We start from the raw sequence: 71,376 nt of genomic DNA on the forward strand, positions 1-71,376 counted from the left end.
AGAGCCTCTGGAGACTTTCAGTGCTCATTGAAGGAAGGCTTCCTGTTGAGGAGTGAAAAGCATTTCCCTACTGAACGTGGCCTAGCTAACCTGGATACCAGGGATGGCACTGTACATAGGAGCGAGGGACAGAGAAAGACAGAGATAGAGGTGGAGGTTGTGGTAGAGGAGGATAGATAAATGAGAGAGAGAGAAAATAAGGCCAGAGCAAATGAGAATCTGCCTGTGAGGTGTTGGGTGTTCTCTAGTTTGTTGGTGTTTTTTTTTTTTTTTCATGCAGGCTGGTGGGCAGACCCACTCTGTCCCTGGAAACTTTTTTCTGTTTCATGGGTCTGGGCCCGTGGAGAGAAATTTGTGTGAGGACACCTGGAATGTTTAGGGAAATCCATAAGGACACACAGGGTGGGTGTGTGCTGTAGGCATTTTGGTGTTAAGGGTGAGAATTGCTTCTTGTCCCTCAGATTCTATGTTACCTGTCGTCGGTCCACTTGGAATCTCTTGAGAGAGCCAAGTCCTGTGTGTTCCTAGGCCCTGCCACAGGTAGGTGGGTGTCCACAGAGGATACAGAGAGTTCCATGCCTGACAGGGTCTTGGGGAAGTTAGAGAACGGAAAGAGAAGTTTTCTGAGTGGTGCCTGGTATTTGGTGTAGGGTAGGGTCGGGAGGTGGGACGTTAGGGGTGGGAGGTGGAGGGCTGTGCAGAGGAGAGAGATTGTGACAGAGGTGGACGTAGGTCAGAATGGTTGCCTGGTGCTGCCTAGGAGACGGTTAAGGTGGGGGCCTGGGCCCAGGGTTTGGTAGGGCAAGAGGGCAGGTGGGTGCAATGTTTCTTCTTTTGATGTGTTCTTGTCTTCACCTCAGGGACCTGGACGCCCTGCCTGTTGAGGCAAGGTTGTGGATGTCCCGGGCCTTATGGTCCCTGCTTCGCATGATGTGGGGCAGCATCCATCTGAACGCTCATCACTACCAAGGCCAAGGTTTTGGAAGGAAGTCCTTCTTCTCCCATCTTAGTATTAGACCATCGGATTTGGGACACGGGACTAAGGCCGCTGACTCTGCATCCCTTACAAGCATACACAGCTGCCTGCCCTTTTGCCTTGTGTCCATCCTGGAGCAGCCTTCTGCAAGGTGGGAAGCCCGAGCTGGGTCTAGGGTCCCATTGAGTTGGGTGGTCGTCTCCCTTGGTGCAACACCTTCCATCCTACTGCCTTAGAAGAACCAGGTACAGCCTTGGAGGCCCCTCTTGCCGGGCCACCTTGACCTGGAAGCTTGGGTCAGCAGACCCAAGGCCATGCTGGAAGCTGTACTAGTCACCCTGGTGGGTGGAGTCATGTAGACAGCCACTGGATCTCTGAAAGCTGCTGTGTGTGTGTGTGTGTGTGTGTGTGTGTGTGTGTGTCTGTGTGTCTGTGTGTGTGTCTGTGTGTCTGCGCTGAAGGCTGGGCTAGGGCAGGGATGCAGCTGTTAGAATACCCTGATTTGGCAGCTAGGGGGCGATGCTCTGCCCCAGAACCCCAACCCAATTATTATGTTTGTTTGGCTCCTCCCCTATAGTTCAGATGTGGTTTGTGGAGGACTTCCTTAGGGTGTGGCTCAGACTCTCAAGTGAGCCTGCCCCCACATCCACACACTCCCCACTTGGCCCCCTCCATGACACCCTCCACCACCTGCCCTCTCTCCCTGCACCCCACCATACCCTCAGGCAGGGCCTTCAGGGGCTGGCACACAGCCGAGTGTGTCAGGGAAGTGCAGTGCATGGAGGTTACAATGGAGGAACCAGTTAAAGTCTGTTACCCCCATCTACACACCACACCCTCACCTTCTGCACACCACTGAATCCCTAGCAGCAGCCCTAGAGTGGCATGTCTGTCCAGTCCTAGCCTAGATGGTTGTCCTCCATCTTGGAGCTTTGGCTTTTTTTTTTTTTTTTTGCTTTGTGAAGGGCGGAGAGAGAGAGCACCCTTCGCCCTTGGCCCTTGGCATTCTCGGTGCCCTGCTGCCATCTCGTGGATTCAGTTTGCCAATTCCGCCAGCAGGTCCCTGTGCTACCCGGGAAATGGAGGCGTGCCGCCTAGGGAAGGGCTCCCGCCTGGGTCCCCCAGGACCAAAGTGGTTCTCTGGCCCGCTCCATGACCCAGGAGAGCTGGAGGAGGAAGCAGAGTCCAGGGGACCAGCTCTGGGCGGGCGACACGTGGCTGGCTTGGGGTTCAGGAAAGCACAGCCTCCTGGGTCCTGTGGCCGGCCATGTCTGGGAGCAGGAGAGGACCTCTCCGCAGGGGATTGTGCAGTCTGGGCTGCATCATGGTCATTTTGGGCAAATTTCCTACCCGTGTGCCGGCCCGCCTGCCCTTACCGTGGTGCACAAGGCCACGCAGGGACCCCCTAGCTTTTGTCTGAACCTCCCCAGCAGTATCCACAGCTCACTTCCGGAGACCACACAAAGTCTGCCCTGCATCTCTGGGAGGTGCTCAGGGTCTCAGGCCTGGTTGCTAGCCGCCTTGGCCAAATGTCTGTCATCCATTTAACTCCTCCTGACATCTCTCTCCTCTCTGGCTGCCAGGCCTTCTCTCTGGCTTGCCTTTTGTTCCTTTGACAGGGTTTCCCTTTGAGCTGTGCTTCAGGTGGAATTCAGGGACTAGGACTAGTCAGAAAAGATTCCTGCTACAGAGCCCCATCCCCTGATCCCTACATGTGGTGTGCCAGCCCCGCCCCCCCATCCTCATCCTATGCAGACTGGTTGTGTGTATCCAGTAAGGCAGTGTGCTGGCTCAAAGTGTATCCCAGTAGAAGCATCGACATTGGTGTGCTCACAAAGAGGCCAGGCAGAACTTAGGTACCATGGTGGCCAGGTTTCATGGTCCCTGCCTCCCCTGACAAGCCTCCTCTGTGTCATGCAGGATACATGCAGGCCGCATACTCCTTCTTGTGTTCTCTTGCCTAGCTCCCTTTGCCTTAAATCCAGGGAGAACTCCCAGGGTCAAATGTCGGAAAGCCTCTTGTCCTGCACTCACATGTCCAGGCATCATCTCAGCAGGAAAAATACTTAGAGAAGGCTCTGAAAATAACAGGGCACTATCTGAAGTCCTAGAACTGTGATGTCTCTCTGTGTGTGTGTGTGTGTGTGTGTGTGTGTGTGTGTGTGTGTGTACACCTGGCATTATTGTGTTCTAGTCCTGTGAGAAGCCATAAGCAGTGCCTGAGAGGCTCAGTGTATAAGAGTTCTCATGGTCAGCTATGGGATATAGGGGAAGGACAGGTTGGCATGTAGGGAAGCCTTTTAGGGCTTCATTCTTCAGCACGAGCTCAGGTGAGCACAAGGTTTGGAGTGGTGCATCCTGTGTGTGGTTTGGGCCTCAGGGGCGTCCCAGAGCATGGTGGATGAGAGCATTGTGTAGGAACCATCGGAAAGGTGACAGGACCATCCTTTAGAGTGGCCTGCCAGGCAGGTCTAGGAAGTCAGGGCCTCCACCCCCAGCAGTATGAAGCTCCCTTTTTAGCCTCATCAAATGTCTCCAGGAGGTTTTGTGGAGAGGGAGATTTGGAAGAGCATAGACAGGCTTGTCTTCAGGTGGCAGGGAGAGTGATTTTCTTCTAGGCTCCATCATGGAAGATGTCAGCAGTTTGGAGGAGGACCTCTGGAGACTTTCACTGCTCATTGAAGGAAGACTTCCTGTTGGGAGTGCAAAGCATTTTCCAACTGAACATGGCCTAGCTACCCTGGATACCAGGGATGGGAATGTACATAGGAGCAATCGATAGAGAAAGACAGAGATGGAGGTGGAGGTAGAGTAGGATAGATAAATGAGCAAGAGACAGACAGACAGAGAGACAGAGACAGAGAGACACAGAGAGAGAAAGAAAGAGAGAGAGAGAGAGAGAGAGAGAGAGAGAGAGAGAGAGAGAGAGAGAGAGACAGAAATAGGAGGGGGAAGGAGGAGAGAGAGAAAGTGAGGCCAGAGCAAATGAGAATCTACCTGTGGGGTGTTGGGTGTTCTATAGTTTGTGGCTGTTTTTCATGCAGGCTGGTGGGCAGATCCACTCTGTCTATGGAGACTTGTTTCTGTTCCATGGGTCTGGGCCCCTGGAGGGAATTTTGTGTAGGACACCTGGAATGTTGTGGGACATCCATAAGGACAGACAGGGTGGGTGGGTGCTACAGGCATCCTGGAGTTAAGAGTGAGAATTGCTTCTTGTCCCTCAGCTTTGATGTTACCTGTCCTTGGTCCACTTGAATCTGTTGAGAGAGCTGAGTCCTGTGTGTGCCTAGGCCCTGCCACAGGTAGGTGGGTGTCCATAGAGGATACAGAGAGTTCCATGCCTGACAGGGTCTTGGGGAAGTTAGAGAACGGAAAGAGAAGTTTCCTGAGTGGTGCCTGGTAGTTGGTGTAGGGTAGAGTCGGGAGGTGGGAGGTTAGGGGTGGGAGGTGGAGGGCTGTGCAGGGGAGAGGGATTGTGAGAGAGCTAGAAGTAGGTCAGAATGGTTGCCTGGTGCTGCCTAGGAGACGGTTAAGGTGGGGGCCTGGGCCCAGGGTTTGGTAGGCAAGAGGGCAGGTGGGTGCAATGTTTCTTCTTTTGATGTGTCCTTGTCTCCACCTCAGGGCCCTGGCTGGCCTGCCTGTTAAGGCGAGGTTGTGGAAGTACCGGGCCCCCAGTGGTCCCTGCTTCTGGTGATATGGAGCAGCATCCACCTGAATTCACTTCACCATGGAGGCCAAGGTTTTGGAAGGAAGCCCTTTTCTTCTCGTATCTCAATATCAGACCAACGGAGCATGGGACACGGGACTCAGGCCCCTGACCCTGGAGTCTTGACCAGTGCACACAGCGGCCTGCCCTTTTGCCTTGTGTCCATCTGGGAGCGGCCTTCTGCCAGGTGGGACTTCTGTGCTGGACCTAGCGTCTCATGGAGTTGGGTGGTCGTCTCACTTGGTTTGAAATCTTCCCGTGTGCTCAGGGTTCTGGGTCACCACCAAGGCACTGCCCTAGCAGGACCAGAGTCAGCCTGAGAGGCCCCTTTTTGGGTGGCCGGCTTGACCTAGAAGGGTGGGCCAGAAGACCCAAGGCCATCCTGGCAGCTGTACTGGTCACCCTGGTGGGTGGATTCATGTAAAAAACTGCTGGAACTCCGAAAGCTGCTTTGTGTGTGTGTGCATGTGTGTATGTGTGTATGTGTGTGTGTGTGTGTGTGTGTGTGTGTGTGTGTGTGTATGTGTATTGGTTGTTTGTGTGTGCCTGAGTTTGTTGTGGCCTAATCCTGTGAGTGTCCATAAGCAGTGCCTGACAGGCACAGTATTTAAGAGTTATGATAGTCAGGCCAGGGTTGAAGGTGAATGACAGGTTGGCATGTAGGGAAGCCTTTTAGGGCTCCATCCTTCAGCTCCAGCTCAGGTGAGCACAAGGTTTAGACTGGTGCATCATATCTGTGGTTTGGGTCTCATGGACGTGCCAGGGAACGGTGGATGAGAGCATTGTGTAGGAACCATCGGAAAGGTGACAGGACCATCCTTTAGAGTGGCCTGACAGGCAGGTCTAGGAAGTCAGGGCCTCCACCCCCAGCAGTATGAAGCTCCCTTTTTAGCCTCATCAAATGTCTCCAGGAGGTTTTGTGGAGAGGGAGATTTGGAAGAGCATAGACAGGCTTGTCTCCAGGTGGCAGGGAGAGTGATTTTCTTCAAGGCTCCATCATGGAAGATGTCAGCAGTGTGGAGGAGAGCCTCTGGAGACTTTCAGTGCTCATTGAAGGAAGACTTCATGTTGGGAGTGCTAAGCATTTCCCAACTGAACATGGCCTAGCTACCCTGGATACCAGGGATGGGACTGTACATAGGAGAGGGACAGAGAAAGACAGAGATAGAGCTGGAGTTGGAGGTAGAGGAGGATAGATAAATGAGAGAAGGAAAGTGAGGTGAGAGCAAATGATAATCTGCCTGTGAGATGTTGGGGGTTTTCGTGATTGTTGGTGTTTTTTTTCATGCAGGCTGGTGGGCAGACCCACTCTGTCTATGAACACTTTTTTCTGTTCCATGGGTCTGGGCCCCTGGAGGGAATTTTGGTGATGACACCTGGAATGTTTAGGGAAATCCATAAGGACAGACAGGGTGGGTGTGTGCTGCAGGTATCCTGGTGTTAAGAGTGAGAATTGCTTCTTGTCCCTCAGCTTTTATGTTGCCTGTCCTCGGTCCACTTGAATCTCTTGAGAGAGCTGAATCCTGTGTGTGCCTAGGCCCTGCCACAGGTACGTGGGTGTCCACAGAGGATACAGAGAGTTCCATGCCTGACAGGGTCTTGAGGAAGTTAGAGAACGGAAAGAGAAGTTTCCTGAATGGTGCCTGGTAGTTGGTGTACGGTAGAGTCGGGAGGTGGGAGGTTAGGGGTGGGAGGTGGAGGGCTGTGCAGAGGAGAGGGATTGTGACAGAGCTGGAGGTAGGTCAGAATGGTTGCCTGGTGCTGCCTAGGAGACAGTTAAGGTGGGGGCCTGAGCCCAGGGTTTGGTAGGCAAGAGGGCAGGTGGGTGCAATGTTTCTTCTTTTGATGTGTCCTTGTCTCCACCTCAGGTACCTGGACGGCCTGCCTGTTTAGGCGAGGTCGTGCATGTCCCTGGCCCCTTGTGGTCCCTGCTTTGGATGGTGTGGGGCACATCCATCTGAACGCACATCACTTCCAAGACCAAGGTTTTGGAAGTAAGCCCTTTTCCTCTCCCATTATATATTAGTCAATTGGACCATGGGATATGGGACGATACAGGACTCAGTCCCCCTATCCTGGAGCCCCGACTAGTGCCCACAGCTGCATGTCCTTTTGCCCTGTGTCCATCAGGGAGCCGCCGTTACCAGGTGGGAAGCCCGGGGGTGGGCCTAGGGCCCCATTCAGTTGGTTGGACGTCTCCCTTGGTGTGACACCTTCTCCTGTGCTCTGGGTTCTGGGACATCAACACCCCACTGCCCCCAGAAGGAACAGGGTCAGCCTGGGAGGCCCCTCTTGGCTGGAGCCTTGACCTGGAAGCTTCTTGGGTCAGCAGACCCAAGGCCATTCTGGCAGCTGTATTGGTCACCCTGGAGGGTGGAATCATGTAGACAGCGGATGGATCTCTGAAAGCTACTCTGTGTGTGTGTGTGTGTGTGTGTGTGTGTGTGTGTGTGTGTGTGTTTGGAGTTCTAGCAGGGCAAGGGCAGGGATGCAGGTGTGAGAATACCCTGGTATGGCAGCTAGGGGGCGACGCTCAGCCCTTGGTCCCCAAATCCATGTGTATGTTTCTGAGGCTCCTCCCCTATAGTCCAGATTGGCATGTGGTTTGTGGAGGATTCCCTTAGGGTTTGGTGCGGCTCTCAAGAGCTTCTATGCCCACATCCACACACTCCCCACTTGGCTCCCTCCATCACACCGTCCACCACCTGGCCCCTCTCCAGGTACCACATGATACTCTCAGGCGGGGCCTTCTGGGCTGGTAAGCGCCCAAAGCCGAGTGTCTCAGGGCAGTGCAGGGCATGGAGGAACCTGTTAAGGTTTGTAACAGCAATCTGCCCCACGCATCCCCACTTGCTGATCAACCTGGGGTCCCTAGCAGCAGCACTAGAGCCTCATGTCTGTCCAGTCCCGGCCTACATGGTTGGCCTCCATCTTGGAGCTTGGGAGGAGATCTCTGGCTTTTTTTGATTTTTAATTTTTTTTTTTTGCTGTGCGAAGGGCAGAGAGAGAGAGAACACCTGTCGTCCTTGACCCTTGGCATTCTTGGTGCACTGCTGCCATCCCGCGGATTCAGTTTGCTGATTCCGCCACCAAGTCCCTATGCTTCCCTGGAAATGGGGGCAGGCTGGCTAGGGAAGGGTTCCCGCCTGGGTCTCCCAGCACCAAAGAGGTTCTCTTGCCCGCTCCTTGACCCAGGAGAGCTGGAGCAGCAAGCAGGGTCCAGGTGACCAGCTCCGGGCGGGGGCCACGAGACTTGGCTTGCCGGTGGCAAGAGCACAGCCTCCCAGGTCCTGGGGCCGCCATGTCTGGCAGCAGCAGAGGACCTCTCCGCAGGGGATTGTGCAGCCTGGGCTGCATCATGGTCATTTTGGGGAAACATCCTGTGTGCCTGCCTGCCTGCCCTTACCGTGGTGCACCAGGCCACGCAGGACCGCCCATCTTTTGTCTGAACCTCCCTAGCAGTATCCACAGCTCACTTTGAGAAACCACACAAACTCTGCCCAGCATCTCTGGGAGGTGCTCAGGGTCTCAGGTCTGGTGCTAGCCACTGTGGACAAATGTCTGTCATCCATTTAACTTCTCCTGAAAGCCCCTCTCCTTTCTGGCTGCCAGGCCTTCTCTCTGGATTGCCTTTTGTTCCTTTGACAGGGTTTGCCCTTGAGCTGTGCTACAGGTGGAATTCAGGGACTGGAACCTGTCAGAAAAGGTTCCTGCTCCAAAGCAAAACCCCAGAATCCTACAAATGGTCTGCGAGGTCTCCCCCCCATCATCATCCTATACAAGCTGGTTGTGTGTACCCAGTGATCCAGGAGCTCAAGGCAGTGTGGTGGCTCAAGGGGAATCCCAGTAGAAGCATCGAGACCAGGGTTTGGACTCAGGGGTGCTCACAAAGAGGCCAGGAAGAACTTAGGTACCATGGTGGCCAGGTTTCATGGTCCCTGCCTCCCCTGACAAGCCTCCTCTGTGTCATGCAGACTACATGCAGGCCGCATACTCCTTCTTGTGTTCTCCTGCCTAGCTCCCTTTGCCTTAAACCCAGGGAGAACTCCCAGGGTCAAGTTCAAAAAGCCCGTTGTCCTGCACTGCCCTTCCAGACATCATTTCAGCAGGAGGAACACTTAAAGAAGGCTCTGATATTAACAGAGGACACTATTTGTAGACCTAGAACTGCTCTGTGTGTGTGTGTGTGTGTGTGTGTGTGTGTGTGTGTGTGTGTATTGGGTGTTTGTGTGTTCCTGGTTTTGTTGTGGCCTCATCCTTTGAGTGTCTATAAGCAGTGCCTGAGAGGCACAGTATGTAAGAGCTATGGTGGTCAGGCCAGGGTTGAGGGAAGGACAGGTTGGCATGTAGTGGAGCCTTCTAAGGCTCCATCGTTCAGCTCCAGTTCTGGTGAGCACAAGGTTTTCAGTGGTGCATCCTGTGTGTGGTTTGGGGCTCAGGGGTGTGCCGGGACATGATAGCTGAGAGCATTGTGTCAGAACCATCGGGTAGGTGGCAGGACTGTCCTTTGGAGTGGCCTGCCGGGCAGGTCTAGGAAGTCAGGGCCTCCAACCTCACCCCCTGCACCAGGAAGCTCCCCTTTTAGCCTCACCAAATGTTTCCAGGAGGCTTTGTAGAGATGGAGAGTTGGAAGACCATAGTCAAGCTTGTCTCCAGGTGGCAGGGAGAGTGATTTCCTTCTAGGCTCCATCAAGAAGATGTCAGCAGTGTGGAGGATGGCTTCTGGAGACTTTCAGTGCTCATGGAAGGAAGGCTTCCCGTTGGGGAATACAAAGCATTTCCCAAATGAACATGGCCTAGCTACCTTGGATACCAGGGATGGGACTGTACATGGGAGACAGGGACAGAGGGAGACAGAGATAAAGGTGGAGGTGGAGGTAGAGTTGGATAGATAAATGAGGGGAGGGTGACAGGGAAAGAGAGGGGGGAGGGACAGGATGAGAGAGTGTGGGAGAGCAAATGAGAATCTGCTGGTAGGGTGTTGGGTGTTCTCTAGTTTGTGGCTGTTTTTCATGCAGGCTGGTGGGCAGACCCACTCTGTCTATGGACACTTTTTTCTGTTCCATGGATCTGTGCCCCTGGAGGGAATTTTGTGTAGGACACCTGGAATGTTGTGGGACATCCATAAGGACAGACAGGGTGGGTGGGTGCTGCAGGCATCCTGGAGTTAAGAGTGAGAATTGCTTCTTGTCCCTCAGCTTTGATGTTACCTGTGCTCGGTCTACTTGAATCTGTTGAGAGAGCTGAGTCCTGTGTGTGCCTAGGCCCTGCCACAGGTAGGTGGGTGTCCATAGAGGATACAGAGAGTTCCATGCCTGACAGGGTCTTGGGGAAGTTAGAGAACGGAAAGAGAAGTTTCCTGAGTGGTGCCTGGTAGTTGGTGTAGGGTAGGGTCGGGAGGTGGGAGGTTAGGGGTGGGAGGTGGAGGACTGTGCAGAGGAGAGAGATTGTGACAGAGCTGGAGGTAGGTCAGAATGGTTGCCTGGTGCTGCCTAGGAGACGGTTAAGGTGGGGGCCTGAGCCCAGGGTTTGGTAGGCAAGAGGGCAGGTGGGTGCAATGTTTCTTCTTTTGATGTGTCCTTGTCTCCACCTCAGGGCCCTGGCTGGCCTGCCTGTTGAGGCGAGGTTGTGGAAGTCCTGGGCCCCCAGTGGTCCCTGCTTCTGGTGATATGGGGCAGCATCCACCTGAATTCACTTCACCATGGAGGCCAAGGTTTTGGAAGGAAGCCCTTTTCTTCTCGTATCTCAATATCAGACCAACGGAGCATGGGACACGGGACTCAGGCCCCTGACCCTGGAGTCTTGACCAGTGCACACAGCGGCCTGCCCTTTTGCCTTGTGTCCATCTGGGAGCGGCCTTCTGCCAGGTGGGACTTCTGTGCTGGACCTAGCGTCTCATGGAGTTGGGTGGTCGTCTCACTTGGTTTGAAATCTTCCCGTGTGCTCAGGGTTCTGGGTCACCACCAAGGCACTGCCCTAGCAGGACCAGAGTCAGCCTGAGAGGCCCCTTTTTGGGTGGCCGGCTTGACCTAGAAGGGTGGGCCAGAAGACCCAAGGCCATCCTGGCAGCTGTACTGGTCACCCTGGTGGGTGGAGTCAAGTACATAGCCACTGGATCTCTGAAAGCTGCTCTGTGTGTGTGTGTGTGTGTGTGTGTGTGTGTGTGTGTGTGTGTGTCTGTGTGTGTGTGTGTGTCTGTGTGTGTGTGTGTGTGTGTGTGTGTGTGTCTGTCTGTGTGTGTGTGTGTCTATGTGTCTGGGGTGAAGGCTGGGCGAAGGGCAGGGATGCAGCTGTTAGAATACCCTGGTTTGGCAGCTAGGGGGCGACGTTCAGCCCTTGGTCCCCAAATCCATGAGTATGTTTCTGAGGCTCCTCCCCTATAGTCCAGATTGGCATGTGGTTTGTGGAGGATTCCCTTAGGGTCTGGTGCAGGCTCTAAAGAGCTTCTATGCCCACATCCACACACGCCGCACTTGGCCCCCTCCATCACACCGTCCACCACCCGCCCCCTCTCCAGGTACCACGTGATACCCTCAGGGGGGGCCTTCATGGGCTGCCATGTGCCCAAAGCCCAGTGTCTCAGGGCAGTGCAGGGCATGGAGGAACCTGTTAAGGTCGGTAACCTCCATTGCCCACCACACCCCCACTCACTGAACACCCTGGGATCCCTAGCAGCAGCCCTAGAGCCTCATGTCTGTCCAGTCCTGGTCTACATGGTTGGCCTCCATCTTGGAGCTTGGCAGGAGAATGCTGACTTTTTTTTAAAATTTTTTTTTTTTTTTTTTTGCTTTGCGAAGGGCAGATGGAGAGCACCCTTCGCCCTTGGCCTTTGGCATTCTCGGTGCACTGCTGCCATCACGCGGATTAAGTTTGCCAATTCCGCCAGCAAGTCCCTGTGAGTCCCAGGAAATGGAGTCGGGCTGGCTAAGGAAGGGCTCCCGCCTGGGTCTCCCAGGACCAAAGCGGTTCTCTGGCCCGCTCCATGACCCAGGAGAGCTGGAGGAGGAAGCAGGGTCCAGGTGACCAGCTCCAGGCAGGCGACAGGAGGCTTGGCTTGCAGGTCACGGAAGCACAGCCTCCCGGATCCTACTGCCGCCAAGTCTGGCAGCAGCAGAGGACCTCTCTGCAGGGGATTGTGCAGCCTGGGCTGCATTGGTGTCCTTGTGGGGAAATTTCGCCCCAGAGTGCCAACCCGCCTGCCCTTATCTTAGTGCACAAGGCCACCCAGGGAGCCCCTAACTTTTTTTAGCCTCCCTAGCAGTATCCACAGCTCACTTCCGGAGACCACACAAACTCTGCCCTGCTTCTTTGGGAGGTTTTCAGGGTCTCAGGCCTGGTTGATGGTAGCCACTGTGGCCAAATGTCTGTCATCCATTTAATTCCTCCTGCCATCCCCTCTCCTCTCTGGCTGCCAGGCCTTCTCTCTGGCTTGCCGTTTGTTCCTTTTACAAATGGCCTTCTACTTGAGGTGTGCTACAGGTGGAATTCAGGGACTGGGACCTGTCAGAAAAGGTTCCTGCTCCAGAGCCACATCCCCAGAATCCAACAATTGGTCTGGGACCCCCCCCCCCCCATCATCATCATATGCAAGCTGGCTGTGTGTACCCAGTGATCCAGAGCTCAAGGCAGTGTGGTGGCTCAGGGTGAATCCCAGTAGAAGCATCCAGAGCAGGTTTTGAACTCAGGGTTGCTCACAAACAGGCCAGGCAGGACTTAGGTGCCATGGAGGCCAGGTTTCACAGCCCCTACCTCCCCTGACAAGCCTCCCTTCTGGGATGCAAGACACGTGCAGTCCAAATACTCCTTCCTGTGTTCTCCTGCCTAGCTCCCTTTGCCTTAAACCCAAGGAGAACTCCCAGGATAAAGTTAACAAAGCCACTTGTCCTACACTGCCCTGTCCAGACATTATCTCAGCAGGAAGAACACTTAAAGAAGGTTCTGAATTTAACAGAGGACACTATCTGCAGTCCTAGAACTTCTCTGTGTGTTTGTGTGTGTGTGTGTGTGTGTGTGTGTGTGTGTGTGTGTGTGTATTAGTTGTTTGTGTGTGCCTGAGTTTGTTGTGGCCTAATCCTGTGAGCGTCCATAAGCAGTGCCTGACAGGCACAGTATTTAAGAGTTATGATAGTCAGGCCAGGGTTGAAGGTGAAGGACAGGTTGGCATGTAGGGAAGCCTTTTAGGGCTCCATCCTTCAGCTCCAGCTCAGGTGAGCACAAGGTTTAGACTGGTGCATCGTGTCTGTGGTTTGGGTCTCATGGACGTGCCAGGGAACGGTGGATGAGAGCATTGTGTAGGAACCATCGGAAAGGTGACAGGACCATCCTTTAGAGTGGCCTGCCAGGCAGGTCTAGGAAGTCAGGGCCTCCACCCCCAGCAGTATGAAGCTCCCTTTTTAGCCTCATCAAATGTCTCTAGGAGGTTTTGTGGAGAAGGAGATTTGGAAGAGCATAGACAGGCTTGTCTCTAGGTGGCAGGGAGAGTGATTTTCTTCTAGGCTTCATCATGGAAGATGTCAGCAGTGTGGAGGAGAGCCTCTGGAGACTTTCACTGCTCATTGAAGGAAGACTTCCTGTTGGGAGTGCAAAGCATTTCCCAACTGAACATGGCCTAGCTACCCTGGATACCAGGGATAGGACTGTACATAGGAGCGAGGGACAGAGAAAGACAGAGATAGAGGTGGAGGTGGAGGTAGAGGAGGATAGCTAAATGAGAGAAGGAAAGTAAGGCGAGAGCAAATGAGAATCTGCCTGTGAGATGTTGGGTGTTTTCGTGATTGTTGGTGTTTTTTTTTTTTTTTTTTCATGCAGGCTGGTGGGCAAACCCACTCTGTCTATGAACACTTTTTTCTGTTCCATGGGTCTGGGCCCCTGGAGGGAATTTTGGTGATGACACCTGGAATGTTTAGGGAAATCCATAAGGACAGACAGGGTGGGTGGGTGCTGCAGGTATCCTGGTGTTAAGAATGAGAATTGCTTCTTGTCCCTCAGCTTTTATGTTGCCTGTCCTTGGTCTGTTGAATCTCTTGAGAGAGCTGAATCCTGTGTGTGCCTAGGCCCTGCCACAGGTAGGTGGGTGTCCACAGAGGATACAGAGAGTTCCATGCCTGACAGGGTCTTGAGAAGTTAGAGAACGGAAAGAGAAGTTTCCTGAGTGGTGCCTGGTAGTTGGTGTAGGGTAGGGTCGGGAGGTGGGAGGTTAGGGGTGGGAGGTGGAGGGCTGTGCAGAGGAGAGAGATTGTGACAGAGCTGGAGGTAGGTCAGAATGGTTGCCTGGTGCTGCCTAGGAGACGGTTAAGGTGGGGGCCTGGGCCCAGGGTTTGGTAGGGCAAGAGGGCAGGTGGGTGCAATGTTTCTTCTTTTGATGTGTCCTTGTCTCCACCTCAGGGCCCTGGCTGGCCTGCCTGTTGAAGCACGGTTGTGGATGTCCCCGACCTCCAGTGGTCCCTGCTCCTGGTGATGTGGGGCAGCATCCACCTGCATGTACTTCACCTTGGAGGCCAAGGTTTTGGAAGGAAGCCCTTCTCCTCTCCTATCTCAATATTAGACCATCGGACCATGGGACACGAAGCTCAGGCCCCCCACCCTGGAGTCTTGATCAGTGTACACAGCTGCCTGCCCTTTTCCCTTGTGTCCATCCGGGAGCGGCTTTCTGCCAGGTGGGAACCTGGTGCTGGGCCTAGGGTCCCATTGAGTTGGCTGGTAGTCTCCCCTGGTGACACAATTTCCCGTGTGCTCTTGGTTCTGGGACACCACCACCCCACTGCTCTAGCAAGTCCGGGGTCAGCCTGGGATGCCCCTTCTTTGCTGGACCCTTGACCTGGAAGCTTGTTTCAGTAGACCCAAGGAGTTGTAAGGGTCATTCTGGTGGGTGGAGTCATGTAGACAGCTGCTGAATCTCTAAAAAAAGCTGTGTGTGTGTGTGTGTGTGTGTGTGTGTGTGTGTGTGTTTGTTGGGTGATGGCTGGAAAAAGGCAGAGATGCAGCTGTGAGAATACCTTGGTTTGGCTGCTAGGGGGCTACGATCCTGAACCCCAACCCCATGAGTATGTTTGTGAGGCTCCTCCCCTAGAATCCAGATGTGGTTTGTGGAGGACTCCCTTAGGGTCTGGCTCAGGCTCTCAAATGCGCCTGCTCCCACATCCACACACTCTCCCCTTGGCCCCCTCCATGACAACCTGCACCAACAGTCCCTTCTCCCCGCACCCCATCATACCCACAGGCAGGGTCTTTAGGGCCTCGCACAAAGCCAAGTATGTCAGGGAAAGTGCAGTGCTTAAAGGTTAAAATGGAGGAACCAGTTAAGCTCTGTGACCCCCATCTACACACCACAACCTCACATTCTGCACACCCTCAGATCCCTAGCAGCAGCCCTAGAGCACAATGTCTGGACAGTCCTAGCCTAGATAAATGGCTTCCATCTTGGAGCTTTGGCTTTTTTTTGCTTTCCGTAGGGCGGAGGGAGAGCACCCTTCGCTCTTGGCCCTTGGCATTCTCGGTGCACTGCTGCCATCACAAATTTTCAGTTTGCCGATTCTGCCAGCAAGTCCCTGAGCTTCCCTGGAAATGGAAGCTGTCTGGCTATGGAAGGGCTCCTGCCTGGGACCCCTAGGACCAAAGAGGTTCTCTTGCATGCTCCGTGACCCAGGACAGCTGGAGGAGGAAGCAAGGTCAGGTGACCAGCCATGTCTGGGAGCAGGAAAGGACCTCTCCACAGGGGATTGTGCAGCCTGGGCTGCATTGGGGTGGTTGTGTGGAACTTTTTTTGCCTGCGTGCCAGCTCGCCTACCCCTACCATGGTGCACAAGGCCAACCCGGGACCCCCTAGCTTTTGTCTGAGCCTCCCTAGCAGTATCCACAGCTCACTTCCGGAGACCACACAAACTCTGCCCTGCTTCTCTGGGAGGTGCTCAGGGTCTCAGGCCTAGTTGCTAGCCCCTGTGCCCAAATGTCTGTCATCCATTTAACTACCTTCTTTACATCCCCTCTCCTCTCTGGCTGCCAGGCCTTCTCTCTGGCTTGCATTTTGTTTCTTTTACAACTGGCTTTTCTCTTGAGCTGTGCTACAGGTGGAATTCAGGGACTGGGACCTGTTAGAAAAGGTTCCAGCTCCATAGCCACATCACCAGATCCCTGTAAGGGGTCTGGACCCCTCAACCCTCCATCATCATCCTATCCATCCTGATTGTTCGTACCCATATGGCTGTGTGGTGGCTCAAGGTGAATTCCAGTAGAAGCAGACAGAACAGGGTTTGGACTCAGGTGTGCTCACAAAGAGGCCAGGCAGGACTTTAGGTAACATAGTGACCAGGTTTTATGGCCCCTGCCTCCCCTGACAAGCCTCCTCTGTTTCATGCAGGACACACATAGTCCTGTCTTCTCCTGCCTAGTTGGACTTATCTTATACCCGGGGAGAACCCCCAGAGTGAAAGTCGAAAACCTCTTGTCCTGAACTCACATGTCCAGACATCATCTCAGCAGGAAGAATACTTAGAGAAGGCTCTGAAATTAACAGAGGGCACTATCTGGAGTCCTACAACTGCTAAGCATGCAGGAGCGCTTTTGTGTATATGTGTGTTTGTGTGTGTGTGTGTGTGTGTGTGTGTGTGTGTGTGTGTGTGTGTGCATGTATACCTGGGATTATTGTGGCTCAGCTTTGGGACGTAGGGGAAGGACCGGATTGCATGTAGGGGAAGTCTTTTAGGGCTCTTTCCTTCAGCTGCAGCTCAGGTGAGCAAAAGGTTTGAAGTGGTGCATCCTGTGTGTAGTTTGGGGCTCAGGGGGCTGCCAGGGCATCGTGGATGAGAGCATTGTGTAGGAACCATCAGAAAGGTGGCAGGACTGTCGTTTGGAGTAGCCTGTCAGGCAGGTCTAGGAATTCAGGGCCTCCACTCCCACCAGCTGAACATGGCCTAGCTACCCTGGATACCAGGAATGGGACTGTACATAGGAGTGAGGAATAGAGGGAGACAGATGTAGAGGTGGAGGTGGAGGTGGAGGAGGATAGATAAATGAGAGAGAGAGAAAGTAAGGCGAGAGCAAATGAGAATCTGCCTGTGGGGTGTTGGGTGTTTTCGTGATTGTTGGTGTTATTTTCATGCAGGCTGTTGGGCAGACCCACTCTGTCTATGGACACATTTTTCTGTTCCATGGGTCTGGGCCCCTGGAGGGAATTTTGTGCGAGGACACCTGGAATGTTGTGGGAAATCCATAAGGACAGACAGGGTGGGTGTGTGCTGCAGGCATCCTGGTGTTAAGAGTGAGAATTGCTTCTTGTCCCTCAGCTTCTATGTTGTCTGTCCTCGGTCCACTTGAATCTCTTGAGAGAGATGAGTCCTGCGTGTACCTAGGCCCTGCCACAGGTAGGTGGGTGTCCAAGAGGATACAGAGATTTTCTTGCCTTACAGGTTTTGGGGATGTTAGAGAACGGAAAGAGAAGTTTCCTGAGTGGTGCCTGGTAGTTGGTGTGGGGTAGGGTGGGAAAGCAGGAGGTTAGGGGTGGGAGGTGGAGGGCTGTGCAGAGGAGAGAGATTGTGACAGAGGTGGACGTAGGTCAGAATGGTTGCCTGGTGCTGCCTAGGAGACGATTAAGGTGGGGGCCTGGGCCCAGGGTTTGGTAGGGCAAGAGGGCAGGTGGGTGCAATGTTTTTCCTTTTGATGTGTTCTTGTCTTCACCTCAGGGACCTGGACACCCTGCCTGTTGAGGCAAGGTTGTGGATTTCCAGGGCCTTAATGGTCCCTGCTTGATGATGTGGGGCAGCATCCACCTGAACGCTCATCACTACCAAGGCCAAGGTTTTGGAAGGAAGCCCTTCTCCTCTCCCATCTTAGTATTAGACCATCGGACATTGGGACATGGGACTCAGGCCACTGACTCTGCATCCCTCACAAGTGCACACAGCTGCCTGCCCTTTTGCCTTGTGTCCATCCTGGAGCGGCCTTCTGCAAGGTGGGAAGCCCGAGTTGGGTCTAGGGTCCCATTGAGTTGGGTGGTTGTCTCCCTTGGTGTAACACCTTCCATCCCACTGCCTTAAAAGAACCGGGTACAGCCTTGGAAGCCCCTCTTGCCGGGCCACCTTGACCTGGAAGCTTGGGTCAGCAGACCCAAGGCCATCCTGGCAGCTGTACTGGTCACCCTGGTGGGTGGAGTCATGTAGACAGCCACTGGATCTCTGAAAGCTGCTGTGTGTGTGTGTGTGTATGTGTCTGTGTGTCTGTCTGTGTGTGTGTCTGTGTGTGTGTGTCTGTGTGTCTGGGGTGAAGGCTGGGCTAGGGCAGGGATGCAGCTGTTAGAATACCCTGGTTTGGCAGCTAGGGGGCGATGCTCTGCCCCTGAACGCCAACCCCATTTTTATGTTTCTTTGGCTCCTCCCCTATAGTCCAGATGTGGTTTGTGGAGGACTTCCTTAGGGTGTGGCTCAGACTCTCAAGTGAGCCTGCCCCCACATCCACACACTCCCCACTTGGCCCCCTCCATGACACCCTCCACCACCTGCCCTCTCTCCCTGCACCCCACCATAACCTCTGGCAGGGCCTTCAGGGGCTGGCACAAAGCCAAGTGTGTCAGGGAAGTGCAGTGCATGGAGGTTACAATGGAGGAACCAGTTAAAGTCTGTTACCCCCATCTACACACCATACCCTCACCTTCTGCACGCCACTGAATCCCTAGCAGCAGCCCTAGAGTAGCATGTCTGTCCAGTCCTAGCCTAGATGGTTGTCCTACATCTTGGAGCTTTGGAATTTTTTTTTTTTTTTTTTTGCTTTGTGAAGGGCGGAGAAAGAGCACCCTTCGCCCTTGGCCCTTGGCATTCTCGGTGCCCTGCTGCCATGCCCTGGATTCAGTTTGCCAATTCCGCCAGCAGGTCCCTGTGCTACCCTGGAAATGGAGGTGTGCTGCCTAAGAAAGGGCTCCCGCCTGGGTCCCCCAGGACCAAAGCTGTTCTCTGGCCCGCTCCATGACCCAGGAGAGCTGGAGGAGGAAGCAGGGTCCAGATGACCGGCTCCAGGCGGGCGACACGTGGCTGGCTTGGGGTTCACTGAAGCACAGCCTCCAGGGTCCTGTGGCCGCCATGTCTGGGAGCAGGAGAGGACCTCTCCGCAGGGGATTGTGCAGCCAGGGCTGCATGGGGGTGGTTGTGTGGAACTTTTCATGCCTCCGTGCCAGCCCGCCTGCCCTTAAGGTGGTGCACAAGGCCACCCCGGGACCCCCTAGCTTTTGTCTGAGCCTCCCTAGCAGTATCCACAGCTCACTTCCGGAGACCACACAAACTCTGCCCTGCATCTCTGGGTGGTGCTCAGGGTCTCAGGCCTGGTTGCTAGCCACCTTGGCCAAATGTCTGTCATCCATTTATCTCCTCCTGCCATCCCCTCTCCTCTCTGGCTGCCTGGACTTCTCTCTGGCTTGCCTTTTGTTTCTTTTACAACTGGATTTTCTCTTGAGTTGTGCTACAGGTTGAATTTAGGCACTGGGACCTGTTAGAAAAGGTTCCAGCTCCAGAGCCACATCCCCAGATCCCTGTAAGGGATCTGGAACCCTCAATTCCCCAATCATCATCCTATCCATCCTGATTGTTCGTACCCAGTATGTCAGTGTGGTGGCTCAAGGTGAATTCCAGTAGAAGCATCCAGAACAGGGTTTGGACTCTGGGGTGCTCACAAAGAGGCCAGGCAGGACTTAGGTACCATAGTGGCCAGGTTTCACAGCCCGTGCTTCCCCTGACAAGCCTCCTCTGTGTCATTCAGGACACACATAGTCCTGTCTTCTCCTGCCTAGCTTTATTTGCATTAAACCCAGGAAGAACTCCCACCATCAAAGGTCCAAAAGCCCCTTGTCCTTCATTCTCATGTCCAGACATCATCTCAGCAGGAAGAATACTTAGAGAAGGCTCTGAAATTAACAGAGGGCACTATCTGGAGTCCTACAACTGCTAAGCATGCAGGAGCGCTTTTATGTATGTGTGTGTGTGTGTGTGTGTGTGTGTGTGTGTGTGTGTGTGTGTATACCTGAGATTATTGTGGCCCAGTACTGTGAGAAGTCATAGCAGTGCCTGAGAGGCACAGTATGTACAAGTTATGGTCGTCAGCTCTGGGATGTAGAGGAAGGACAGGTTTGCATGTAGGGAAGCCTTTTAGGGCTCCATCCTTCAGATCCAGCTCAGGTGAGTACAAGGTTTGGAGTGGTGCTTCGTGTGTGTGGATTATGGCTCAGGGGCATGCCAGAGCGTGGTTGGTAAGAGCATTGTGTAGGAACCATTGGGAAGGTGGCAGTACCATCCTTTAAAGTGGCCTGACAGGCAGGTCCATGAAGTCAGGTCCTCCACACCCACCCCCATCACCAGGAAGCTCCCTTTTTAGCCACAGCAAAAGTCTCCAAGAAGCTTTCTAGAGAGGGAGATTTGGAAGAGCATAGACAGGCTTGTCTCTAGGTGGCAGGGAGAGTGATTTTCTTCTAGGCTTCATCATGGAAGATGTCAGCAGTGTGGAGGAGAGCCTCTGGAGACTTTCAGTGCTCATTGAAGGAAGGCTTCCTGTTGAGGAGTGAAAAGGATTTCCCTACTGAACATGGCCTAGCTAACCTGGATACCAGGGATGAGACTGTACATAGGAGTGAGGGACAGAGAAAGACAAAGATAGAGGTGGAGGTGGAGGTAGAGGAGGATAGATAAATGAGAGAGAGAGAAAGAAGGCGAGAGCAAATGAGAGTCTGCCTGTGGGGTGTTGGGTGTTCTCTAGTTTGTTGGTGTTTTTTTTTTTTTTTTTTCATGCAGGCTGGTGGGCAGACCCATTCTGTCTGTGGACACTTTTTTCTGTTCCATGGGTCTGGGCCCGTGGAGAGAAATTTGTGTGAGGACACCTGGAATGTTTCGGGAAATCCATAAGGACACACAGGGTGGGTGTGTGCTGTAGGCATCCTGGTGTTAAGAGTGAGAATTGCTTCTTGTCCCTCAGATTCTATGTTACCTGTCCTCGGTCCACTTGGAATCTCTTGAGAGAGCCAAGTCCTGTGTGTTCCTAGGCCCTGCCACAGGTAGGTGGGTGTCCACAGAGGATACAGAGAGTTCCATGCCTGACAGGGTCTTGGGGAAGTTAGAGAACGGAAAGAGAAGTTTCCTGAGTGGTGCCTGGTATTTGGTGTAGGGTAAGGTCGGGAGGTGGGAGGTTAGGGGTGGGAGGTGGAGGGCTGTGCAGAGGAGAGAGATTGTGACAGAGGTGGACGTAGGTCAGAATGGTTGCCTGGTGCTGCCTAGGAGACGGTTAAGGTGGGGGCCTGGGCCCAGGGTTTGGTAGGGCAAGAGGGCAGGTGGGTGCGATGTTTCTTCTTTTGATGTGTTCTTGTCTTCACCTCAGGGACCTGGAATCCCTGCCTGTTGAGGCAAGGTTGTGGATGTCCCGGGCCTTAAGGTCCCTGCTTTGCGTGATGTGGGGCAGCATCCATCTGAACGCTCATCACTACCAAGTCCAAGGTTTTGGAAGGAAGTCCTTCTTCTCCCATCTTAGTATTAGACCATCGAATTTGGGACACGAGACTAAGGCCGCTGACTCTGCATCCCTAACAAGCATACAAAGCTGCCTGCCCTTTTGCTTTGTGTCCATCCTGGAGCGGCCTTCTGCAAGGTGGGAAGCCCGAGCTGGGTCTAGGGTCCCATTGAGTTGGGTGGTCGTCTCCCTTGGTGTAACACCTTCCATCCTACTGCCTTAGAAGAACCAGGTACAGCCTTGGAGGCCCCTCTTGCCGGGCCACCTTGACCTGGAAGCTTGGGTCAGCAGACCCAAGGCCATCCTGGCAGCTGTACTGGTCACCCTGGTAGGTGGAGTCATGTAGACAGCCACTGGATCTCTGAAAGCAGCTGTGTGTGTGTGTGTGTGTGTGTGTGTGTGTGTGTGTGTGTGTCTGTGTATGTGTCTGTGTGTATCTGTGTGTCTGGGGTGAAGGATGGGCTAAGGCAGGGATGCAGCTGTTAGAATACCCTGGTTTGGCAGCTAGGGGGCGATGCTCTGCCCCTGAACGCCAACCCCATTTTTATGTTTCTTTGGCTCCTCCCCTATAGTTCAGATGTGGTTTGTGGAGGACTTCCTTAGGGTGTGGCTCAGACTCTCAAGTGAGCCTGCCCCCACATCCACACACTCCCCACTTGGCCCCCTCCATGACACCCTCCACCACCTGCCCTCTCTCCCTGCACCCCACCATACCCTCAGGCAGGGCCTTCAGGGGCTGGCACAAAGCCGAGTGTGTCAGGGAAGTGCAGTGCATGGAGGTTACAATGGAGGAACCAGTTAAAGTCTGTTACCCCCATCTACACACCACACCCTCACCTTCTGCACGCCACTGAATCCCTAGCAGCAGCCCTAGAGTGGCATGTCTGTCCAGTCCTAGCCTAGATGGTTGTCCTCCATCTTGGAGCTTTGGCCTTTTTTTTTTCTTTGTGAAGGGCGGAGAGAGAGAGCACCCTTCGCCCTTGGCCCTTGGCATTCTCGGTGCCCTGCTGCCATGCCCTGGATTCAGTTTGCCAATTCCACCAGCAGGTCCCTGTGCTACCCTGGAAATGGAGGCGTGCCGCCTAGGGAAGGGCTCCCGCCTGGGTCCCCCAGGACCAAAGTGGTTCTTTGGCCCGCTCTATGACCCAGGAGAGCTGGTGGAGGAAGCAGGGTCCAGATGACCGGCTCCAGGTGGGCGACACGTGGCTGGCATGGGGTTCTCGGAAGCACAGCCTCCCGGGTCCTGTGGCCTCCATGTCTGGGAGCAGGAGAGGACCTCTCCGCAGGGAATTGTGCAGCCTGGTCTGCATGGGGGAGGTTGTGTGGAATTTTTCCTGCCTCCCTGCCAGCCTGCCTGCCCTTACAGTGGTGCACAAGGCCACCCTGGGACCCCCTAGCTTTTGTCTGAGCCTCTCTAGCAGGATCCACAGCTCACTTCCGGAGACCACACAAACTCTGCCCTGCATCTCTGGGTGGTGCTCAGGGTCTCAGGCCTGGTTGCTAGCCACCTTGGCCAAATGTCTGTCATCCATTTATCTCCTCCTGCCATCCCCTCTCCTCTCTGGCTGCCTGGACTTCTCTCTGGCTTGCCTTTTGTTTCTTTTACAACTGGATTTTCTCTTGAGTTGTGCTACATGTTGAATTTAGGCACTGGGACCTGTTAGAAAAGGTTCCAGCTCCAGAGCCACATCCCCAGATCCCTGTAAGGGATCTGGAACCCTCAACCCCCCAATCATCATCCTATCCAACCTGATTGTTCGTACCAAGTATGGCAGTGTGGTGGCTCAAGGTGAATTCCAGTAGAAGCATCCAGAACAGTGTTTGGACTCAGGGGTGCTCACAAAGTGGCCAGGCAGGACTTAGGTACCATAGTGGCCAGGTTTCACAGCCTGTGCTTCCCCTGACAAGCCTCCTCTGTGTCATTCAGGACACACATAGTCCTGTCTTCTCCTGCCTAGCTTCATTTGCATTAAACCCAGGAAGAATTCCCACCTTCAGTGGTCCAAAAGCCCCTTGTCCTGCATTCTCATGTCCAGACATCATCTCAGCAGGAAGAATACATAGAGAAGGCTCTGAAATTAACAGAGGGCACTATCTGGAGTCCTACAACTGCTAAGCATGCAGGAGCGCTTTTGTGTAGTGTGTGTGTGTGTGTGTGTGTGTGTGTGTGTGTGTGTGTGTGTGTGTATACCTGAGATTATTGTGGCCCAGTACTGTGAGAAGTCATAGCAGTGCCTGAGAGGCACAGTATGTACGAGTTATGGTCGTCAGCTCTGGGATGTAGAGGAAGGACAGGTTTGCATGTAGGGAAGCCTTTTAGGGCTCCATCCTTCAGATCCAGCTCAGGTGAGTACAAGGTTTGGATTGGTGCTTCGTGTGTGTGGATTATGGCTCAGGGGCATGCCAGAGCGTGGTTGTTAAGAGCATTGTGTAGGAACCATTGGGAAGGTGGCAAGTACCATCCTTTAAAGTGGCCTGACAGGCAGGTCCATGAAGTCAGGTCCTCCACACCCACCCCCATCACCAGGAAGCTCCCTTTTCAGCCACAGCAAAAGTCTCCAGGAAGCTTTGTAGAGAGGGAGATTTGGAAGAGCATAGACAGGCTTGTCTCCAGGTGGCAGGGAGAGTTGCCCGGTCCCGCGGGCCAGGTTATTTGATGAGACCCAAGGAGGCACCTCCTGAAAGATCAATGGGGGCGAGAGAGAAAGGAGACCAGGCGCGTAAAGGAAGACAGAGACATTCTGAGTTGCGTCGAGATCTCGTTTATTGACTGGGTGTTGAGGCTTATAAACAGGGCTTCAGGCAGGATGGGGGAACAGGGAAAGCATGGAGAGAAGAATGGAAAATTCCTAAGGGAGGGTGAGGTCACTTTGGTCCCAGGCCCCTGCAGCTGGCTGATTAGCACGTACTCCAGGAAGTTGTACAGCCCGAGGCTAGGCCAGGAACTTCCTGCTTTTGTAAGGTTTGATAAAGCAACGAAGATCACACAAAGTTCAAGACACAGCTGTCCGGAATTGGTCCCCAACAGTTCCCCTTCTTTTCTCAAAAATGGATCAAGTCCATGTGATCGGGGTGGCTAAGGTCCGAGAGAGTCCCTGTCTTAGGCTACACAGGGGGCTTCCCACGCTCGGCAGCATGCCGTGTTGAGCTGGTCTCTGGCGACCTCTGTATGCTGTTGTCTCCGGCGTGGGCCCTGTACTATTCCCGTCATTGAGTACCCTCTAGCAGGACCGTGGGGACGTTAGGGCCTTAGGACACTGAATCTGAGTCCTTGATGGGGCTCCTGGCTGGCCTCCTCGGAATCTACTCTGTGATAATGAATCGAGACGTGTCGTGGTAAGGCCGAATCAATCTGATTTTTGATAAACTGAGTCAACCGCTGAAAGGCCCAGGGACCAAAGGTCAAACCACCCATGCTGATTTTCAAACTCCCTTTTTCTTTGAGGCAGCCTTTTTCTTAATTTTTCCATCGATTCCCTGACAATACCAGTATGGTCGGCATAAAAGCAGCATTCTTCCTTCAAGGCTGCACATAATCCCCCCTCCTTTAAAAATAGTAAATCCAGACCTCTTTTGTTTTGTAACACAACCTCAGAGAGCGAGGTTAAAGATTTCTCCAGAGCAGAAATGGATCTTTCTATGGCCTCTAGGTCAGTAGTCATAGCCATTTGTGACTGCATAAGGTGGTTGCTCTGCACGAGAGCAGTAGTTCCTGTACCAATTCCTGCAGTGATGCCCCCAATACCTAACAAGAGGGCAATAGTCATAGACACAGGTTCTTGAGTGTATCTGCCTCTCTGCTCAAAGAATTCCATATCAGAGACTAATTGGACCAGAACATAAGAGTTTTCCCATTATCAATGGCAAAGCGAGCTTCCCCTTATATAGTTTTTGCCATCTGCAAGTGTGTCATGGGTTCAGAGGTGGATATTGGAATTCTAGCATCCTCAGTTTAGTGGTACCCAGACATGAATCATCATTTAGTTAAGACATCAGTGATACAAGAGCCAACAGTAATTAGCAGAAGCACAAGGGCCGAAAGCCTTATGATGGCTGACAGAGTTCCTTATTCTCAAGGAACTTGGAACTTTATCTCAGGTTCCCTATGACAAGAAATTCCCTTTTGATCTAACATTCCAGGGGGGGGGAAACAGGGGCGAAGTTTTCTCTCTTCTATAATTACTTCCTGCTGACATTGGGACGTTGTTATCAAGGCCCTGGAAAGCCAGAATGTTAGTCAAAGATAAGAGGGAACGTTTTATTGACCAGCTGAAGAGATGGTATGCATATCGGCTGAATTGGTCCATATCAGCTTTCAGCAAGTTCAGGGCTCACAGTCATTTGCAATAGGTTGTCACCAGCAAATGATGCTTGGATGTATCTGTCAGCCAAGTGGAAACCTGTTGAGATAGATATAAACTAGGGACAGGAGTTAAAACTTATGAACTTATTTGGAACTTTTAGACCCATAGTCTTAGTAATTGTAGTATTATCAATTTGCCCTGAAATCTATAGTGTCTTTTCTATCTAGAGAACCAAATATAGATTGGGCTGAAATTTCCTTGGCCCAATGAAAAGCATCTGTAAGTCTATATTTAGAACCTATTTATCTTTTTTAAAGAGACTTATTAGCTTTAATTAATTAATCCATTGATCAATCAATTACTAAGCTGAGAAAGCTATAGCTAGTCCAGTCATAAATGTCATCAAAGATCTGAGAAGGATAAACTTTACCTGAGTGCAGACTTTTAAGTCTATTTAAAAAAAAAACAACATAGACTATCCATTACTCAGACTGTCATCATCCCAGCCTCCTATAGTCTTCATAGTGTTGGCAGGACACGTGTCAGGACAGCATTGTCCACAATTCAGGTGGCATCTTCTTGTCGTTGTTTCATATCTTCTTTGGAGACCTTGGGAGTCATTGCTAGGAGCTGGGGAGCTCGGAGTCTCTGTTTGTTATAGTAAGCTTTTTATCAAATAATGTAAATGCCATATTCATCAGATCCTTGACAGGTTTGAGGACCATTATCTATTAAATGTATCTGAGCCAAACAAATCTAGGCCTAATCTTGAAAATATCTCTAAGTTTGGTAACAATAACCAGGCCAATTTGTTCTCCTATAGATATATTAGTCAAATATACCTCTCAGTTTTTTTTTTAAATAGAACAGTTTATGCTTTAAACTAGTATCTGAATAGCCAGATGACTAGTATTAACTTGTATTTCTTAACACAAAGGACATGCAAACTCAGACATTCAAAACCAAACATACATGTGGCCACATTTTTCATTCATACCTGTAGAGTAGACAGACATTTTTACAACTATGACCCTTTGGAGTCTCAATGTAACAGCAGAATAACAAGACAAAGAAATCTGAAACATGTTTTTGTTTTTTTATATATATCAAGTCATTTTTTATAAAATATTATATTTTATCTTAACCAACAATAATTTGAAACCAATTCTCTTAAATGATGGCAAGTATTTGTAACCCATTGAACTCAAATGACCAAAACCCATGTAAATTTTTATTTTTCCTGTGGAAACAAAAGCATAATTTTCCCAGTATCTTGAACTGGTAATTTAACATTTCTTTTTAAGCAATATCAGGACAGAGAAGGGTTAACAAGAAAAGCTGCTGGCCGGCAGAAGAGACCTTGAAGTTATCACAGTAAAGGAAGGGAGGGTCAGATTCTCTGTTCAGTGTTCACACAGTTTTTGTCAATTGCAGGCAGTTCCCCATTGCCCTGTCCAGAGCTCCCGTCTTTGCCCGCCTGTACCGAGAGCACACACCCCCACCCTCGTGAGAGCAGCCAGCTGGCTGCAGTCCTGATAGCAAGAGAGCTAGGGAGGGAGGGAGGTGGCCTTTGTTATGCCTCTCTCTCCTCCTCTTCCTCTAGGAAAATAAGGGAGGTTAGTAGACAGAAACAAATAACATTTACACAGACAATCCAAGAATTGGAACATCAGCACTGAGACGATGGCCTCATTCACAGCCAGCAAGCCCCTCCTGCAGTATGCAAGCCCCACCTGGCAGGAGCTACCTGTTTATCTCAGTTCAATCAGGGAGTGGGGCTGGGGAACCCAGTTCCCTCTATTGTGGCTCACACATTCTTCCAGTGGGCTAGGCAAAGGTCTAGTAGAGAAGAAGGGAACTGTCCCATAGCGTCCGTCACAGTCAAGTCAACAATGAGAACAATTAATACATTACACACAAGACCAAGGGCACACAAAAAACTTTGCCCCAACAAGACAACCAACAAAGCTCCAAGAACAATGACAGCCTGACGTGCTCTGGGGGGTGGGGTAACCCTCCAGGCTCAATCACATCAAAAACAATCCAGACTCGAGGATCTCTGTCCTTGATCAAACAGACATCAGGGGCTTCCACATCCCTGTCAGTCAGACATGCACCTTTTTTTTGTTTTGTTTTGTTCATACACTTTATTATTCTGTGACAGATCTCTCTCTACACAGCTTCTATTCTGCTCTCATGTCTAGCTCCTTTCTTGACTGATTTCTCTATATTTATCTACCTCTAGGTTCTATCTTAATTCCTTCATATAGTTCTGACCCTTCTAGGTTCTCATCTATCTAGTTCTTTCCCCTATCAGCTCCTCTCCCATCTCCTTCTCTCTCATCTGGCTCTTTCTCATCTTGTTCTTCCCCATCTGGCTCTTCCTCATCTTCAATCTCGTTCCTCTAGTCCTCTCTTTTAGGCCTTCGATCTAGTTCTTCCCCATCTCAGTTTGTTCCTCTCAAGTTCTTACCCATCTAGTTCATCCATTCTCTTTTTTCTTTTCCTTTCTGTGCCCTGGAAGTCCCGGTATATAAAAGGGAGGGTCCGAGCTAAACTGTGTAAAGCTATTACTTAACATCCACCTCTCCTAGGCAGTGTCTCCTTGTGGAATTTACCTTAAGTCAGGAGACTCGCCTGTGGATGGTTATCACTGTTAGTCCTCAGAAATTGGGTGACCACCTGGGCGGTGTCTCCTTGTGGAATTTACCTTAAGTCAGGAGACTCGCCTGTGGGTGGTTATCACTGTTAGTCCTCGGAAGTTGGGTGACCACCTGGGTGGTGTCTCCTTGTGTCCTTGAAAATGGCTAGGGGAGATATCTGATTCCAGAGAAAGCCTTTCCTGGGGCTGTTCTCCAAATGCCTGGAATGTGTATGTCTAGAGAGTGATCAGTGCACATTGTTAGCCCTTCTTAGGGAAAAATCAATTGGGAAAACTATGAAGGCACACATGATTTTTATAACAGAATACAGCTGATATATAACAAGCCAAGTAACACCAAAAACTCCTTGGGATTTGGCTTCCTCTGGAGGAATTCCCTGATTCCTCCAGGTAGTGACTTTGCCATAACCAGCTGAGTTCTTATGATATATTCCTGCGGCCTGAGGCAGTTCCCCTTTTTTCATTTAGTTAAAAAATTTTTTCTTGGAAGAGAAGGAGAGACAGTAAAGTAACAATGATCACAACAAAACATACAAAAAAAACCCCACAAAATGGCTCTGACAAATTCCTGGGACAAAATACAAGGTGGCACTTCCTCCCATTGTGGGGGAAGATACCCAAAGATGCTCCTAAACCAAATCATCACCTCTGAGGTGGCCTTAGGGCTCTGGGACGTCTCCCTTCGCCGCCAGGTTCACTGTCCGGACATGTCTGCCCCAGTGAGAGCCTGCAAAGTACAAATCGATCGACTGGTACAAAACAAAAGTAACATGACAGAGACAAAGACAGGACAGAGAGCGCTCTTACTGGTAGATGTCAATAAACCTCTGGACCCTTGGCTGTCAGGCAGGGGGAGTTTGAGAGAAAATCCTCTGCAAGGGCTAGTAAATGTGAAACACGCCCATCTCCCTCTGCTTCCTTTAGAACATCTCTAATCACACCATAAAAACTAAAAAAGGCATTGGGGACATTTTCCCTGTCTCTGATTAATTTGTTAATATCTTTTCCAACCTTGTTCCAAGTCAGAGGGTGAATTCCTGGTCCATTAATCACTAACCAGGGACATTTCTCCTCTGCATATTGGAAGAATTTTATCAAATCCTTTTTCTTAACTCTTATTCCTCTCTCCCTAAGTTTACCTTTTCATCTCCTTTAGAAAAACAGCCTCTTTAGATAAATTTTTGCCCATGATCGATGGGACGACATACTTACCTCAAGACTCTCCCGCATTGCACGAGTGATGCGGTCCGGGCGTCTCTACCCTGATCCTCTCTGGGGGCCCTTCTGTTGTTCGTCGTCTGGCAGGTCACCCTGCCTCGAGCCCCATGTTCGGGCGCCACTTGCCCGGTCCCGCAGGCCAGGTTATTTGATGAGACCCAAGGAGGCACCTCCTGAAAGATCAATGGGGGCGAGAGAGAAAGGAGACCAGGCGCATAAAGGAAGACAGAGACATTCTGAGTTGCGTCAAGGTCTCGTTTATTGACTGGGTGTTGAGGCTTATAAACAGGGCTTCAGGCAGGGTGGGGAAACAGGGAAAGCATGGAGAGAAGAATGGAAAATTCCTAAGGGAGGGTGAGGTCACTTTGGTCCCAGGCCCCTGCAGCTGGCTGATTAGCACGTACTCCAGGAAGTTGTACAGCCCGAGGCTAGGCCAGGAACTTCCTGCTTTTGTAAGGTTTGATAAAGCAAGGAAGATCACACAAAGTTCAAGACACAGTTGTCCAGAATTGGTCCCCAACAGAGAGTGATTTTCTTCTAGGCTCCATCATGGAAGATGTCAGCAGTGTGGAGGAGAGCCTCTGGAGACTTTCAGTGCTCATTGAAGGAAGGCTTCCTGTTGAGGAGTAAAAAGCATTTCCCTACTGAACATGGCCTAGCTAACCTGGATACCAGGGATGGGACTGTACATAGGAGCGAGGGACAGAGAAAGACAGAGATAGAGGTGGAGGTGGAGGTAGAGGAGGATAGATAAATGAGAGAGAGAGAAAGTAAGGCAAGAGCAAATGAGAATCTGCCTGTGGGGTGTTGGGTGTTCTCTAGTTTGTTGGTGATTTTTTTTTTTTCATGCAGGCTGGTGGGCAGACCCACTCTGTCTGTGGACACTTTTTTCTGTTCCATGGGTCTGGGCCCGTGGAGAGAAATTTGTGTGAGGACACCTGGAATGTTTAGGGAAATCCATAAGGACACACAGGGTGTGTGTGTGCTGTAGGCATCCTGGTGTTAAGAGTGAGAATTGCTTCTTGTCCCTCAGATTCTATGTTACCTGTCCTCGGTCCACTTGGAATCTCTTGAGAGAGCCGAGTCCTGTGTGTTCCTAGGCCCTGCCACAGGTAGGTGGGTGTCCACAGAGGATACAGAGAGATCCATGCCTGACAGGGTCTTGGGGAAGTTAGAGAACTGAAAGAGAAGTTTCCTGAGTGGTGCCTGGTATTTGGTGTAGGGTAGGGTCGGGAGGTGGGATCATAGGGGTGGGAGGTGGAGGGCTGTGCAGAGGAGAGAGATTGTGACAGAGGTGGACGTAGGTCAGAATGGTTGCCTGGTGCTGCCGAGGAGACAGTTAAGGTGGGGGCCTGGGCCCAGGGTTTGGTAGGGCAAGAGGGCAGGTGGGTGCAATGTTTCTTCTTTTGATGTGTTCTTGTCTTCACCTCAGGGACCTGGACACCCTGCCTGTTGAGGCAAGGTTGTGGATGTCCCGGGCCTTATGGTCCTTGCTTCGCATGATGTGGGGCAGCATCCATCTGAACGCTCATCACTACCAAGGCCAAGGTTTTGGAAGGAAGTCCTTCTTCTCCCATCTTAGTATTAGACCATCGGATTTGGGACACAGGACTAAGGCCGCTGACTCTGCATCCCTTACAAGCATACACAGCTGCCTGCCCTTTTGCCTTGTGTCCATCCTGGAGCGGCCTTCTGCAAGGTGGGAAGCCCGAGCTGGGTCTAGGGTCCCATTGAGTTGGGTGGTCATCTCCCTTGGTGTAACACCTTCCATCCCACTGCCTTAAAAGAACCGGGTACAGACTTGGAGGCCCCTATTGCCAGGCCACCTTGACCTGGAAGCTTGGGTCAGCAGACCCAAGGCCATGCTGGAAGCTGTACTGGCCACCCTGGTGGGTGGAGTCATGTAGACAGCCACTGGATCTCTGAAAGCTGCTGTATGTTTGTGTGTGTGTGTGTGTGTGTGTGTGTGTGTGTCTGTGTGTGTGTCTGTGTGTGTCTGTGTGTCTGGGGTAAAGGCTGGGCTAGGGCAGGGATGCAGCTGTTAGAATACCCTGGTTTGGCAGCTAGGGGGCGATGCTCTGCCCCTGAACACCAACCCCATTATTATGTTTGTTTGGCTCCTCCCCTATAGTCCAGATGTGGTTTGTGGAGGACTTCCTTAGGGTGTGGCTCAGACTCTCAAGTGAGCCTGCCCCCACATCCACACACTCCCCACTTGGCCCCCTCCATGACACCCTCCACCACCTGCCCTCTCTCCCTGCACCCCACCATACCCTCTGGCAGGGCATTCAGGGGCTGGCACAAAGCCGAGTGTGTCAGGGAAGTGCAGTGCATGGAGGTTACAATGGAGGAACCCGTTAAAGTCTGTTACCCCCATCTACACACCACACCCTCACCTTCTGCACACCACTGAATCCCTAGCAGCAGCCCTAGAGTGGCATGTCTGTCCAGTCCTAGCCTAGATGGTTGTCCTCCATCTTGGAGCTTTGGCTTTTTTTTTTTTTTTTTTTTTTTGCTTTGTGAAGGGCGGAGAGAGAGAGCACCCTTCGCCCTTGGCCCTTGGCATTCTCAGTGCCCTGCTGCCATCCCGCGGATTCAGTTTGCCAATTCCACCAGCAGGTCCCTGTGCTACCCTGGAAATGGAGGCGTGCCGCCCAGGGAAGGGCTCCCGCCTGGGTCCCCCAGGACCAAAGCGGTTCTCTGGCCCGCTCCATGACCCAGGAGAGCTGGAGGAGGAAGCAGGGTCCAGATGACAGGCTCTGGGCGGGCGACACGTGGCTGGCTTGGGGTTCATGGAAGCACAGCCTACCGGGTCCTGTGGCCGGCCATGTCTGGGAGCAGGAGAGGACCTCTCTGCAGGGGATTGTGCAGCCTGGGCTGCATGGGGGTGGTTGTGTGGAACTTTTCCTGCCTCCATGCCAGCCCGCCTGCCCTTACGGTGGTGCAAAAGGCCACCCCGGGACCCCCTAGCTTTTGTCTGAGCCTCCCTAGCAGTATCCACAGCTCACTTCCGGAGACCACACAAACTCTGCCCTGCATCTCTGGGAGGTGCTCAGGGTCTCAGGCCTGGTTGCTAGCCACCTTGGCCAAATGTCTGTCATCCATTTATCTCCTCCTGCCATCCCCTCTCCTCTCTGGCTGCCTGGACTTCTCTCTGGCTTGCCTTTTATTTCTTTTACAACTGGAGTTTCTCTTGAGTTGTGCTACAGGTTGAATTTAGGCACTGGGACCTGTTAGAAAAGGTTCCAGCTCCAGAGCCACATCCCAGATCTTTGTAAAAGATCTGGAACCCTCAACTCCCCAATCATCATCCTATCCAACCTGATTGTTCATACCCAGTATGGCAGTGTGGTGGCTCAAGGTGAATTCCAGTAGAAGCATCCAGAACAGGGTATGGTCTCAGGGGTGCTCACAAAGAGGCCAGGCAGGACTTAGGTACCATAGTGGCCAGGTTTCACAGCCCGTGCTTCCCCTGACAAGCCTCCTCTGTGTCATTCAGGACACACATAATCCTGTCTTCTCCTGCCTAGCTTCATTTACATTAAACCCAGGAAGAACTCCCACCATCAAAGGTCCAAAAGCCCCTTGTCCTGCATTCTCATGTCCAGACATCATCTCAGCAGGAAGAATACATAGAGAAGGCTCTGAAATTAACAGAGGGCACTATCTGGAGTCCTACAACTGCTAAGCATGCAGGAGCGCTTTTGTGTATGTGTGTGTGTGTGTTTGTGTATGTGTGTGTGTGTGTGTGTGTGTGTGTGTGTGTGTGTATACCTGGGATTATTGTGGCCCAGTACTGTGAGAAGTCATAGCAGTGCCTGAGAGGCACAGTATGTACGAGTTATGATCCTCAGCTCTGGGATGTAGAGGAAGGACAGGTTTGCATGTAGGGAAGCCTTTTAGGGCTCCATCCTTCAGATCCAGCTCAGGTGAGTACAAGGTTTGGAGTGGTGCTTCGTGTGTGTGGATTAGGGCTCAGGGGCATGCCAGAGCGTGGTTGGTAAGAGCATTGTGTAGGAACCATTGGGAAGGTGGCAGTACCGTCCTTTAAAGTGGCCTGACAGGCAGGTCCATGAAGTCAGGTCCTCCACACCCACCCCCATCACCAGGAAGCTCCCTTTTCAGCCACAGCAAAAGTCTCCAGGAAGCTTTGTAGAGAGGGAGATTTGGAAGAGCATAGACAGGCTTGTCTCCAGGTGGCAGGGAGAGTGATTTTCTTCTAGGCTTCATCATGGAAGATGTCAGCAGTGTGGAGGAGAGCCTCTGGAGACTTTCAGTGCTCATTGAAGGAAGGCTTCCTGTTGAGGAGTGAAAAGGATTTCCCTACTGAACATGGCCTAGCTAACCTGGATACCAGGGATGGGACTGTACATAGGAGCGAGGGACAGAGAAAGACAGAGATAGAGGTGGAGGTTGTGGTAGAGGAGGATAGATAAATGAGAGAGAGTGAAAGTAAGGCGAGAGCAAATGAGAATCTGCCTGTGGGGTGTTGGGTGTTCTCTAGTTTGTTGGTTTTTTTTTTTTTTTATGCAGGCTGGTGGGCAGACCCACTCTGTCTGTGGACACTTTTTTCTGTTCCATGGGTCTGGGCCCGTGGAGAGAAATTTGTGTGAGGACACCTGGAATGTTTAGGGAAATCCATAAGGACACACAAGGTGGGTGTGTGCTGTAGGCATCCTGGTGTTAAGAGTGAGAATTGCTTCTTGTCCCTCAGATTCTATGTTACCTGTCCTCGGTCCACTTGGAATCTCTTGAGAGAGCCGAGTCCTGTGTGTTCCTAGGCCCTGCCACAGGTAGGTGGGTGTCCACAGAGGATACAGAGAGATCCATGCCTGACAGGGTCTTGGGGAAGTTAGAGAACTGAAAGAGAAATTTCCTGAGTGGTGCCTGGTATTTGGTGTAGGGTAGGGTCGGGAGGTGGGATCATAGGGGTGGGAGGTGGAGGGCTGTGCAGAGGAGAAAGATTGTTACAGAGCTGGAGGTAGGTCAGAATGGTTGCCTGGTGCTTCCTAGGAGACGGTTAAGGTTGGGACCGGTCCCAAGTTTTGGTAGGCAAGAGGGCAGGTGGGTGCAATGTTTCTTCTTTTGATGTGTCCTTGTCTCCACCTCAGGTACCTGGACGGCCTGCCTGTTGAGGCGAGGTTGTGGATGTCCCTGGCCCCAGTGTTCCCTGCTTTGGATGATGTGGGGCAGCATCCACTTGAATGCACTTCACCAAGGAGACCAAGGTTTTGGAAGGAAGCCCTTCTCCACTCCCATCTCAATATTAGACTATCGGAGCATGGGACAGGAAGCTCTGGCCCCCCACCCTGGAGTCCTGATCAGTGTACACAGCTGCCTGTCCCTTTCCCTTGTGTCCATCCGGGAGCAGTCTTCTGCCAGGTGGGAACCCGGTGCTGGGACTAGGGTCCCATTGAGTTGGGCGATAGTCTCCCTTGGTGTCACAACTTCCCGTGTGCTCTTGGTTCTGGGACACCACCATCCCACTGCTCTAGCATGTCGGGGGTCAACATGGGAGGCCCTTCTTTGCTCGCCGCCTTGACCTGGAAGCTTGGGTCAGCAGACCTAAGGCCATCCTGGCAGCTGTACTGCTCACCCTGGTAGGTGGAGTCTTGTAGACTGCTGCAGGATTTCTGCAACGTGCTATTTGTGTGTGTGTGTGTGTGTGTGTGTGTGTGTGTGTCTGTGTCTGTATGTGTGTGTGTATCTGTGTGTGTGCGCACACACGTGTGAAGGACCTCATGTAGAGGTTCAAGGACAACTTTCAAGGTTCAGTTCTGTCCTTCCACCCTGGGACTTGGCGCTTACACTATGGTTGTTGGGCTAGCACAGCAAACTCCTTTACTTGCTAAGCTTTCTGTTGCCTTCTGTATCTTCATTTTTGTCAGTGTTATGGTTTGTGTGGGTCAGGGGTTTTCAAGAGGGGACATACAGGTCAGGGATCATTTTTGAATTTAGTAATATTTTAAAAGTCCATCCCAAAGGTAAATAACTTAGCATCCTTGGTGTAGTAGACGAATGGAACTAAAGACTCCAATTTTCAGTCAAGGATCAAGTCTCCTTTAGGTTAATTTTTATGCAGTGTTATTCTAAGTAAAGTTTCCCCTGGGAACAAGTTAGAATTCTCTACTGCAGACCTACCAAGCAGTTTACATTTGAACATCATTCTTCAGGGATTCATGTACGTACTCAGTATTAAAGTACTGATATCTAATTGTTATAGAATGATAGTTGCTGAGGTCATTTAATGGAGAGGAGGGGTACCATAATTGTGACTTTCATTGTGGCTGATCATCTCTTAAAGGAGAAAAACTGCTAAACCTGACTTGTAAACCCAAATACCATTGTTTAGAATAATAGTTACTGGTGATAGAAGGCACCATAAGTTAGTATAAATTCTTTTCATTTTTGTTTATACAGAAAATATTTATACAAAGATCAAGATCGTTAATCATAAAAAGTTCACATTTTAACTGTAAGTTGATCATTATATCGTTTCCTAGGTGACAGGAAGTTTGGGGAAGAGTTTCTGTGTAAAAACCACAAGGCGGCGCTTAGGGCTGGTGGTGGGACTTGAGGGCCTATGAGGTTAGGGGGCTCTGAGAACTGCAGAGTGCAGGAAGAGAATGAATGTGAGGTCCAAAAGAGCTGATGGTTGGGATGCTTGGCCCATTGTAACTGGGCAACTTTCTCCATAAACTGGCCAAGAACGATGGTCCTCCTAAACCTTACCTAAGCTGGTTTATAAGGAAAAGACTTCATACTGAGAGGTAAAGAGGAGCCAGGGAGTCTAGGGATGACTTTGTCCTGACACTAAAAGGTACAGGTGGGAGAATAATAGACTTCTGCCTCCATCCACAGAGCAGTAATAAACAATGCCTGCCAATGCTGGGAGTTAGGCTGTTAGAACAGAGAGTTCTGTAATGCTTCCTAAGGGGACTAACTATTCTGAAGCAAAAATGAGAAGACTCAAATGCAAGGACCTATTAAAATGTAGATCTTGCTGGCAAGCAATCAAGAGAAGATTAGCCACAATAGTGCTGGTAGCAAGTGAAAACAATGGATAGTTCCTCTTTACAAACAAGAGCATCAAGCAGCTGAGAAAACCCCTCTTGATGTTAGGAGAAAACCTCAAAGACTGTCCCTGCCTTAGAAAGCATCTGATTGAATTTCACTCTGGGGCTCCTGGTTTCAGAGTCAGCACTCAGACCATGACAGAAAAGACTAGGTAGAATGGTATGGTGGGAGAAGATGTGACAGACGTGTTAAGGTCTTAACGTATCAGAAAGCAGAAAGAGGACCAGAATCTACGTAGGCTCTGTCCTTCAAAAACAAACCCTAGTGATCCATATCCACCAGCTAGGAGACACATCTTCCAAATACTCCACAGCAGTACTATATGAGAACCAAGTTATTAAACATATGAGCCTGTCGGAAGCAACTTAAATCCAAGTCACAGCATTCACATTTATTTATATCAGTGTGGATGCATACATGTTTATTCTATACTTTGTGTTATCATTCAATATGTCTATATTCATTTTATTGTGTATATTGCTGCAATTTGATAGAGACTTTTTTCTTCCTTTGGCATACCTCCATCCTTGTAGGTGTGTGTGTTGGGGGGGTCAATACTTTGGAGAAAGGTATGTCAATGTTTGGCATGGTAAGGGGTTGTCAAACCATTTCTAAAGTGGCATTCTTATTTTGCTTTTCTATTAGAAGTGGTTGTGTGTCCCTGTTGCTCTGTGTCTTAACAAGCAACTGATACAATTTTTTAAAAAAGATGACCATTTCTTTTCATTTGTGTGTCCTAGTACTGGAATTCAAGACCAGACACTTGTATATGCAAGATATACTGTCTGATTTTTGGTTTTGTTTGTCAAGTTGGGAAGAAGGAACATTTGTTTAAGAACTGCCTTTATTAGCTAGCCTTTGGGCATGTGTGTGGGACATCTTCTTGACTGCTGATTGATAGAGGAAAGGTCTAGCCCACTGTGAGTGGTCCCTTGCCTAGGTAGGTGGCCATAGGTTATATAAGAAAGGTAGCATAGTAAGGCAGAGCAGAAGCCAGCAAGCAACATCCATTCATGATTTCTGCTTCAGATTCGGCCTCCAGATTTCTGTGCTCAAGTTCCTGCCTTGACTTCCCTCCACAGTGGACTGTCACCTGTAAGCCAAATAAACCCTTTCCCAGAATTGTTTTGGTCTGTGCTTTGTCACAGCAGTAGAGAAAGAAGCTACCACACCAGGGAACCATTTTGTCACTGTTCTCCAGGCTCTGGATTGGCATTTTGTTTTCTTGTTATACATTTTATTATTTAAGACAATATTTAAATTTATACTTTGATCATGATTTTCCCATCCCACAAGTCCTTCCAAATCCTCTACCCTTCCCTACTTATCCAACTTTAAGTTCTTTCTCAAAACAAACAAACAAACAAATAAATAAACAAAAACCAATTCTTAGAAAGTATGTAGTTATACTTGGTTTCAATTTTATGGCTTTATTTTGAGAAGACATTAATTTTAGTTTGCCACTTTTTCTAACATTTATGCTGTATTTTATCATCATTATTTTCACAAGTATCTTATTTTTAAACTTTTGTTTCGGTATTGCTAAAGCTTACCAGAAATTTGTTCTTATTTATAAATCCCTTTAATTTGTTAAATGAATCCTCTTCACGTACTTTAAGAAGGAATTGCTTTTTAATGAGAGACAGAAAGTGAGTGGATCAGGATGGGAGGGAGGTTGGGAGAAAAATGGGAGAAGTAGGGGAGGGGAAATCTTAATCAGGATATAATATATGAGAAAAATATTTTCAATAAAATAAAGGAACGAAAAAAGAAAAAAAAGACAATACCCACAGATGGGCTGAAACACTAAAGAGGCGATGTTCCTAAAATGAATCCTAATCACTTTAACGTCTGTCTCCAGTACTGTATGGATTCTTAAAAATGGATTGTAGTTGTAAGTTGGCCTTTCCCAGTGGATCCTTCAACATTTAACTACTTCAGAAAAGAAAACAGAGGTACTTGTCTGAAACTGAACGTCCCTTAGGAAGCTTGAGTTCAAAGTGATTGCTACTGTGATGGCGCTGACATGTGGAACTGCAGATAGGGAAACTTTCCTCGCTCCTCCCTTCCTGCTCTTGCCCCCTCACCTGGCCTTTCTGTCCTCATGATGTATCCCAGAATGTTACAGAGCAGCAAGGCAACCCTACAGCAGCACCGGATTGGGAGGTCAAGTCTCCTATCCTCCAAGTCTATGTGTCAAATAATCTTCTGCTCAATTAGTTTTCTGTTGTCTGTTTGTTCTTTTGGGGATGCTTTCCCCTTTGTTTGTTGGTCTTATTCTGATGTGTTAGTTGTTTTTTTATATTTCATTTTATTATTATCCCCTAGATGTCTGTTTGTTTTCTAATGAGAGACAAAAAGGGGGTGGATCGGATGAGAAGGAGGTGGAAAGAAACTGGGAGGATTATGTAGATGAATTTCTAAGTGGTCTTATTAAATAAAGAACATGGAGCCAAATATAAGGCTGAAAGCCTTAGAGATCATGGAAATAGTGAGAGCCACCAACCACCTTACCTCACCAGCTCTGTAGCTTCCAAAATGCCATGACTTCCTGTCTACCCAGGCTTTTATTGCCCTGCTCTTCTGCCCTCTCATTGACTATTAGCCCAGCTAGCTCACTTGCTTGTTACTGCCTATCTGTACAGACCTCCAGGATCTCTATAGTTGGTACTGGGATTAAAGGTGTGTGTCACCATGCTTGGCTGTGTTCCCTAGCGTGACCTTGAACAAATAGAGACCCTGCCTGCCAAGTGATCAGATTAAGGGAGTGTGCTACCTCTGCCTGACTTTTGTGTCTACTTTAAACTTCATGCTATTTCCTGTGATCTCCAGGCAAACTTTATTAACATGCAAATAAAATATCACCACATTTCAGCACAAATAAAATATCACTACAGGATTAGAGGGAAGAGAAACCTTAATCAGGATATATTATGTAAGAAAAAGATCCATTGTCAATAAATGGGAAATATATACATATATTTATGGGGAAAAAGAAGGATATTCTTTGGATTCATCTATATCTAAAAATATTTGGCTTTCTATGTAAGCAACACTTGCAACATATTGTCTTTTAAAGATTGCCTTGTTCATTGATGATTAGTGCTTCTAGATGAAGATTTGAAGTCAATATGATCTCCTTCTACATGTATGATTTTGGTCGGTTTCAATATATATCTTTTTGTGCCTTGTAAATCAATAAATTTATTGTTCAATATCATTTTTCATAGCATGCCATGTGTTTTTTGATTAAGTGTTTTAAAACATCAAATAAATCATATATCCTTTGATCCAATTTGATATTCGGTTCAAATAATCAAACATGTTGAAACTAAGGAAACTGTCTAACACAGATTTGAGTAATTTTTGTTCCATTTTGTCCTTGTCCCTTTTTCTGGAAAATCAATATGTATTGGATCTCCAATGTCTATCTTACAAAATTAAGTTCCTATGTCTTTTATATTTTTCTTTAATTTTTTTTTTTTTTTGGTTTTTCGAGACAGGGTTTCTCTGTGTAGCTTTGCGCCTTTCCTGGAACTCGCTTTGGAGACCAGGCTGGCCTCGAACTCACAGAGATCCGCCTGGCTCTGCCTCCCGAGTGCTGGGATTAAAGGCGTGCGCCACCACCGCCCAGCCATTTTTCTTTAATTTTTATATTGCTTTTCTCCAACCAATCTTCCCCTTTCTCCTTCTCTCCTTCTATAATCCAATCTACCTCTCATGATCTTAGTTATGTCTTTTCTCCTTTATGCTATCTTCATTAATATCTGTTTCTATTTTTCTCCTTTTCATTTTTTCCTGAGCTCTCTGAAATCATTTCAAAATTTTCTATTGTTTTAACATTTCTTGAGCAATTTAATTTTGTTCTGAGAGAGTGTGTGTGTGTGTGTGTGTGTGTGTGTGTGTGTGTGTGTGTGTGTGAGTATGTGCGCGTGCATGCGCAATTTATGGAAATGGATTTTCCCCATGAACTTTTAAAAATTATTAGCACTGTGTTCACTCATTATTTGACTTTATTGCAGTGCAATTTGTTTCTTTGAGTAGGTCCTATCCATCATGCTATTTATTTCCCCCTTTCTTGCCTTTGTTTCCACTTGTAGTATATGTGCATATGCATTGTTTCCTTTTAAATTCTTTAGAGTAGCTCTTCCTAGACCAGTTATCTGTGTGAATATACAGGGAACAGAGGCCAGGATAGAGCTCTAAGCCAGCAGAATTCTCTGGACTCAGAGTGAAGACCTATAGAGGACCAGCCTTTTGTGTCAGGGTGTGTGCTTAACTGCCTTCTAGTACACAGCATCTTTCTCCTCTTTCTTGTCTATTTCTTGTCTCTCTATATTGAAGAGACTGGAAGGTTGGAAGAGCTGCTGCAAACTGCAAAAATACATGAAGTAGGATTTCAGCTGATTATGACAAGCTAATACCTGGAAGAAGCCAAGGGCCTTCCAGAGGTCAAGCTGAGGCTCAAGAGTCTTGGTAATATTGGCTTTTGATTATTTGCTGTTTCCTACTATGAATATCTCATGTGCCATTGTAGCTTTTCCATCATTCTTTCATCACAATTTCCCCTCTACTAAAGGGATATTTAGATAACCTTCTGTGCAGTAACAGCCAGGATTCCTAATTTCAGGCCTTTCTGTACATATTGTCATAAGCAGCATCTGGCCAGGACCATCCCCAGATGGATGAAAGTCTTATCAAACATACCTTTGTACTCTTTAAGAACAGAATTAAGCATCTAGACTATCTGTTTGAGAAGGCGTCGCAGATGTGCTAATTAAGTTTAACCTTCTCCTTTCCAAAATCTTACCTCTAGTTTTAGATCCACCCTTAACAATTAACTCAGAACTAAAGGGTTCCAACTTACATGTACATCTAGCTGTGATGAAAGTTGCCTAGTCAAGTTGCCTATCGACCGAGCATACTTGCCAGAAACTATGGGAGCAGAGATATCTTGGAGAGATAAGAGTCAAATGGATAAAAGGACAGTTTTATTTTCAGAGAAGGACTAGATTTAAAAGAGAAAAGAGAATGGAAGAACTAGATGGGTAAGAACTAGAGAGGGATGGATTGAGATGGGAAAGAACTAGATTGAAGGGCTAGAAGAGAGTAATGGAGGAAGAGATGGAAGATGAGGAAGAGCCAGATGGGGAAGAACAAGATGAGGAGGAACATGATGAGAAAGGAGGAGATGGGAGAGGAGCTGAAATGGGGAAGAACTAGATGGATGAGGACCTAGATGGGGCGGAACTAAGATGAGAGAATTAAGAGAGAGCTTAGAGGACAGCAGGTAAATGTAGAGAGAAATCAGGTAAGAAAGGAGCTAGGCATGAGCGCAGAACTGAAGCTGTGTAGACAGAATTTTATCCCAGAGGAATAAGGTAGACAGACAAAAGAGCTCGGTGTATTTAGATTCTTTGCCCCAAAATAATTCTCGCCATTTGTAGCTTCTCTTATGGGCCCCTGGGAAGACGACTATTAAGGCTGGTCTTTAGTAATATTCAAGAAAAAGCATTTCCAATGTAGTTGACATTTTGTTAATAAGACAGGAGACATACAAAGTAAACAAAAAGCAGAAGTATTTAATTTTTCTTAGTATTGACTTAAATGTTTAGCTTTTAGAGAGGCAACATTCAAATTCTCACCTAACTATTCTACTTCAGTGAATCAGCCATTTGAAACAACTCTCTCCCTCTCTCACTCACTCTTTTTGGGAATACTGTCATCTGCTTTAAGCTTTCCTTCTCTTTAGAAATTCTCTCTTCACTATTTTATAATCTCAGCTACTCTCTGATATTTATTAAACTTAGAAAGTCTTCACTGGATGTGTTGCATACTCTAGACTTGTTATGGACAAGGTGTAGATGGCAATCTATTTGTCCTTTTGTCTATACTTGTTCTCTGGAGCCAGAGATATCTATATATCTTCTCTTGTTGCAGGATATTTGATCACACCGTGACACTCTCAGACTATGTTAATAGTGTTAATGTTGAATGAGGGGGTGGAACCAGTGGCTAACTGACTGGAATTAGCCATAGAAAAGCCAGGAGTACAGATAGGGAAGTTGGACAGGAAGGAGGAGGGAGGGACTTGGAGTTAAAGAGCTCTCTTTGACCTGAGACACGTGGATAGAAGGTGTGCTGGGTGGGTCTCTGGTAAGAAAGGGAAGGTCAGCTGGTCACTCCTCCTGTGCTTCTTTGATCCCTAAGGTTTTACCCAATATCTGATCCTCGAGTTTTCATTGGTAATGGACCCATTTAGCAAAACACAACATTCTCATATCATTTCAAGTGTTTTTGTGCTTAGGGTAATACATTTTTTATAATCATGTATTCATTCAACAAAATATAAGTACTCACTATGTGTTCTACTATCTTTAAAATGTTGAGATTATTTAAATCATCTTAATTTTCCAGAAAGTATATACTTTTCCCTATTTGCCTGGTATTTATTCTTATGTTTAAACGTTTTGTTTTCAATAAGCTATATTTAACTACGTTTTATATCTAATAATTTATATCTACATTTTATATCTAATAATTCTAATGTATAATGATCCAGTAGCCTAAATTTTCTATTGTCTTTTTCAGTCTTGTTTCCTAAATTAGGTAAGAATTTTTGTATATATAACATGATCATTTCTCAGAAAAAATAGAATGCAATGTTTGAGGGCTGAGAGAAAGGACATTCCTCTAAAAGATTTGAGTTTTCTTCTGTGAGTCTGGAATCTATATGAATTACATTCTTGGTTTGAGGTTTTGTGGCACAATTAAGTTAGTGTGAATTAGACTTACTCATATGTACCTGTTTGTGGTTATGAATTCTGAGGCTTTATTTTTGTACTCACTAACAAGGTTGATACTAGCAAATTTACCTGTAGTTCTCCAGGCTTCTCTCTTGGGGTTGGATTGTGCATGAGGGTTTACTTCTTAGTTTGCCTTATGCTGGAGTAAATTTTCCTGTCCTAGTCTTATGGGGGATCTTCTGTTGGGCTTTGAAGCCCTTGAATTTCCTCATGATTCTGAGAGTTAACTCAATCTCACCCAATTCTCTTGGAAGCAAGTCAGTTGAAGTTCTCAGAGATTTTACCATCATTCACTGCTTATCCTAAATATTTTTTGTTTTGTCAGTAAGCAGGTATCTGTGGAGACTTAAGGTTATTTTTTAGTATTTTTATGTTTTGCATTTGAAGGTTTATCCAGGTCATCTAATTCTCTATCAAAACCATTGTTCTTTCTTAATCCATCAGGACACTGTTGGTTTTAGACTGCATCACCATAAGATTCACCTTGTTTGAAGTCTCACTCTGAAATATCCACCCTTAATATTTTCATCAAGAAATTTCTAATTAAAGGGAGATTGATTTAACTCATCCTGTTCTCTGACAAGAGTAATTCAATAGACACAAGTACATTAATAAGTTTTGATTTATTGGCTAAATATCAAATTACCTGACATTGTTATTCAGCAAACAGGAGTATCATAAACTCATATTAGCAAAGTTTTTTATAGACTCAAAAGAAGACAAATATCAGATTTCAGAAGCTTTCTGGTTGTAGCGACGCCCGCGTTACTAGCCATTCACCATGTCCAAGCGAGAGGCTGAGGATTAAAAAGAGAGACAAGACAGCAGGCCATTCCTCTCAGTAGAATGCCCCCTATTGAAGGAGGGAGGAAGCCTTAAATACAGACTTATAGCACAGTGGAAGAACCTGGGAGGGCAAAAGTAGGCTACAGGTGTTTTACATTCTAGCATTCCACCAATATGCAGGATACACAAACAAGGAACCTTCGGTAAGCTGTTTAGAAGGAATGAAACCGGCAGGGAATTAGCATAGGGAGGACATCTGATCAAGGTCAGCAAGCAAGGCAACAGCTCCCCAAGGACCGAGGGTCAGGGCCCAACATCTGCTTACTGTGTTCCAAATTAACTCCTGTCTTTTCTAGGTAAAACAAAACAAAACAAACCAAAAACCCCCTATAAAAAACCCAAACACAAAACAAAACAAAAAGTAAGGTCAATGTTGGAAAAAACAGTCTGAATTCTAATCAATGAAAGTATCTGAACTCAACTTTGAACTCTGGATTCCTATTCCATTGTTTATACTACTTTGAATCTGAGGCAGTCTGTGGGAATTGGTTTTTCGCCATGTGGGTCCCAGGGATTGAACTGAGGTCATGAGGCTTGGCAGCAAGTGCCGTTACCTGCTTAATAATCTTGCCGGACCAGAAGGTGATTGTTTTCTTCATAGAGATTTAAAATCCCATAAAGAACCTTGGGTTGTGTTGATTCTGGTCAAGAGAATCCTGTGTAACAGTGATGATGCTGTTGCTAGGTTGTTCTATGCATTTCACAGAATGTGTATAAATATATCTATAATTGTTTCTCATAACACACCTAGAAAACGTATAAGATTACTCATGTTAATCACGAAGTCATCAAAACCGTAAGGCTGTGTCCAGGATCCTATGTCTCCAACTATTAGCTTCACACAATGCTATGGCAGCTCCATAAGTGAGCAGTGACAATGTTTTATGCAAAGGAGAGCTGCCTTTTTGCATCTCCTGACACAGGATGGATGATACCATTACCTCATTGCAGTTGTCAGCATGTCATATGCACATTTATTTGTGTGTGTGTGTGTGTGTGTGTGTGTGTGTGTGTGTGTGTGTGTTCGTTCATATTCATGTTTATGTGTGTGGCAGAGTGTTGAACATGTACCTGTATGTGTGTTCAGGCCAGAGATATATGTTGGGTGTCTTTCTCAAATTGTTAGTTTTCTTTTTTTCTTTCCTATATTTATTTATTTATGTGTTTATGTATTTATTTATTTATTCATTTTTTTGGTTTTTTGAGACAGGGTTTCTCTGTATAGCTTTGGACCCTGTCCTGGAACTCACTCTGTAGACAACTCACTCACAGAGATGCCCCTGCCTCTGCCTCCCAAGTACTGGGAGTAAAGGCGTGCACCACTACCGCCCAGCTAGTTGGGAGATGGTTTTCTTACTGTTGGGGGTTACTGCTTATAATTTTACACAGGATGACTTTTTTCAACTACTGTGTTTCTAAATATTTTCTCTCAGGCTCCTCCCCACCTTAGACAGTCCCTATGTGCAAGTGCCTTCACAGATATACTGAGAGGTGTGTTTCTCGAATCTCTCAGGTGATTCTAAATCATCCTGAATTTTACTGACAGTATTAGGAAAGAGTCTGGGTTAATAGATATACATGGGTTCTGTGCAACTCTGTTCCTCTAGATTGTACTGTTCCAGGGAAGAGGAATCTGATATCAAATAGTTTAACTTAAAATTTAAAAATTCGCTGGGCAGTGGTGGTGCACGCTTTAATCCCAGCACTAGGGAGGCAGAGCCAAATGGATCTCTGTGAGTTTGAGGCCAGCCTGGGCTACCAAGGGAGTCCCAGGAAAGGCGCAAAGCTACACAGAGAAACCCTGTCTCGAAAAACCAAAAAAAAAAATTTAAAAATTCAATAATTCTATGTTCAATGAATTCAAAACTTTTTGACAGAGGAGTTGGCACAGCCTTTGTTATACTGTGTTTTGACTCTCACATGGCATCCAGCATTTTTCAGTTTTAATTGACTTAAGAACCAGTTTTTTAGACCATAGTTATATTTATCTCACAATACAATATTTTAGAGACAGCAAAGGGCTTTTATCCAAAAAACAAATTAACACTAATTCTGAAACAATGTCACCATGTCTTTGGTACATGGGGGCTTAGCTTTGCTTACTATCAGCTTAACCAAACATCTGTGATACCAACTGATTGTCAGTGAAGAATACCTTATCTATTCAAAGTCCTCAAGGACAAAAAAATACTGAGAAAGAAGATGACAGCCAGTAAATGAGAACCCTAGTGGTAGAGCACTTGCCTAATATGTACAAAAACCTAGCTTCCATCGCCAGCAGAGCCAACACAAAACATCATTTGTAGTGGAATTGATCTTCCTGTTTCCTCAAGGACTATCCTGACAACTATTTAGAGTATCGGGGGTAAACAAATAGATAATTTGTCCTCTGCTCATTTCCTTAACAAGTCCTTTTCCCCTGGCCTCAGCTGTTAGCACGTAGTTAGATCCCACTGCTATGTGCCGAACACATCCTCCTCTCCCTCTCCTCACGTCCCTTCCATTTATCCTCCTCTTGTATAACTTCACTAATTCTCTCCAGGTTTGTGATAATTCCCATCGCTATGACATCAACATAGAGCTCTGACTTCAATCTCAGACGTATGTCTCCACTCAGATGTCCCACAGACTCTTTAATCCATCCTTTCCAAAGTCTAATCACTCCCTTTAATAGTTCAAACCCACTCCTTGTACTGCTGCTCAGGGCGGTGTGAAAAGGATGTACATCCACGGCCTGAGTGATGGCATAAACACAACCATCTGAGGCCTTGTTCCAAATGCTTATCTAAAAGATAAGAGGAGAATTGAAAGTCATTGACCAGAAGTAATTCAGGGACCAAGATCCTATGACTTCTTGTCATGTGGATGGATGTGGAGAGAAAGAGGTGACAGATCTAGCTTTTACTAACAAATTAAAACTTTTGACAGGATAGGGCCCTGTCCCTTAACTCTCATTTTATCTGCTTGTAAAAAATGGGGTTCAAAGGAGGCAATGAGAAAAGCAAATGAATTTTTACATTTTACTTCTGACAATTTAATATGTATGACAAGATCTTATGACAAACAAAGACCATCAGCAAATGGTTGGCTATGAGAGGTAAGATTAATAACCTTAAAGCTGTTGATCGTTGGCCTTTTGCAATTTTATTCCCATGAGTGTAGTGATGACACATTAAGTGCCATTGTCAATATTTTGTATGTTGCTCTCTGAGTCCACCTATCCCTATATTTGGCTGGGATTTCTGAATTCAGGCATCCCCATGTCCCTCCTGAGCGCTCCCCTCAGTCTTACCCCACTTTTAGAATTTTCTAGACAAATACAAGGATACTGAGTTTCCTTCCTGTTTGGCTTCTTTACATTCCAGAGAATCTAAGTGAATCTACACTGGTCTCCATGGTAAAAAATTTTTGAAGTGTTGTTTTGGAAATCATCATGCTCAGTTAAGGTTCATTTCTTGTGGAAAATTTCCTAGAGCCAGATGACTTTTGGGATTGAATAACAACAAGAAATCAAAAGATAAAATAATCGATTTTAAGATTATGCATGTCATCACTCTACAGCCACCTTTAAATTTTTTATTTACTGTCTGGATATGGGTCTTTGCTCTGCATGCATGTCTGTGTAAGACATACATACCTCGTACCCCTGGAGGCCAGAAAAGTGCATTGGATCTCCTTGGACTGGAGTTACAGATGGCCGCTTGTGTGCTGCTATATGGGTATAGGAAATCGAACCCAGGTCCTCTGGAAGACCAGCCAGTGTACTTAACTGCTGAACTATCTTTCCAGCTCCTTCCCTTTACCTTTCCTGCTTCCTCCCTGGGTTCCAGCTACAAGTCTAGATAAATAATAAATCTAACTTTTACCTAGCTCTCGCCATTCTCCTTGGATGAAATGTAGGTCAGTTGTTAAGGGGTGTGAGCTACATGTCCAAACTTCTTGTGATGGTGGGCCTAAGAGATATGAACCACTTATCATTTTTGCTCTCTAGTAGGTAGTGCCCCCAAAATGGAACTAGTGACAGGTGGCAAGGTGCTTATTCCTTCCCCTTTTGTCTGCTGCTCCTGTCAATGTTACAGAAGCAATGGCAGTTGAGTGTTGTGGAATATTAGTTTCACTAGGCAAACATGCTGTAGAATTTTACTTTAACTGTGTAACCGTGTGTTACTTTTGTTTATGCTGCATTTCTATAATGATGTAAGGATATGTATTTAATTATGTAAAATTGTCTTGCATCTGTTTCACCTTGCCTGCCCAAGCACCTGATTGGTCTAATAAAGAGCTGAATGGCCAGTAGCTAGGCAGTGGAAAGGATAGGCGGGGCTGGCAGGCAGAGAGAATAAATAGGAGGAGGAGAACTCTAAGCTCACGTGAAGGAAGAATGAGAAAAAAAGGAGGAGAGAATGAGGGACATGCCTGAGGCAGGAAGTCAGGCAGACACCAGCCAGACACAGAGAAGCAGTGAAAGTAAGAGATACAGAAGAAAGGTTCTAAGCCCCGAGGCAAAAGGTAGATAAACAGAAACAGGTAAATTTATGTTAAAAGGGCTAGCCAGAAACCTGCTTAAGCTATGCCGAGCATTCAAAACTAATCAAGTGTCTTGAGGTGGGAGCTGGTTGTTGGTCCAAAAGAAAAAGCCTGGTAGAGTTTCTTGGCCTTCGCCTGCCTTTAGTCCTCCAGTGGCCACCTTGCTGTGCTCCTTACTTGCACCAGAAACATTTTGGGTAGCGTGTCCCCCTCGGAGGTCTGAGGCCCAGCTCTGTGGTGGTTTGTTTTTCTTATTTTGCTTTTCCATTGATGGCCAAAGCAATTTCTTGCATTTGACTCTGTTGAAATACCTGATATGAGTTCTGATTTCCTAAGAATGTTTTTTTTTTTTTTTTTGCCAGTGTCTGAATGTATCTACCGCATGTTAAGGATACAATGCAGGTTCTTTTTAAAATGTTACTACTTTTCTTAATTTCTAAGAAATACATACATATATATGTATACCCCTATATACCTCTAGTATGCCTCTTCCCAACCTCATGCCTTCTTTTTGTTGCTAATCCACTAAGTCCAGTTAATGCTGATATATGTATATAAGTGTGGGACCATCCATTGGAACACAGGAAACCTACAAGTTGAACATGTTCAAACAAGAATGAGTCCTCCTTATCATACAGCCATCAACTACCAGTAGCTCCTCAGTAAGGGGTGGGGGGTCTGGAAAGCACATCCCCGGATTATGTTGGAATTTTGATTGCCTTCATCATGTGAAGGTCTTGTTCATTGATTTTTATTTTTAGTTTTTGAAATTTTTTTCATTCTACATATTTTGATGGTGGTTTCCCCTTAGACATTCTGCCTCTCCTTAGAAAACAGACATCTGAAAATTAATAACAAAATAAAATAAGTTAAAAAAATCAGTCCAGAATAGAAGGAAATGAACAACAAAAGAAAAAAGAACCAAAGTAAAACCACAAGAAACTCATAAAGATGCAGAGACATACATGTTCTCACACACAGGAATCCCAGAAAAACCCCAAACCAGAAACCATAATATATGCACATATGACCTGTAACCCTTAAAAAATTGCCTTGATAATGGGACAAAGAACCTTCTAAAATGCTATTCAGTTTGTTTTGTGTTGGCCATCTACGGTTGGGCATGGGCCTGACCTTAAGATTGGTTTGTATCCACAGTGAGACTCTGTTAAAGAATAGTAATTTTTCATTTCCAAGCTTTACCAATTGAAGATAACTGCTGAGTTAGGGACAGGATAAGAGCTTGTCTCCATGTCCCCTCTCTGCATTGGGACCCTATCAGGCACAAACTAGTACAGGCCAGGGGCATGCTGCCTCAGTATCTGTGAGTTTATATGTGACTCAGTCCTTTTGAGTTTAGAAGCCTTGTTTCCTTCCTGTCCTGCCATTAGCCATGTCCAAGGAGCAGCAGATGGCAATTGAAGTTCAGGATGTCAGGCCACCAGGAGGCAAATCCCTGATGGGTGAATATTGGACAGGCAAGTCCCAGACACCACAGAATCCAGAATGTCTTTTGCTTCTGCTGTGCCTTTACATGTTGGCTGCTGCCATCTTTCTCTGGTATCTGATATGATGTGAATGGGTGTGGGCAGATCTCCACTGCCTATAATGTAGTATGTTTAACTCATGGATACATCCTGTCATACTGGGCATTTTTACCTGTGGATTATTATGAAGATGGTACTTCCTAAGCTGTACTGTCTAACTGATAATAATAATGTTAGTTTATACAGAGATTTTTTATTTTATTATTTAATTTAATTTTACATATCAGCCATGGATTCCCTTGTTCTCCCCCCTCCCGCCCTATACAGAGTTTTGATGAATGAAAAATAAAACAAGGAAGTGTCACACAGCTAGAACACATGAGTTTCTATTGAGTAGCCATATGGACTGCGAATCAAGTTAATGATTAAGGAAAACAATTGAGTCCCAGGAGCCAGGCTGACTAGAATTCTTTTAATCTTAATGTTGGGACATGTGTTCACAGGTTTTGGGGTACAGCATAGCTGAAACAAAGATTTCAAAATAATTTAAAGTTAGACTAAGATGTTTTTGTTAAATAGTTTTGAGGTGAAAAACCCAAGAAGACAATCTGAAGTTTTAGAACAGCACATAGGTGAATGAGAAACTCGTTAAGGTCAGGGAACAAGAAGAAAGCAGCCCAATTATCGTTAGTTGATGTGCCTTTCTTGGTAGGATTGGATGATGACCAAAGGTGATGATTAATCTTGTATACCCATTTCTGCCCTCAATGTCCTGATGTAAGGAACTATTGACGCGTGGGTATATACCCTAAAGATTTAAAGTAGAGCTGACTGATTCTTTTTCATATATAAAAGGTCAGATTTGTGATATCTTTAAGATTCGTTATAAGATTAGCTTTCAAGATAAGGAATAAAGTGATTGGTCCTTCCTTGTAACTGCAAACGCAGCCTGCCAGTAAAAGAATATCTTGCTTGCTTACACACTCTTAATCTATAACAGATTGCTTGGGTATGAGTGTAAATGGGTTCTTGGGGTAATTGGTTTTTCACCTGTAATGTGTAAAAAGTTTAATCATGTAAAGAATATAGAAAACATGCTGTTTTTTACTTGTATTGGTTGTAATCATTCACTTGAAAAACAGAATGTTGTGGGAATTTGCTCCATTCAGCCAATGGCTTCGGGGTACAAGCCCTAGCGCATGGCTTTGTCTGTGTAAGTGACCCCTTCAGAGCTGAGAAAGAGGAGTCACTCTTCTCTTGGTGGCAAGGACCAGGTCAAGTGGTGTGGAGAAGCTCGCAGTTGGTCCCCATCCCCCTCGGGGCAGGAGGACAGGACATGAGCAGTTGGACCAGCAGGATCAGCCATGGTGTCTTCCTGGTTCTGTATTAGTGAGTCTGTATCCCCATTGCACCCCTAATAAACTAACACTAGACCTCTGTGCATTGTCGCACTAGCAGAATGTAACCCCACTGTAATTTTTATACTGCCTGAAAGATTTTGCTGGGGTATATAAGCTTAAGGGAAAGAATAAAGGTAGAGTTAAAATGCATTAGAAGGAAAACCTCAGAATGAGAGTAGGAAATCATCAGGTAAATAAAGAATAGAGACTGCAAAAGAAGAATAAAGAAAAGGTCTGAAGGAAGCCATCAAGGGAGTATGTGAGTGTCATTTTCCCTAACCCCCTCAGATAAAGCCTTAGTGTTTAGTACCCACTGACTCTGGATTCCCTTTGAGCCCTGCCCTGTTGGAGGCCCATCCCCCAGGCAATGGTAGTGTCTTCCCTTTCCCTCTGGCTCCTACAGTCTTTCCAACACCTCTTGCACAGGATTTCCTGAGCCCTGAGGGGAGTGATTTGATAGACACATCTCATTGAGGATTGAATGTCCCATGGTCTCTCACTTTCTACACATTGTACAGATCTGAGTTTCTGTATTTATTTGCATTTGCTGCAGGAGGAAGATTCTGTGATGGACACTCATCAAGACAATGATCTATGGGTATAAGAAGGTTTTTAGGAGTTATTTTTGCTTTATTGGAACAGTAGCCTTTGGTCTTCTGATAGGTTCCTGTGCATTCTGGTATCAGGATCTTGGTGGTCTGAACAGTGTTGGGGATAGGTCCCATCTCATGGAGTGGGGCCTTAAATCTAATCAGTAATTGGTTGGTTACTCTTACAGGTTTTGTACCACTATTGCATTAGCACAGGTCATCATTGTGTATGAAAGGTTTTGCAGCTGGGTTAGTGTTTACCTGTAGTGTACAGAGTACCTGCCACTACCATGAGCACTAGTCAGCAGTGGTGAAGGCCCTAGATAGGCCCCAGTTCAATTTCTCCATGTTATAACTCTGTGAGTTGTATGGGTGTTGTCTTCACAATAGAGCCTTACCATCAGTTTGTAGAGAGCAATCAATGACCTTGGCAGGAGCCTAGGTTGTGTGAATGTTGCCATAAGGCCCCTTTGGCCAACAACTCAATTAGATGTAACCCTTTCCAGAACTGGAGGCTTCATTTTGGTGATGAGAAGTGCTCAGTTGAGGCTCTGTCTCCTCCATTGTTTTGGGAGTTTTATTTTGATCTCCTTCATATATGTATCTATTTGTGGAAGTCTCTACTGTATCAGAGTTCCATATGAACTTCAAATAGCCCCTTAATTTTAGCTGTACCTTCCCGTACTCCCTCTGTCATTGTACTCTTCCCTTTCCCTCCCATTTAAAATAACATATTAAACTTTTTCTTTGACAATTTTGTATTTGTAGATAATGTGTTCTGATTACTTTCAGCTCTTAACTTCTTTGATCAGTCCTACCCCATTAACCCTCACCTGAAGTCCTTTTTCCACATTCACATCTTTTTTCATGATCCACTGAGTTTCATCAGCCTGTCTGTGTGACCATGGATTTGGTACTACCCTTTGGAGCTCAGTGACCTCACCAGTAGGTGTACAACTGAAGATAATGTTTGCCCCTCCCCCAGAACATATCAGTAGCCCAAAGGTCAGTAGGACATGTTAGTGCGGTGTGAGCTCCTTCCATATCCATGATTTACTTCTGGCAGCTCTAGTCTTGTATAAAACTAGTACAAACAGTCCTAACTGCTCCGAGTTCATGATTGCAATGCCTATATCATGCCCAGAAAAGTGTATTTTTCAGCTTTTCTCCCCATTTTACATCTCTTGCGTTCTTTCTATCCTCTCCTTTGGGGTATTCCCTGAACCTTAGAGGGGTGATATGAATCTTCTGTTTAGAGCTAAGAATTCAATTATCAGTTGTATGAGCTTTGAGTCTATGTCTTAACTGTTTCCAATGCAAACAGAAGCTCCTTGATGAAGGCTGAGAGCATCATTAGTGTATGAATATGAACATAGGTATTTAGAAAGCAGGTTAGTTCCATGTCAATTTAGCTACAGAAAGAGTTGTAAGTTACTATTTGGGCCTAAGACTTCTTCAAATGTATTGTTTCCTGGTTTTACAGTACTATGTATGAATTCCCTCCTGTAAAGCAGACCTGAAACTCTACCAGAGAATAGTTGTTTACCCCCATAACTTTGATGTTACTGTAGTACAAGTGGGCACATCTTGTCTAGCATGTTTTATTGTAGTTCATAATGCCTTTTCTCCTCCAGCAGCCTGCATACCACCTTGTAACACTATGGAAGCTAGATAGCCTGGAGGAAATTTCCAGTCTGCTAATAGAATTTTGTAAGGAATTTGTACACTTATGAGGTAATGCATACTGTGTCTGCCAGTGTGCATAGATATATGCAAATGGAACTGTTTGCATTTTCCCCATTATAATTACTAGTTATAATTCTATATAGACTGTGTGACAATTTGTAGCACAAAAAAATCACTCTAGGGCATTGAATGAATGTATGTCTCAGGGAAATTACCTGGAACGGGGCTCTAGTATTTTAGGGTGCTTTCACTGCCATAATTCCTCATACAGTAAATAATATCCTGGTGGATTTGCCATGAGAGTCACTAGAGTTGTTACATTGTAGTTGCTTGTGGATCTTCTAATGTAATGATGAGATTCTTTCACATATGCCTTACAGTAAGAGGAGAAATTCTTCAATTTCTTGGTAAATAACTAATTCTAGGACAGTGATGAATTAAGACAAATTGAATAAAGTTGAATAAAGAAACCCCCACTCTAATTGGAGAACTACAAACTTCAAGATGTTTTCAAAATAAAGTATCAACAAGGACGTGATTTTCTTACAGAAATAACAAGTTGAAGATTCTTTGTGACCTGTTATGCACTCAACTGACACAACTGATATCAGGAATTTACATGACTCTCATGAATCGCTGTTCCATTTGGGGGAGCTGACTCTTGTGTCTGAATTCCTAAGTGATTTAGATTGTCAGCAGCTCTCCTTAGATACTACAGATTAATGAGTCAGCAATCAGAATAGATCACAATGGTTAAGGTACCAGAAATTAGTAGAAAACTTTAAGGATAATAACTTCTGCCCGAGTATGTTTTCTGCAGTGATTTCTTATTCTGTAAATTCCTGGTTTAAATCTTTAATGTGTTATTATTGCTATTACAGTAATGTTCAATTTTGTTGTATAGACTGAAATTGATGTGGCCTCTCTGTAGGGTTTCACTGTTTTGTTTATATATGCTTCTAACCCACTCCTTTTTCTCAGTCTCTTCATGTCTGTTCAATCTCATATTCTACCCTCCTATCTGTCTTTATCTCCCCTCATCTTTCTATCACACAGTACAAGCAGTTGTTCATTAGTCATGATATGGCCTCTCCTGCTATGGTCCTTAAATTTCACTACTACCTTTTCCTGGAATGTTTTCAACTACTCTTGCTTTGCCTTGGCTGGCTATCCTCTGTTCTTTGTAGAATAAAATAAAATGTAATTTCCTTCAGACAGCCTTATGTAAGGCTAAATTATTTTCCCTTTGTGCATGTTTTCGTGGTGTTGCAGTTTGTGTGAGTTCATATGTGCATCTGCTCTCCTGTGTCCAGATGTTCCTTGTGTTCCTCCACCACCTCAGATTATTATACTCTTTCTTTGTCCTCTTCCTCAATGATCTCTGAACCTTGTGAGGGTAGGATGAGGAACATAGGTTCCCTTTAGGGCTGTGCGTTCTTCTGTCTCTTATTCTCTTCACCTTGGCCAGTTGTGGGCCACTATGTTAACCACCATTTACTGCAAATCAAAGCTCCTTAGATGAGGGATAAGAGATACATTGATCTATGGCTGTAATGATGAGTCACTTTAATACTATGTCCATTTAGCAGCATGATAGTGGTAAGTTCTCCCCTAGGGCCTATGAATGCTAGCTGTATGTTCTTGGTCTGATAATGGTGCTAGTATGGGTTTCATCTTGAGGAGAGGAACTCAAATCCAATAAAAAATGGTTGGTTACACCAATACTGTTTGAGCTACTATTACACCAATGGCCATGTGTTAGGCTGATCATTGTTGTGGCTCAAAGGTTTCATAGATAGGTGTGACTGATGATTACTGCTCTCCTTTGGTAGCCTGCATAGCACCTTCCTGCACATGAAAAGTAGCCAGCAGAGATGAAACATTTAGGAGGACCCTTAGAGGGACACATGGATCACCTTGGGAAGGAGAAACAGAGGATATTTACATGAGTAAACTGGGGGTGAGGGGGGCAGTAGTGGAAGGGGATGGGGATTGAGAACATGGCTAACCTAGGGGAGTTGGAGTGGGAGAGCGATGAAAGAGATATCTGGATAGAGGGTGTCATTATGGGGATAGGGAGAAACCTGATGCTAGGAGAATTCCCAGGAATCCACAAGAATGACCCCAGATTAGACTACTAGCAATAGTGGAGGAGGTGGTTGAACTGGCCTACCCTGGTAATCAGGTCGGTGAATATCCTGTCATCATAGAGCCTTCATCCAGTAACTGATGGAAGCAGGTACAGAGATCCACAACCAAGCATCAGGCCGAGCTCCAGGAGCCAGTTGAAGAGAGGGAATAAGAATGAGGAAGATGGGGTCAGGATCATGATGGGGAAATCTACAGAGACAACTGGACCATGTTCGTGGAAACTCATGAACTTTAGACCAACAGCTGTGGAGCCCTCATGGGACTATACTACCCTCTGCATGCGGGAGAAACATGGTCTCTTTGAGGGTCCCCTGGCAGTGGGATCAGGATCTATCCCTGGTGCATGACCTGGCTTTCTGGATCCCATTACCTGTGGTGGGACACCTTGCTCACCCTTGACGCATGGTGGAGGAGCTTGGTCCTGACTCAACTGAATGTACCAGGCTTTCCTGTTCCCCCATGGAAGGATGAACCCTTTTGGAGGAGGGGATGGGGGGTTGGGGGGGAAGGAGGGAGGAGATAGAGGAGAGATAAAAGGATGATCTATGGTTGGTATGTAAATTGAATTAAAAAATTAAAAAATAAAGCCATTTCATGCACCCAGGATAAGAACTGGTCCCATTGCCAGGGGATGGGATGAGGAGAACTTGGGGGAAAGTGGGAGAAGGGGAGGAAGGGAGAACTGGGGTTGGTAAGTAAAATGAAAAAAATAGTATATAAAAAAATTAAAATAAAAAGAAACAAGGCAGAAGACAGCAAGGCCAGCAGAGCTCCCCTCACCTTGTAAGTGAGTCAGTGAATCAGCGAAGACATAATTAGGACATTCCATTCACTTCTTGATCCTTCCCAGCATAGCACTAACCACAATATACAATTTGTGACAATAGGTACATTAAAATCACGGTTTTAATTACTTCCCAATTTCATTGCCTCCTTTGTTTGAGTCAAGGTTTTATAGTCTAGACTTAGCTAGACTGAAAACCATTGTGTAGACCAGGCTGGCCTCAAAATCACAGAAATTGCCCTGCCTCTGCCTCCTGCATACTGGGATTAAACACATGTGCTGCCATCCTCAGTATTATGTTTGTTATGGCCAAGATGTAACAGTTGATGATGCATACTTGTAGGCAGTGTTTTTTCCTTTGGGCCTCCACCTCACAATTTAAAAAATGACATAGAGACACACTATTAATTATGAAAAACTCAGCCTATAGCTTATGCTTGTCCCACTAGCTCCTATAACTTAAATTAACCCATTTATATCAATCTATGTTTTCCCTCATGGCTTTTTACCTCTCTTCCTTCTTGCACCTCCTTTTTCCTCTCCATGTCCCCTGGTGTCTGTGACACACCTAGATGCATCTCTCTTCCTCACTTTCTGCCCAAAAGTCCTGTCTAACCTCTTTATGCCTAGCTATTGGCCATTCGGCTCTTTAGTAAAGCAATCAGAAGGCATCTTGGCAAAGACACATCTTCACAGTGTACAAAACAATTATTCCACAATATATACTTGTAGATGTAACCAACCGTCTTATTAAATAAGAAACACAGAGCCGATTCAGAGAAGAAAGCCAAGAGATCAGAACTAAGAGCCTTACCCTTCCTGCTTCAGCCAAGAGAGCTCTCCGAAAGGGACCTACTTCCTGTATGTATGTCTTTATATAGTCTTTCGGTTCTGCCTTCTCATTGGTTGTAAACCCAAACACATGACTGCCTCATCACTGCCTGTCTGTAGAGACTTCCACGTCTTCTATGGTTGGTATTGAGATTAAAGGCATGTGTCTCCAAAGCTGGCTGTATCCTTTTACACACAGAGATCTACCTAGCTCTGTCTACCAAGTGCTGTGATTAAAAGCGTGTGCCACAACTGCCATGCTCTTGCTATGGCTCTAATAGCTCTGACCACCGGGTAACTTTATTTATTAACATACAATTAAAATCACATTTCAGTACAAATAAAATACCACCATATGTACTTAGCAATATTTTGCCAAGCTCTTCATTGTGGTACTTTGTTGTCACAGCTGGGTAGGTGTATTTGTTGTTTCCTTCCCTTGGCTGCTTGCACAGCACCCAGTACTATGAAAACTAGTCCTCAGGGTGCAGACTTTCAGGTCAGTTCCAGCTTGGATCCTTCCAGTCCGGTGTCTGAAGCACATGGTATTTTCAGCAAGAGAGACTTACCTCCAACTTCTGTGAGATGGACAAGGGCAATGTCAATACCCCATATTGCTTTGGGACTCTCAAACTCCCCTTACCAACAAATCAAAAGGGAGTGTTTCATCCCTGGTACTGGGGATTTTGCTAGACAGTCTATGGCTTTTTGCAGAAACATTGACAGCTCAGCTGGGGAAATTTCATTTAAAGTACAAACGTATACACACACACACACACACAAACACACACTCACACACACTCATCAACACATACAAGTAATTTTAGATAAATAATCATTGTCTTATTTAGGGTTTCTGTTGCTGTGATGAAGCACCATGACCCAAAAACAAGTTGAGGAGGAAAGTGTTTATTTGGCTTACACTTCCATATCACTGTTCATCATCGAAGGAAGTCAGGACAGGAATCTAGAGGCAGGAGCTGATGCAAAGGCCATGAAGGAATACTTCTTACTAGCTTGCTCCCCATGGCTTACTCAGCCTGCTTTCGTATAGAACCCAGGACCACCACCCCAGGCATTGCACCACCCACAGTTTGCTGGGCCATACCCACCAATCACTAACTAAGAAAATGCCCTACAGGCTTGCCTACAGCCCAATCTTTTGGAGGCATTTTCTCAGTTGAGGCTCCCTCCACTCAGATGATGCTAGTTTGTGTAAAGTTGACACAAAACTAGCCACCACAATTGCTGTGGCTTTTTGCAAGCAACCTTACAGTTATTTCCACCTCTTCCCCTCCATCCCCATTTGTATTGACCATCTTCTCCCCACTCCAATGAAAACCTCCCCTGTTTTCACTATTTCCCCTCATATTATTTGTGTATTGTTATTCTTCACTCTAGGGCTCCTTCCCACGCCCTCCCCTCTGTGCTACCACTTGACTTTCATAGTTTCTGCATTTACTCCAGGTTTCATATTCACATCTGAAGATTTGGAGTTAGGATTCACAGAAGAATGAGAACATGTGCCATTTGACTTTCTGTGTCTGGGTTAATTCACTTAATACAATATTTTCTAGTTCCATCCCTTTGCCTCTAGATTTCATTTTCTTTACAGATGAATAGTATTCCACAGTGTATATGTACTGCATTCTCATTACCCATTCATTAGATAGTTAAAAACTATCTAAGTTATTTCCTTTTCCTAGTCTATGTGAATAGAGTGGTAATGAACAAGACTAAGCAAGTATCTGGGGTAGGATGTCAAGAATTTTGGACACATGCCGAAGAACTGCATAGCTTGCTTATAAGGTATCTGTTTGCCTGCATGTGTGTTCACACTACATATATGTCATGCCCACGAAGATCAGAAGAGGTGTTAGTTCTTCTGGAATTGGAGTTAAATAATGTTGTGATCCTCTAAGTAGGTTATGGGAATCAAAGCTTGGTCCTCTGCAAGAGTAAAAATGCTATTAACCACTGAGAAAAGCGCCATTTGTTATTTAGAGCCACTGGTAGCAAAAGTCCGTGAGAGCATGCAGCAGTGACAACTAGAGTTGAGAAGGTCTACCTATCAGAACTAAGGGTTCTGTTACAGGAAACCATCACTCAATGCATTATGAAATTCCTGCCTTTTGGATGAATTGGCTGTCACTTGTTGTAAACTTCTTGTGCAATAACAGCTGTGATTCTCACCATTTACGGTGCATTTCCATGTTATGTGTACATGTAATCTCATGATTGCATCTCAATCTTGGGCTCAACTTTCCCTATACATTTGGGGTAATTGAATAACTGCCCCCAGCTGTGTATATTTTCATTAACATATATCTGGCACGTCCAACAACGACAGGCAGCCACTAAGGTGACTATAGGTGTTGATGGCTCTTAGACATCGAACCCATAGCCCTCCACAGGAGATTATGCATGTCTGGCTTTCTAAAGTTTGAAATACTGCCTACATTCGCCACCCGGGGTGACTCCACAGGGATGGATGTTCTTTGAGAGCCGGTAGTCAAACATGGCTAAGATCTTGTTTTTGCAACCCATCCTAAGACAGGCACAGTCCAATTGCTGAGTCGCCCTGAGGCAGGGTCAACAAGGCTGGAGCAAAGAACTCCGACTCCTGCTGAGTACCCAGGTAATAAAATAAAAGGGTGGATATGTAGTAGGACAGGCCCATAGGGTCGAGAAAATTGGCTCAGTCCTATAGCCAAGGCATGCTCATAGTGTACTCCTTAAGAGCCAACCTAGAGTCTGCCTGAGGGCCTAGCAATAGAAGCTCAGAGTTCCTAGTCAATGTCAGAGTTCCTGATCATGCCAATTCTGCCTAAGGACCTAACAACAGTCTCTGTCCGAGTTCCTGATCATGCGCAGCCAATGAGGGATGACCATACAGACTGGGTGCTGGGAGGAGGGTATATAAGGCCTTCCTGGTTATTGAATTAAAGAGTTTGTTATTTGCTTTCACAGAGTTCTGGTGGCTGTGTCATTGATGCCACACCTTCTGACCCCTGGCCCCTAGAAAGCCGTTTGAATCCAAGCAACAAAGTGTAATGTGGATAGAAGAAGAATTCTATCTCAAAGGCACAGAAAATATATTCAACAAAATCATAGAAGAAAATTTTCCCAACCTAAAGGAGGACATGCCTAAGAAGGTACAAGAATCTTACAGAATACCAAATAGACTGGAAGAAAATAAAAATCCCCTTCACCACATAATAATTAAAATGCTAAATATACAGAATAGAGACAGAATATTAAGAGCTTCAAAGGAAAATGGTCAAGAAACATATAAAGAAAACCTGTCAGTATTACACCCAAGTTCTCAAAGGAGAATCTGAAAGGAAGAAGGTCCTAGACAGACATTTTGCAGTAAAGCTTTCAATGACTACAGACAGAAAAAACAAGATATTCCAAGATAAAACCTGATTTAAACAATACCTATCCATAAATCCAGCACTACAGAAAGTACTAGAAGGAAAACTCCAACCCAAGGAAGTTAGCTGCTCCCACAAAAACACAGGCAATAGACAGCAGCAAATCTCAAAGAAGGAAAATGCATACACACAAACATCACCACCAACAACAAAAAATAACAGGAATTAACAATCACTGGTCATTAATATCTCTTACTATCAATGGACTGACTCAATTTGCCCATAAAAAGACACAGGCTAACAGAATGGGTACGAAAACAGGATCCATCCTTCTGCTGCATAAAACAAACACACTTCAACTGCAAAGACAGACATTACCTCAGAGTAAAAGGCTGGGAAAAGACTTTCCAATCAAATGGACTTAAGAAGCAAGCTGGTGTGGCTATCCTAAATTCTAACAACATAGACTTCAAACTAAAATCAATCAAAAGAGATTGGGAAGGACATTACATACTCATCACAAGAAAGATCCACCAAGATGAAGTCTCAATTCTGAATGTTTATACCCCAAATACAAGGGCACCAACATATGTAAAAGAAACATTAATAAGGCTTAAATCGCACATCAAACTCCACACGTTAGTAGTAGGAGACTTCAACATCCCACTCTCAATACTGGACAGATCTGCCACATTGAAACTTAACAGAGAAATAAGGGATCTAACAGATGTTATGACTCAAATGGACCGAATATATATCCACAGAATATCCCACCATAACAATAAAGAATATACCTTATCCGTAGCACCCCATGGAACTTTCTCTAAAATCAACCACATACTCGGTCACAAAGCAAATCTCAATAGATACAAAAAAGTTAGAATAACCTCCTGTAGTCTATCAGACCACCATGGTTTAAATTTAGATTTCAACAACAACAGAAATTACAGTAGGCCTATAATCTCATGGGAACTGAATAATCCTCAACTGAATCACCAATGGGTAAAGGAAGAAATGAAGAAAGAAATTAAAGACTTCCTACAATTCAATGAAAATGAATGTACTACATACTCAAACTTATGGGACACTATGAAAGCAGTGCTAAGAGGAAAATTCATAGCACTAGATACCCACATAAAGAAATTGGAGAAATCTCACACTAGTGACTAAATATCACACCTATAAGCTCTAGAACAAAAAGAAACAAACTCACTCAGGAGGAAGAAATGCCAGGAAATAATCAAATTGAGAGTTGGAGTCAATGAAATACAAACAAAGAGAACAAATTAAAGAATCAGTGAAACAAAGAGTTGGTTCTTTGAGAAAATGAATAAGATAGACAAGCCCTTATCCAAACTATCCAAAAGGCAGAAAGAGAGAGAGCATCCAAATTAACAAAATCAGAAATGAAAAGGGAGACATAACAACAGACAACGAGGAAATCCAGAGAATCATCAGGTCATACTTCTAACACCTGTACTCTTCAAAATTGGAAACAGACAATTTTTCTAGACAGGTACCACATACCAAAGTTAAATCAAGACCAGATAAACAATTTGAATAGACCAATAAGCCCTAAGGAAACAGAAACAGACATTAAAAGTCTCCCAACCAAAAAAAATCCCAGGACAAGATGGTTTCAACCCAGAATTCTACCAGATTTTCAAAGAAGAGTTAATACCAACACTCTGCAAATTATTCCACACAATAGAAACAGAAGAGACATTACCAAACTCTTTTTATGAGGCTACAGTTACTCTGATTCCCAAGTCAAACAAACATGCAACAAAGAAAGAGAATTACAGACCAATCTCCCTCATGAACATTGATGCAAAAATACTCAATAAAATATTGGCAAACCAAATCCAAAAACACATTAAAAAAAAGTATCCACCATAATCAAGTAGGCTTTATCCAAGACATGCAAGGATGGTTGAACATACTAAATTTACTGTAAATTTACAATTTTTGGCAAGAAAACAGCCAACACCAAAAAGTTCAAAGAGATTCTACTAAAAGCAGGAACAAGACAATGCTGTTCACTCTCTATATTTATTCAATATAGTACTTGAAGTTCTCTTGAGTTTCTCTCCATTAAGCTGTTGGCTTGCTGTACATTGCCTTTATTATGTTTAGGTATGTTCCTTGTATTTCAGAACTCTCTAAAACTTTTATCATGAAGGTGTTTTGGATTTTGTCAAAGGCCTTTTCAGCATCTAATGAGATGATCATGCGGTTGTTTTCTTTCAGTTTGTTTATATGGTGTATTACATTGACAGATTTTCATATGTTCAACCATTCTTGCATCCCTGGGATGAAGCCTACTTGGTCATGGTGGATAAATTTTTTTGATGTGTTCCTGGATTCGGTTGGGCAGTATTCCATTGAGTATTTTTGCATCAATGTTCATGAGGGAGATTGGTCTGTAATTTTCTTACCTTGTTGCATCTTTGTGTGTTTTCGATATCAGGGTAACTGTAGCCCCATAAAAAAAATTTGGGCAGGCTTTTGGGAATCTGATGCCTGTGGTGTGATGCCTTGTGCAGCCTTGGTGCAGTGGGAAGGGGCTTGGACTTGCTCGGGCTTAGTGTGCTGGGCTCTACTGAAACCACATGGGAGACCTTGATTTGGGAGAGGTGGGGATATTGAGTGGCTTGGAAGAGAGGGCTGGGGGTTGGAGAAGGAAGGAGGTGGGATCTGTGGGTGGTATGTAGAGTGAGTAGACAATTTCTTAATAAAGAAAAATGAAAAAAAAAGAGAAAGAAATGTCTCATATCTCAGTGGTTAACAGCATTTTTCTCTTGCAGAGGACCAAGCTTAAATTCCCATTACCTACTTAGAGGCTCACAACATTCTTTATCTCCAGTTCCAAAAGAACTGATACCTGTTCTGATCTCCGTGGGCATGACATACATGTAGTGTGTACACATATGCAGGAAAACTCATACCTGATAAGCATGCTATGAAGTTCTTTGGCATATGTCCAAAGTTCTTGATATCCTACCCCAGATACTTGCTCAGTCTTGTTCATTACCACTCCATTCACATAGACTAGGAAAGAGAAATAACCTAAATAGCTTTCAACTAATGAATGGGTAATGAGAATGCAGTACGTATACACTGTGGAATACTATTTATCTGTAAAGAAAATGAAATCTAGAGGCAAAGGGATGGAACTAGAAAATATTGTGTTAAGTGAATTAACACAGACACAGAAAGTCAAATGACACATGTTCTCATTATTCTGTGATTCCTACCTCCAAATCTTCAGATGTGAATATGAAAACTGGCGTATGTGCAGAAACTATGAAAGTCAAGTGGTAGCACAGAGGGGAGGGCATGGGAAGGAGCCCTAGAGTGAAGAATAACAATACACAAATGATGTGAGGGGAAATAGTGAAAACAGGGGAGGTTTTCATTAGAGTGGAGAGAAGGTGGTCAATACAATTGGGGATGGAGGAGAAGAGGTAGAAATAGCAGTAAGGATGCTTGAAAAAAGCCATAGTGATTGTGCTGGCTAGTTTTGTGTCAACTTTACACAAACTAGCATCATCTGAGTGGAGGGAGCCTCAACTGACAAAATGCCTCCATAAGATTGGACTGTAGGCAAGCCAGTAGGGCATTTTCTTAGTTAGTGATTGTTGGGTATGGCCCAGCAAACTGTGGGGGGTACAATCTCTGGGCTGGTGTTTCTGGGTTCTATACAAAAGCAAGGTGAGTAAGCCATGGGGAGCAAGCTAATAAGAAGTATTCCTTCATGGCCTTTGCATCAGCTCCTACCTCCAGGTTCGTATCCTGACTGATGAACAGTGATATGGAATGTAAGCCAAATAAACCCTGTCCTCCTCAACTCATTTTTGAGTCATGGTGCTTCATCACAGCAACAGAAACCCTAAATAAGAAAATGATTATTTATCTAAAATTACTTGTATGTGTTCGTGTGTGTGTGTGTGTGTGTGTGTGTGTGTGTGTGTGTGTGTGTATACATCTGTACTTTAAATGAAAATTCACTCAGCTGAGATGTCAATGTTTCTGCAAAAAGCCATAGACTGTCTAGCAAAATCCCCAGTACCAGGGATGAAACACTCCCTTTTGAGTTGTTGGTAAGGGGAGTTTGAGAGTCCCAAAACAATATGGGGTATTGACATTGCCCTTGACCATCTCACAGAAGTTGGAGGTAAGTCTCTCTTGCTGAAAATACCATGTGCTTCAGACACCGGACTGGAAAGATCCAAGCTGGAACTGACCTAAAAGTCTGCACCCTGAGGACTAGTTTTCATAGTACTGGGTGCTGTGCAAGCAGCCAAGGGAAGGAAACAACAAATACACCTAACCAGCTGTGACATCAAAGTACCACAAAGACCAGCTTGGCAAAAAATCAATAAGTATGTAGTGTGGAATAATTATTTTGTACACTGTGAAGATGTGTCTTTGCCAAGATGCCTTCTGATTGCTTTAATAAAGAGGTGAATGGCCAATAGCTAGGTGGAAAGAGGTTGGACAGGACTTCCAGGCAGAAAGTGAGGAAGAGAGATGCATCTAGGCATGTGACAGACACCAGGGCACATGAGGAAAGAGGAGTTGCAAGATGGAAGAGAGGTAAAAAGCCATGAGGCAAAACATAGATTGATATAAATGGGTTAAGTTATGGGAGCTAGTGGGACAAGCATAAGCTATAGGCTGAGCTTTTCATTATTAATAGTATGTCTCCATGTCATTTTTTAAATTGTGAGCTGGAGGCCCAAAGGAAAAAAACTCTGCCTACAAGTATGCATCATAACTCTTACATCTTGGCCATAAGGAAGAGAATACTGAGGATGGTAGCACATGTGTTTAATCCCAGCATGCAGGAGGCAGAGGCAGGGGGATCTCTGTGATTTTGAGGACAGCCTGGTGTACACAATGGTTTCCAGTCTACCTAGGTCCAGACTGTAAAACCTTGACTCAAAAAAAGGAGATAATGAATTGAGATGTAATTCAAACCATGATTTTTAATGTACTTATTGCCCCAAATTGTGTATTTTGGCTCAGTGCTATGCTGGGAAGGATCAAGAAGTGAGTGTAATGTCCAAATTGTCTCCTCTCTGTTCACTGACTCACTTACAAGTTGAGGGGAGCTCTGCTGGCCTTGAAGTCTTCTGCCACATTTCTTTTTTTATTTTAATTTTTATATACTTTTTTTAAAATTTTACTTACCAACCCCAGTTCTCCCTCCTTCCCTTTCTCCCGCTTCCCCGCAAGTTCTCCTCATGCCATCCCCTGGCAATGGGACCAGGTCTTATCCTGGGTACACAAAATGGCTTTATTTTTTAATTTTTTAATTCAATTTACATACCAACTACAGATCATCCTCTCAACGCTCCTCCATCTCCTCCCTCCTTCTCCCCCAATGCCCCATGCCCTCCTCCAAAAGGGTTAGTCCCTCCATGGGGGAACAGGAAAGCCTGGTACATTATTTTTGGAAGAGAGGAGATGTATGAAGATGGATTAGACGATTCTACACATAGGGAAAACATTCTAATTAAAAGACTTTAAAAACTATTGTAGATGTTTATTTGATACTAGCAATGTGGTCAGTTATCATAAAGTATTTCTCTTCATCACAAAATAGTAAGGATTTCAAAAGTCCAAAGGGAAATATCTAGAAGCTTTAAAAATTGGTTTGAACCGAGCCCTAATTCTTCTAAAAAGGGCCTCCAAAATCTGGAGTAGAATTATCATACTCCATAATGAAATGCTTGAGTTCTTCAACATGTTGCTCACCTATTTCATGCAAACTCTGCTTCATTGCAAACTGTATAGATTTTCCTAAGGAACGATCCTTTTCAACCAGCCTTTCCACCACCATCCCGAAAGTTTCACAGACTTGTCGGTAAACCTTCTCAATCTCTGTGATTTTTGATGCAATCGCTTTTGAGCGACTGCTAAGCTGGCTGTCTTTACACAATTCTGGGCCAGCTCTTGTGTTTGACTCGGGTTCTTCTGTCTGGTTGATACATAACGGTGCCTTGGATCCCGTCTCAAACTCGGAAATTTCAGCCAAGTTGTTTTCTTCTGACTTCTTGGGATTTCCATTAGCCCACTTGCTTGCAGCATCAGCCTGTTCCTTCTCAGTCAGCCGGCTGGGGCTTTTTAACACCTTGGATGAAGAACCTGAAGGCACAGTATCTCTTGATGTTTTCAAAAACTGGATGGCTCTCTCTTTACATCGATGTCGAGACTGATGGAAGGAGCGCATCCTGCTTCTACTGCTGAGACTGGAGCCAAATCTGCTGGGTAGGGAGTCCTTCCCGCCCACACGTGATTCTCTCAAAAATGGAGCGCCTCGTTTATGGGGAGATCGTTGTCTTGAATAATGGGAAGAATAGAAACGTCTTCTACTAAAGCCGTTTCTCATGGCCCTGTATTGAGGCTGTCAGCTTGTGGCATACTCATCTCTTGACCATCGGGAGCCATAAGGGCCTCTTTTGTAGGGTGGGCCACTTCTTGGATTCTGAGAAAAACAGCGGCCTTCATCCCATTTTTGGTAATCCACGTGACAGTAGTATCTACTGTAGCCTCCTTCATCGGGTCTGGCTAGCAGAGATGGTCTCTTGTCTTCCAGAGGCGGTCTCTTTGGCACAACGGTTGCCATCACTGGGATGGTTCCAAGGAGGCGCTTGTTTTCGTGGTAGTCGCTTGTAGTGATACCATCCCTGCGCTTGATTTCCTGGAAGTCGCTTGTAGTCACACCATCCTTCAGACCACATCTCATCTCATGGAAGCCACCGGACTTCTGCAAACAGAAATGTGTACTTCCCTTCCTGTTCACTTTCAATTTCTAAGGATACTCATGGCTTAGTTCAAGAATCTGTTATTGTCTAAAAATTCGTCCTTGGAACTCTCCAACACGCACGTTCCACCGCTGCTGCTGAAACCCCACCAACAGCTCTCTAATTAGACTTAGGCCCATTCAACAGCAGGGAAATCATGCCAGGTGATTGAAAGCTAGGAAATTAGCTGGGGCTAGTGAGGTCATGCGTCCTAGAGGAGAATGCAGTACTACCACTTGACTAAATCAGTACAATTCCTAAGTGAATTCCACTTACTACAAATAAGTGTAGCTCTCACCCTCACCAAAAAAAAGCTTCTCTTTGCAACAGAGAGAGACCATTGCAGAAAACCACAACCACTCAAATTCAGAGAACAAGTGATTGTGAAATGTCTAGCCCCAAGACACACACACACACACACACACACACACACACACACACACACACACACATATATATATATATATATATATATATATATATATATATATATATATATATATATAAACTCCTGGGCCTAAGGCTCAGGGAGCATCATTAAGAGGAAGAGGAAAGTTTGTAGGAACCAGAAATCAAAGGGAAGCTTCACAGTTGATATTTCAACAATATGACTGCCTGAACAAGACCTGAATAAGGACAAACCAATCAATATGCTCACTTGAAAGGGGGAAATCTCATAGGGTTTACCTCTAAACAAAGAACTACAGACTGCTAAAGAATTAGTCTTCCCCAGGGATGACCCTTTTAACTGGTTACCAATATCAAGTCGTCAGCTCTGAATCATATACATATACAAGAAAAACTAAATAGACTGGGAATGCTGTATTAATATATTTATGGGTGTGTGTGTGTGTGTGTGTGTGTGTGTGTATGTGTGTGTGTGTGTGTGATAATTAAGGAAAAGAGATCATAAATTTGAAAGGTAACCAGGAGGAGAGGATATGGAAGGGAAGGAAATAGAAAAGGAAAGGATGTGATTGTATTATCATTTCTAAAAATTTCAAAATTAAATAATGTATAAATAAACATAGAAAACATATAAGGAAAAGAACATAAACACATAAAATATTTATTTGACAGTGAACAAATGTAAAATGAATTAAAATTAATTTATGTAGTAGCAAAAAATCATAATATTCTAATAAAATTCACTAGTGAAAAAAATAAAGTACCTTAAAATACAAGCTTATAAAATGTTTATTTAACATATTGAACAAATGTAAAATCAATTAAAATTAATTTATGTAACAAAAAAATCATAATGTCATAACATTTTATATAGTTTTTCTTATATTAGTTATAACTTTTGTCCTTTTTTCTTTTTATTAAAATAGAAAAGGGGAAATATGGTGATATTTTATTTGTACTGAAATGTGATTTTATTTGTATTTAATAAATAAAGTTGCGTGGGGATCAGAGCTAATAGCAAGCCATAGCAGAAGCCGGGCGGTGGTGGTGGACACCTTTAATCCAGATCACATGACAGACAGATCTCTGTGTGTTCAAAGATACAGCCAGCATGGAGACACATGCCTTTAATCTCAATACCAACCACAGAAGACCTGGAGGTCTGTATAGACAGGCAGTGATGATGAGGTCATGTGGTTGGGTTTACAACCAATGAGGAGGCAGAACAAAAAAGTCAATAAAAAGACACACAGGAAGTAGGTCTCTTTCTGAGGGGAAGGACAGTGGCGGCAGGAAGTGTCATAAGTACATGAGGAGAGGCGGCAGGAGGTTTTTAAGTCTCAGCTCTCAGCTACTGCTCTGACCTCTTGGGCTTTGAACTCTGCATTTGGCTCTGTGTTTCTTATTTAATAAGACTCCTCATCTACATACTCCTACGAGAAAAAGTTTCTTCCTTAAAACTCCTCAACTGCATGTTTATCATTAATACAGAAATTCTAATCATTTAGAGAGTTACAGGTTGTCATGTTCTGGACCAGAGACATGCTGTCTACCTGCAGGTCTGCACTCCTTCCTCCAGCCCACACAGATGTGCTACCTAGCTCAGGCCAGCATCCCACCCTCCAGCCCACGAGACAGGACACTACATGTCTCATAGAGCCTGAAACAGCCTATGCTTCCTGGGCTTCCACAGCATTGTAGCCATCAGGACCCCCAGCTTCACTCCCATATCAGCAGGAAGCAACCAAGAATGATTTCTACAGCCTTTGTCACTTACCCATCTTTCTATACTGAACTTTCCAGCCTAGGGGTGGACTGCCCTTTAAAAATGTTCTATTATTGTATAACTTCTGCCCATGATCCTGAAATATATACACTATCAGACATTCTCCTCATGTACTTATGACAATTATTCTGTATACAAGCCTTGCTATGTATACCCTGACACAGGTTATTACTGTCCTCACATAGCTCAATGGTTTAATATTGCCTTGATTACAAATTTAAACTAGGTAAGCTTCAACTGCAGCCTTGGCCGCACAGATGCTCGTGACTAACTCAGGTAACTCCTTATCTAACAATGCCTCTTGAAAATACAATTTAACTCAATTAATACCACCAATCAGAGATTAATAGATAGAGTTAATGTTTCAAACTAATCATTTCTTTATAACAACTGAGACTCATAGTATTCAGACACACCTGACCATATTATGTCATACTAGTTTATGATAGTTTTTTTATGTTATTCCGTTGTTCCCTTTTTGGGACAGAGGTATTCTAACTTATACAACTATACCTATTAGATAGTTATACTAATTCTCAGCTTTCCATTTATAGAGACTATCAATTATAAATATATATTATTATTGATACAAATATTAAGTATCCATATTAATTAACCATTACTTTTTATTTTTCAAGTCAGTCATCTTCATATTTAAATTTATCCACATTTTTTACTGCCCTAGAGAGAATTCAACATTATCCTTTTTTTTTACTAAACGCAAAAACCAGAACTGCTGTAAGCCACAGGAAAATGTAATGGAATTCAGCTACTATCACAAAAGCTACTACCTTGAAAAGTCAAGGACATTTCTAAAGGTCAAGCTGTGCCTTAAGAAATCCTGGTGACATTTTAGCTTTTGTATATATATTAGCTGATTCCTGCAATGATTTCTTTGTATGCTATGTATGCTTCCAAGAACTCATAACAGTGTATCTTATCTGAAACACCTATCAAGCATCCAGGGTCAAACAACCTCCTGAATTAAAGTAAATTAAGCTTAGACCTTCCTTTCTTATACAATCTTAGTGGTATTCATACTAACATTTTAGACTCCTAACATTTACCTAACCACCTCTAGGAATGCAGTTTGAGCACATAAATTCCCTTTGTCTGATATATTGACCCATTTTAGCTCTTAGTAGACCTCCTCCTTTACCACTCCCCTTTTGAGTTGTTAAAGAAAGCCTGATGGTCACTGCCTGAGGAAAACTCTTGTCTGCTTTTATGACCCAGTAAGATTTCAAGCCTGGTGACCTGGCTTTAGCTAGAGTACTACTATTGCATGGGTATATGACTGTAAACCTCAGAGACTTAGAGAGGACTTTTTGAGGATTTTGAATGGAGAGGATTTTGACTGGAGAACTAGATGGAGAACTTGAGGATGAGATGGAAAATGAAGAAGAGCCAGATGGGGAAGAAGAAGACGGGTAAGAACAAGATGAGAAAGACCAAGATTGGGGTAAAAC

At 45.8% G+C, this 71,376-nt stretch overlaps 1 protein-coding gene, 1 long non-coding RNA gene and 1 pseudogene across 2 annotated transcripts; 2 read left to right on the forward strand and 1 right to left on the reverse strand.

Moving 5' to 3' along the window:
- Positions 1-465: 465 nt before the first annotated feature.
- On the forward strand, positions 466-56,424 carry LOC131901091 (uncharacterized). The gene is made up of 4 exons (XM_059252380.1): positions 466-544; positions 861-1,127; positions 34,451-34,721; positions 55,969-56,424. Exons 2-4 carry the CDS (start codon positions 898-900, stop codon positions 56,254-56,256), a joined length of 789 nt encoding a protein of 262 aa, XP_059108363.1. The 5' UTR covers positions 466-544; positions 861-897; the 3' UTR covers positions 56,257-56,424.
- Positions 29,882-33,762, forward strand: LOC131901096 (uncharacterized). Its single transcript, XR_009376355.1, has 3 exons — positions 29,882-30,451; positions 30,772-31,038; positions 33,563-33,762. It is a non-coding gene; the product is annotated as an uncharacterized LOC131901096 (long non-coding RNA).
- Positions 56,425-66,431: 10,007 nt separating the features above from the next.
- On the reverse strand, positions 66,432-67,742 carry LOC131901095 (periphilin-1-like; annotated as a pseudogene).
- Between the last annotated feature and the right edge of the window lie 3,634 nt (positions 67,743-71,376).

This window comes from Peromyscus eremicus, unplaced genomic scaffold, assembly GCF_949786415.1.
Source record: "Peromyscus eremicus unplaced genomic scaffold, PerEre_H2_v1 PerEre#2#chrX_unloc_2, whole genome shotgun sequence".
NCBI classification, from domain to species: Eukaryota; Metazoa; Chordata; class Mammalia; order Rodentia; family Cricetidae; genus Peromyscus; species Peromyscus eremicus.

Excerpts from the sequence above, each read along its gene's own strand:
- LOC131901091 (XM_059252380.1), top strand. The coding sequence starts at position 898 with ATGTCCCGGGCCTTATGGTCCCTGCTTCGCATGATGTGGGGCAGCATC. Across the intron at positions 1,128-34,450 it reads CTGGAGCAGCCTTCTGCAAG|GTACCTGGACGGCCTGCCTG; the intron begins GTGGGAAGCCCG and ends TCTCCACCTCAG. Across the intron at positions 34,722-55,968 it reads CGGGAGCAGTCTTCTGCCAG|AGCCTTCATCCAGTAACTGA; the intron begins GTGGGAACCCGG and ends CTGTCATCATAG.